General features: G+C 39.4%; 3 protein-coding genes across 5 annotated transcripts; 2 read left to right on the top strand and 1 right to left on the bottom strand.

The window, feature by feature from the left end:
- Positions 1–9,370: 9,370 nt before the first annotated feature.
- On the top strand, positions 9,371–25,133 carry LOC108280150 (myosin heavy chain, striated muscle). The gene is made up of 20 exons (XM_017494931.3): positions 9,371–9,583; positions 9,961–10,070; positions 13,241–13,390; positions 15,690–15,779; positions 15,925–16,095; positions 16,322–16,414; positions 16,627–16,797; positions 17,028–17,102; positions 17,721–17,813; positions 18,336–18,506; positions 18,633–18,701; positions 21,168–21,254; positions 21,475–21,645; positions 21,874–21,966; positions 22,166–22,336; positions 22,565–22,639; positions 22,923–23,006; positions 23,578–23,778; positions 24,698–24,790; positions 25,001–25,133. Exons 1-20 carry the CDS (start codon positions 9,391–9,393, stop codon positions 25,103–25,105), a joined length of 2,466 nt encoding a protein of 821 aa, XP_017350420.1. The 5' UTR covers positions 9,371–9,390; the 3' UTR covers positions 25,106–25,133.
- LOC124629228 (uncharacterized) lies at positions 24,463–36,897 on the bottom strand. 3 transcript variants are annotated; one of them, XM_047162271.2, is made up of 4 exons: positions 36,691–36,897; positions 28,409–28,548; positions 25,621–25,784; positions 24,463–25,405 (listed from the first exon to the last, which is right to left on the bottom strand). In XM_047162271.2, the coding sequence occupies exons 1-4, from the start codon at positions 36,708–36,710 to the stop codon at positions 25,109–25,111; spliced, it is 621 nt and encodes a 206-aa protein (XP_047018227.1). In that variant the 5' UTR covers positions 36,711–36,897; the 3' UTR covers positions 24,463–25,108. The 3 variants fall into 3 exon arrangements, 1 of the variants encoding a protein (XP_047018227.1); XR_006984155.2 differs by lacking the exons at positions 28,409–28,548; positions 36,691–36,897 and adding an exon at positions 26,693–27,091; XR_006984154.2 differs by lacking the exons at positions 28,409–28,548; positions 36,691–36,897 and adding an exon at positions 26,697–27,069.
- A 694-nt stretch (positions 36,898–37,591) lies between these two features.
- tnni1d (troponin I, skeletal, slow d) lies at positions 37,592–48,796 on the top strand. The gene is made up of 6 exons (XM_017494932.3): positions 37,592–37,660; positions 39,664–39,705; positions 45,802–45,933; positions 47,523–47,612; positions 47,735–47,917; positions 48,218–48,796. Exons 1-6 carry the CDS (start codon positions 37,607–37,609, stop codon positions 48,317–48,319), a joined length of 603 nt encoding a protein of 200 aa, XP_017350421.2. The 5' UTR covers positions 37,592–37,606; the 3' UTR covers positions 48,320–48,796.
- Positions 48,797–55,996: the final 7,200 nt, after the last annotated feature.

The raw sequence follows: 55,996 nt of genomic DNA, 5'->3' as shown, positions 1-55,996 counted from the left end.
CTGCTGTCTGTCCACTGTCTTTGCTGAAACATACAATTGTGTGTCATCAGCATAACAGTGGAAGCTAATTTCATGTTTACGAATAATTTGACCCATAAGTAGAATATATAAAGAAAACAGCAGTGGGCCTAATACAGGACCTTGTGGAACACCAAACTTTACCTCAGTATGCACAACAACAATTTCTTGTCTATCAAGAAGAATAGTATGATCTATAGTATCAAAAGCTGCATTAAGGTCAAGTAACACAAGCAAGGAGACACAACCCTGATCAGAAGCCAGTAGTAGGTCATTTCCCACTTTAACCAGTGCTATCTCTGTACTATGATGAGGCCTAAATCCTGACTGATACATTTCATGAATGTTATTCCTATGTAGGTACAAGCATAGCTGCTGTGCAACAAACTTTTCTAAGATCTTGGAGATAAAGAGGAGATTTGATATTGGCCTATAGCTGGAAAGTTGACAGGGTTAAGGTCAGGTTTTTTAATCAGGTGTTTGATAGCCTCTAGTTTAAATGATTTAGGTACATAGCCAGTGCTAAGGGAAGAATTGATTATTTTTAGAAGGTGTTTGATTAAGTCTGGAATAATCTGTTTTTAAGAAACATGTACATAAGGGAGCTAGTATACAAGTTGATGATTTTGATGAAGAAATGAATGAATTTATTTCGGGCTCTCGAAGGGGAGTAAAACATTCTGGTCATTGATCTGATATGGCTATATTATTATCTACAGGGTTAGTTATAAAACTGTCTGGTTTTAAATTAATGGTCTGAATTATTTGTCTAATATTTTCAAATTGTCCAATAAAATCAATGCTGCTATAATAATTGTGTGCAAGTTTCTGTTGTGGTCTTATTCCTAGTTAATTTTGCTACAGTTTTAAATAAGAATCTAGGATTATTTTTATCTTCACTTAAGGTGGAGAGAAAGACTGATCTAGCAGCACTAAGAGATTTTCCATAGTTCAGGAGACTCCCCTTCCATGCTGTTTGAAATACTAACATCGTTGCAGACCGAGTATGGTAACGGTGTTCCCTGGCCTCATTCAGCAGGATAATGCTCCCTGCTGCACTGCAAAACTTGCTCAGGAATGGTTTGAGGAACATGATAAAGAGTTCAGGGTGTTGACTTGGCCTCCAAATTCCCCAGATCTCAATCCGATCGCGCATCTGTGGGATGAGCTGGACAAACAAGTCCAATCCATGGAGGCCCCACCTCGCAACCTACAGGACTTCAAGGATCTGCTGGTAATGTCTTGGTGCCCAATAGCACAGCACTTTTTCAGAGGTCTTGTGGAGTCCATGCCTTGACGGATGAGAGTTATTTTGGCAGCACAAGTGGAACCTACACAGTATTAGGCAGGTGTTATGGCTGATCATTGTCTACTTACCATAAGGTTCACTTGTCAGTGGAAATAACAGCAAAATGTCATCTCACAGATTTGATACTTCATTACATTTGATACTTCTTGCTTAGGAAGCAGGCATACTGAACAGGGCCATGTTGATAAAGCTGGAAATAATGCAAATTATTGATTTTATAAACGGGTCTAATATTATCATCCATATAATGTAGTAGCGGTCGCAGTGGTGACTCTGTGGTTAAGGTGTTATGCTACAAACAAACCTTTACATTTTAAACTGTGCAGTTGTATCTTGTCTTCAGTGTAAGCTGCTTTGGTAAAAGTATCAGCCAAATGAACAAAATGATAATATCTTTGGCTGAAATTATTTTGCTACTGACAGTACGGCCCAGAAATCTTCAGTAGTAGTGTAGTGACTCTCAATGTTTCTATTGGCCTTTTTCTGACTGCTTTAGCAGGTACTATATATTGTATATCTTGTTTATTTATTTTGTTTATTTATCTTATTTATTTATCTGTGTATTATCTGTTTATTCTTCTTGTGTATTGAATGTATATGTTTGCACGGAACAAAAAGGAGTGGCTCTTAATTTCATTGTACATATGTATAGTGACAATAAAAGGCATTCATTCATTCATACTACTGGAAATGTTTAGCATAAAGTTTAATGTTTTACATTTGATATTATTTATTTACCTACAGTAGTGTTAACATTTTGAATGTTTAGCTCAGCGTTACATTAAATAAAAGCTACCATTTTCAACTTAGATTGAATCGCAGGTTGCTTCCTGTTCGTTATATACCCAACGTAATGTAATACGTATGTAATATGGTATATTACGTATGTAATTATGGTATGTAATACGGCTGTGCCATATTGTATCATCCATTATATACTGGTACAATTCCTCCTAATGATAAGAATTTGTCATCCCACAATATTGACAAAATAGTTGATGACGTATTTACGTGCCACAATGGTGGGGATCTCGCACATAGAATGAGATCAAGTACGGCGAAAGGCAGAGATCCAAACCTAGAAAAGGAAGAAGAATTCCCCCCCCCAAAAGGAACTTCCTCTGTAATATGGTAGTGTTTCAGATAAATTGTGTTTATATACTGTTTTCATGTTTTGCAGCATAGTTTAAGATTTGTTAAGTTTGCACCATTTGAACATTTACATGCACTTTTACAGAATTACAGTATTACATTTCCATTAGTTTTTCCTGGGGTTAGATTATGAGTCCTGCGTGCACGATGTTAGCATTTTCACTGGAATTTTAATTTGTGAATAAAATTTTCATATTCTAATTTTCAGCCCACGTAAATGGTATAGTTTAGTATTTGATGATGGTCAGGATTAAGTTATTAGTGTTGAATGATACTATTTTTATATCATCGTTACATATTGTTACAGATATTACATATCTGAGTGGCAAAAGTATGTGAACCCCTACATAGCAATTAATTTGAAGGTGAAATTAGAGTCAGGTGTTTTCAATTGGATGACAATCAGGTGTGAGTGAGTGCCCTATTTTATTTAAAGAACGAGGGATCTATCAAAGTCTGATTATCATAAGTGTATCATGTCATGAACAAAAGAGATTTCTGAAGACCCCAGAAAAAGAGTTGTCGATGCTCATCAGAATGGAAAATGTTATAAAGCCATCTCTAAATGTACTGCATTTATTTAACTTTTTTTTTTTTAACCGATTTTTAATCTTAGCGGTTCTATAAAACACTTTACACTGTTTCTCATTCACCCATTCACACACACACACACACGCACACGCACACACGCACACACTCATGGCAGCAGAGCTATGATGCAAGGAGCTAGCTTGCTGTTGGGAGCAACTTGATGTTCAGTGTCTTGCTCAAGGACACTTCAGCATGTGGAGTCGTGTGTGCCAGGAATTGAACTGCCAACCCTATGATTAGTGGACAGCCCTCTCTACCATCTGAGCCACAGCTACCTTAAAGAGTTTGGACTCCACCAATTCACAGTCAGACAGATTGTGTACAAATGGCGGCAATTCAAGACCATTCTTACCCTCCCTGGGGGTGGTCAACCAACAAAGATCACTCCAGAAGCAAGACATGTCATCTGTAAGGCTGCATATTGCAACTAAAGGCCTCTCTCACATGTTAATGTTAATGTTCATGAGTCCACCTTCAGTAGAACACTGAACAACAGTTTTGTGCATGAGTGGCAAGGAGAAAGCCACTGCTCTCCAAAAAGAACACTGTTGCTCAAGATCACATGGACAAGTCAGAAAGCTAATGGAAAAATGTTCTGTAGATATTGGTGTTGCTGAAGGTAAAAGTGGCGGCCAAAATTATTGTAATAAGGAATGCAAAAAAATGTGTCTTCTAATGAATGCACACATGTATATTTATATTTATTAAAAAAGGCAATAAATGAGTTGATTGTGTGATATTGCTTGTCAGTGTAATTGTCCCTGTTCTGTACTTTGACCCAATTACAAGGAAAACACTGCGTTCCAGCATAAGAACCTTATCCCATCTGTGAAACATGGTGGAGGTAGTATTATGGTTTGGGCCTGATTTGCTGCATCTTGGCCAGGATGGATTTCCATCATTGATGGAAAAATTTATTCTGAATTATACCAGCGAATTCTAAAGGAAAATGTCAGGATATCTTTCCATGAACTGAAGAGAAAGTGGGTCATGCTGCAAGTCAATGACCTTAAGGACACAAGTCATTCTCCCAAATAATGGTTAAAGAAGAATAAAATTAGTGTTTGGGAATCACCAAGTCAAAGTCCTGACCTTAATTCAATAAAACAAATATTGTGGAAGGAACTGAAGCAAGCAGTTCATGCGAGAATACCCACCAGCATCCCAGAGTTGTTCTGTACTGAGAAATGAGCTAACATTCTTCCAAGCCGATGTGCAGGACTGATCAACAGTTACCGGAAACATTTAGTGGCAGCTATTGCTGCACAAGGGGTTCAATAGGTCATATTTATGCAGAAATATAGAAAATTATAAAGGGTTCACAAACTTTTAGTCACTACTCTATATTGCCAAATCAAAGATTTATTAAAGAAAGGGTTGCTGCTATATATGTATATAAATGTGTATATCTATCTATCTATCTATCTATCTATCTATCTATCTATCTATCTATCTATATACAGAAGACACACACACACACATACACACACACACACACACACACACACATATATATATATATATATATATATATATATATATATATATATATATATATATATATATATATATATAGATAGATACATAGATAGATAGATAGATATCAAAATTTGAGGGGTTAGATTTAGAGTGAGTGCTAGAGGTCATAACTTTGCTACACTTTCAGTCTTATAGGAAATACAATTAAATTACTGAATCCTCACATGTATTGGGTCAAATGTGGGCTGGACAACTCCACAATTACTTAACGACTTTCATTAATCTTAACATGCAATCATGCATCACTTATATTGCCAAATCTTTAGGCTTTATTAAAGAAAGGGGATCTGCTGAAAGTGGACCACTTCTGTTACAGTGTTGCATTATACACAACTCTATATAATGAAAACAATGACGTCTGTGCACTCATACTTTTTCTCTCCTCTATGAGGTAAAATTTAGATTTTAAATATTTGTTTAGAATCTTTGCAAATGCTTAGGTATTCATACATTTGAAGCAGTATAATGAACCTCTTAACATCCCAATTTGATTTATTTACTTTAAATTATTCAGTAACTGTGAGAGGTTTGATTTATTTTTCTGAGCAAGGAGTCTGAAGTTAATTAACAACAACAAAAGTATGTAAAATATAATATATTGCATTTACCTGCATTGTTGTTGCTACAGTTTGGCATACATGGATGTCTATGAGGATCTCTGGAATATAAACATGGACATCGCAAACAAGACTCTGAGAAGCTTCTGACTCTAAAGGTAGCTCTTCTGCTGGCCCTGACATCTCTCAAGCGAGTGGGAGATCTACAAGCTCTCTCTGTTGCCCCTTCCTGCCTTGACTTTGCCTCTGGATTACCCAAGGCCTTCCTGTATCCTATGACGGATTATATTCCTAAAGTGCCTACATCGGCTGCCCACCCTGTGGTGTTGCAGGCTTTCTGCCCTCCTCCGTTCCTCACACCGGAACAAGAGAGAATGTACCTGCTGTGTCCAGTAAGAGCTCTCTGTACTTACGTCCACTGCTCCGGCCAGTGGCATAAGTCAGAGCAGCTGCTGGTCTGCTTTGGCGGCGACAGTAGAGGTGATGCTGTGTCAAAGCAGTGTATCTTTAATTGGATAGTGGAAACAATCTCTATTGCTTATGAGGCGCGGGGTCTCGCTACGCCTCTGGGCATGAGGGTTCATTCCACTAGGGCGGTCGCCAAAGGGGTATCCTTACAGGATGTGTGTGCTGCTGCAGGGTGGTCTACTCCACACACATTCATTTGTTATTACAGCCCGGATATTCATTCCACCCCGGGCTCGAGGGTCTTGTAGTGAGCCTCGGGCTTGGGTCTTTTTGAACAGGCCACGCCCTCGGTATGACGGAGTGGGTATTCTTGTTCCCATAGTGTTATGCTAAATGCAATGTCGAAGTTCCCTTTGAAAGGGAACGTATGGGTTACGCATGTAGCCCTGTTCCCTGAGAAGGGAACGAGACGTTGCGTAGCTTTGTCATACCTGGGCAGGGCTGTGAATTGTATCTTCCCTTCAGATAATAGAGGCTGATGACTTAAAAATTTTGAAATAATTAGTTTCCTCAAATTTTTTGAGTTAAATGAACTATCCAGTTTTACAGTGTACAGTCTGTTAGATAATTTTTGTATGCTTTAATTTTCTGAGCACTTTATAGCTATAGCAGAGCACAAGGCAATGTCTCACCATCACCAAAAAAGAGTAGAGGCTAGAATAAAGTAATGCTCCTTGTAAAACAGTAACATGGACTGACTGAACTGATGTTTCCGACTATTTTCTTGTTCTGCTCCCTATGAAATCTCTCAGAATAAACCAGTTTAATGTAACCCCACAAAGCATTCAATATCATACAACAAATAGATGAAATCAATTCAAATCGATATAAATTTCTTGTGGTCAGTAATATAAGCTAACGCTTTTAACGCTCTTCAGCCACATCAGACTGTTTATAACTGGGACTTGCACTTGAGTGGCCAGTGAGAAGCAGCTCAGCTGCATGTAACTCACTCTCCTCTTGATTGTGAAATGAAAAGACAATTTAAAGTTACAAATAAAGAAGCAGTTTTGCATCTATAGAAGGGCACATTAAACAGTATTTAGTTCTTTCTAATATCATAAGTTTTTGTGCTGCTCAGGTGGAAACTCAACCTCAAAGTGAAAGTCCTGCACAATTAATTCCATATTGCAACGTTACCTATTGTTTGTTGCATGTGTTTGTTTCGAGTTGTCTATGGACCTAAATAAAGTTAGTTACTGAATTGTTACTGAAAAACATGTTGTTGTTTTTTTTAATAATTTTTTTTAATAATAGTAAAATATTATATATTTGAAAAAATGCATCAACCAAATTTTTTTTAATGTATTCCTAAATGTGAGAACATTATTGGGCCCAGATTATTAATTCCCTTCCACAGTCAGCAGCAAGACTAAGCCATCAGGAACAAGCTAAGGATGACATAGCAAGGGACCATAGGTTAGCTACATAATAATGTTCCCATTTAAAGGGTTCTGATTACATTTGTTTGTTGGTGTTTTTTTTTTTTTTTAAATGATTCTGTACTGTCTGTACATATTTACTCCTCATTTGTTATTTCATAGTGATCAATGTTGCATAAAAGTATACGCTTTCTATTTATCTGAGTGTAGTATTATATGATTTATATCCTGTAATTATTATTGTATTATTGTGTATTTAGGTTCTATGCTATTATCCTATATGCTGCCATTTATTTCTAACAAACCTGTAGCTACAGTTTCCACTAGCCATAGAAATAAACATTTTGATCTTTTATATTTTGTTCTATCTGAATGGATACATATGTCTAACCATCACTGTGCACCAAGGTAGAATTTAAACCTGACACATAAACAGCTGATAATTTGAGTGGAAATTACTGAATTGGGAAGAGGACCCTGCTTTGTTACAGTAAGATGCCACAAGAGGGTGCATAAGGCTAGAGTCTACATTGAACATCTACAGTTCACTCATCACTGAAGAATTTCATTTCAAACCACAAGTAAATCACAGATTATATAGTTTGTTGTTGAATCATTGTTTCTCACCGAACTATAACAGAATGAAATGGCATGAGGGCTATAGTATGTCATGTAGAATATCTGTGCTGATCCTTGTCAACCTTGAAATAACATGCCTGGCAAGGGGGAGAACTCATTATGCAGCTATGTATCTATTACTGTGCTTCCAGTAGTACATATTATTCTTTATTTATGTTAATGGGGCAAATAATGTGTGGTGTGGTAAAATAGTAAAATACAGTGTGGCACAATCAATTTAACACTGATCCAACTGTTCAATTCAGTTCAGAGGCATCTATAGTAATTAATTAAAATTAATTTCATCTTTTCTTTTTCGAGTAGTGGTATCTGAGATGGGGGTTTTCAGTAGTGTCTTGACCACTGTTTTAAAAGGCAAACACTTGTGTGTGGAATACACTATATTACCAGCTTTTTTGACACCTGACCATCACACTCATGTGCTTTTTGATCATATCTATCTATCTATCTATCTATCTATCTATCTATCTATCTATCTATCTATCACAAAAGTGAGTACACCCCTCACATTTTTGTAAATATTTGATTATAAATTTTCATGTGACAACACTGAAGAAATAACACTTTGCTACAATGTAAAGTAGTGAGTGTACAGCTCGTGTAACAGTGTAAATCTAGTGTCCCCTCAAAATAACTCAACACACAGCCATTAATGTCTAAACCGCTGGCAACAAAAGTGAGTACACCCCTAAGTGAAAATGTCCAAATTGGGCCCAAAGTGTCAGTATTTTGTGTGGCACCATTATTCTCCACCGCTGCCTTAACCCTCTTGGGCATGGAGTTCACCAGAGCTTCACAGGTTCCACTGGAGTCCTCTTCCACTCCTCCATGATGACATCACGGAGCTGGTGGATGTTGGAGACCTTGTGCTCCTCCACCTTCCGTTTGAGGATGCCCCACAGATGCTCAATAGGGTTTAGGTCTGGAGACATGCTTGGCCAATCTATCACCTTCACCCTCCATGCAAACCATTCAATCCAGCATGGGTCATTTTGACCCCCTTTATGCATTCATGAAGGTTTTTTTGGTTTATGCATTGTAGGGTTACATATCAAAAATCCAAAATATGTGCTTCATACCTGACATCATTCCCTTCAAATGCTACTGAGCTTTAAATTATGGTATATTTTGTGTATGAGCCCATTCTGTAGAGAAATACATGGCAATATTTACATATGACGATTAAATATATGGCAATATTTAATAGTTCATTTGAATAAATATCAGAAATCTAGTGCTTCATACCTGACTCCTAGATGAACACGTTACAGTTGGTTGTGTGACTGTACATCATTCCCTTCAAATGCTATTGAAATTTAAGTAATGGCATAGTTTGTGTATGAGCCCATGGAGTAATAAAATACACGGCAATTTTTATATGTGATTTAATAGTGTATTTTATTAAATATCAAAAATCTAAGAGGTGCTCATTATAGCTGACACCTAGATGAACACTCTACAGTAGGTTATATGACTGTAAGTCATTCCCTTCAAATGCTATTGAAGTTAGAAACGTATTTAACGATGTCGTATGTAACTTTAGAGACGTTCCCTCGATTTCCGCATATCCGCGAATATTGAACGTCCAACGTCACGCCAACTTTATTCCAGTGGGCTTGCCCCCCCCCCCCGCCCCCTTCCATTATGACGCTGATGGAACGTGCGCATCTTCTGGAGTCTTCTGTCACTATGACAACAGAAAGGCAGAGTTTCAGTGTTGACTTGGACTTTCTAAATGACAGGCTGTTTAACCGAGTTGAGTGCTACAGTGCAGAATTTAAAGAGTTTAGCTCTTGCTCGGGCGGCAGATCTTCCACTGCGCCCCCTGCTATATGCGAGTGGAACTGCAGCCGCGGTCGCAGGAGTTTATTATTATATTATGAAGCGTGGCGACGGGGAGAGAACAGCGGACACAACTCTCACCGAGGGTACTCTCTCTCTCTCTCTCTCTCTCTCTCTCTCTCTCTCTCTCACACACACACACACACACACTGAGGGTGCACCATCTCTCTCTGTCCTCACAGTTTAGTTCTCTGTTTTTATATAAACCATATTTGACTTCAGTAGAGTTTTTAGTTTTTTTAGTAGAGTTGCAACCTGCTCTACCACCTGAGCCACAGCCGCCCAAAAATCTTCAGGGCTACAGCCCCCAATGCCCAGGCCAGGTTTTGCCCCTGGGATCAGAGCTAGAAACTTGTGATGGTGGGAAATGTAAAGTGTAGCAGAAGTAATGAGCGTGTGTAATAGAGACGAGACTGTGCTGACTGCAGGGTGAAGTGATGTTTTGGTGCTTGTTTGTATTTAGACCCAGTACAGACCCAGCTCTCTGCAGTAGATGTTTCTTTGCTGGATCCAGGCTTGATGTCTGATGTGGATGGAGTCCATGTCACACAGACTGACAGCGCTGTCCCTCAGGTACTCACCAAACCACAATCACAGAAATAACATTGTGTTCATAAGATCTAGTTAATGACAACACATGTTGTGTTGCTTTTAACACAATCGGTGTGTTAGTACGTTTAACCCCTGTGTGTTAGTACATTTCCACACAAAGATGTGTTAAAAAATAACACAAAAATAACAGAGATCTGCTGTTTATACGTTTTCCACTACAATTATCCTAAAATGCAATTTGTATATATATATGCTAAAATTCTACTAAATGCTCATAAATTAAACAAACAATTGTATGAAATTCAGGTGACTTTTATTAAAATCTTTTAAACATTTGACAGGTGTAAGAATTGGAGTTGATGCATTTTCTTACAAATGTCCCTGCCATCTGGGAAGACAAGAGTCCCGCTCCCTTCCATCTGAAAAGCTGTAAAAGAGCAAAAGGAGTGTTAGTTATTTGTTAGCTATAAAATATGGACAAGTGCCTTTGGGCTTTAACAGAGAAATTGCGTTACAGAATCCCAAATTGTGTAATTTTGGAAATGTGACCCCCAGTCTCCTAATGAACAAAATGGTGCTGTAGATTCACCAGGAAAATCTAGCAAACTTGTGAATATTTATTTTCAGTCCAAACTAGATAAGGCAAAGAGACAAGGTCATAAACTAGAACAAGGTCAAAACCACAATAAACAAACACGGTATTTTGGTAACGACAGAGACAGAAGGCAACTGAGCATATACTTTGCCAAGACTTAGTGTTCAAACAGTCTCTTTTATGTGTGGTGTAATTGTTTGTGAGATTGGATGCAGCTGTGCATGTTTAGAATGAAGGTGAGTGTTCTGGGAATTGTGGCCATGGCGTCCATGTTTGTAGGCCGCAGCACAGGATGGGAAATGTAGTCACTGGTGAGCTGTGATATGACACTGAAAAAAAAGTTGCCGCATTCAATACTTATTTCCCCCACTGTAAGTTAGTTTGATTGTCTAAAATTTGAACCGTGTAATTTATAATGGATTAAAAAGTGCCTCCTGGCACAATTGTATCCTCCTGAGACCCAAGGGAAAAAAGTGTCATCTGATTTTTTGTTTTGTTTTGTCTTATTTCCTACCTATTTTGGGTTAAAAACATTCTACAATTTAGACTACAATTTAGAATTATTTTATTTAAAATTTGACGTCATGTCCACCGGAGAATACATGGCAAGGGATCTGAGACCATTCCTCCATACAGAATCTCTCCAGATCCTTCAAATTTCAAGGTTCACGCTGGTGGACTCTTCTCTTCAGTTCACCCCACAGGTTTTCTATTTGTCATGATTCTGGGATGGTCATGGCAGGACCTTGATTTTGTGGTCAGTAAACCATTATTGTTGATTTTGATGTATGTTTTGGATCTGCTGGAAGATCCAACCATGGCCCATTTTAAGCTTTCTGGTTGAAGCAGTTAGGTTCTCATTTAATGTATGTTGATATTTGATAGAGTCCATGATGCCATGTATCCTAACAAAATGTCCAGGTCATCTGGCAGAAAAACAGCCCCAAAACATTAAAGAGCCTCCACCATATTTAACTGTGGGCATGAGGAACTTTTCCATATGGCTACCTCTCTGTGTGCTGTGTGTGTGATTTTTTTGGCCACTTGAACCATCCTCTTCACAGTGTGTTGAGACAATATAGACAAACGTCCAATCCCAGGTTGATTCATTACATTTCCAGTTGACTGGAACTTCTTAATTATTGCCCTGATGGTGGAAATGGCCATTTTCAATGCTTGTGCTATATTCATATAGCCACTTCCCATTTTGTGAAACTCAACAACCTTTTGCCGCACATCACAGCTATATTCCTGGGTCTTACCCATTGTTATGAATGACTATGGGGATTTGGCCTGTATGGTACCTCATATTTATACCCCTGTGAAACAGGAAATCTTGGTTGAACAATTTCTTTTTCCATGTCACCCAGGTGTATTTAAAAAATGAAAAATATCAATAGGAATATACTTAAAATATATTTTTCTCATATTCATTGGGGTGCTAATGATTGTTACACATCTATATTTAACAAATATTGTTTTTGATAAACCTGTGTTTTGTTTGCAATTGTTTATCAATGAGAGCAGAGTATTTTTGTGAATTTCTTTTAACAAAAGATGAAAAGGTTAAACAATAAAGACAATTTTTTACCAATAAATTTTTCAATAAAGACAATTTTTTTCAAATGTATACCAAGGGGGCCAGTATTAGTGGAGGGCACTATAAGTATGTATTGCTAGCTGTATAAACAAGTAGTCTGTGAGGTTAGTAATTAGATGCTACCTGCTCTCCTGTACAGCTTTTCCCCTGGTTTAAACTTGTTCATGTCTCCTGGTTCACTGAGATTAATGAAGTTATAAACTGTTTACTGTAATTACTTAACAATATTATATCTTTTACTTCCTTATTACATTATAGTGTCAGCAATTCTGCACAACTGTACAGATTTCATAAGTATATAACTCCTATTCAGTAAGCATTAGCTAGTGAAACAGCTAGAAATAAGTGCAGATGTTAAACCTTAAATAGTTGACATTCTGCCTGAAATTAGCCTCCAACACACTACAGTAATCCTGTTTAATAAAAAAACGAATAAAAAAAAAAAACGCTTATATTTGCTTAAATTGCGGAAATGTTTTTTGTAGCTTATGAATGTTTTATTGGATGTTTTGATTAAATCCTCAGTTGGCTGTGGGAATATCAAGTCTTCCATGATATAAGCATTTTAAATATTTGAATTGAAGCGTTTGACACGTCTGAGGGAGGAAATTAAGTTTAATTTTCCAGGACTAGGCTAGACTAGACTGAATACCAGAAACACCCTTTCATAAAAATGTCAAGACATTCAGCTGCATCTGGAAACCTTTTACATTTTTACAAACACCTGATCCCATTTTGCTGCAGTCCAGCAGGTGTCTGTGATGCTGAAACTTATGTGGCAGTTGATGTTTAGATATTCTCTGGACACCTTTTGTCTTTGACACCTGTCCTCATTACATCTCAGGCTATTTACAGAACTGACGAGTCTCCAAAAGTGTTTGTTCATTGTTCTTTAGTACTGTTCTGTCTCCCTGAGTTCTTTGTCAGACCTCAAATTGTCTGAATGCATGTGTAAAAGTAAATAAAGCCGAAAGTATTTGGACGTTGCGTTTTCAGGAGTCTCTTAGCGAGGCTGGGGAGAAGAATCAGAAGGTGGAGGTGTCCAGTGCTCCGGTGCACAGCAAGAGGTCCAACCTGGAGGACAGAGTGAGGGAGCTGGAGGAACTGCTTTGTGAGGCACACAGAGAGTGTGAGAGAAAAACCAAGGTGAGTGAGAAAAGCCTCACATTAAACAGTACTTTTTAAAATATTATGAGTAACAAACAATATGGCAAACATTAAGAAAAGAAAATATCTGCACACTCACTTGTGTTTGGAGCCTGAGGGGTATGAGCAGTGACGGCTGGACCTGATATTAGTTATGAGGATAAAATTTCATCTCAAAGACATCAAAACACTTTTCTAAAATCAGGTCAACATTAGCAGTGTCGACCATTTTACACCAGAACACAGCTAAGCTGCTAGCTGAAGAAGGAAGTCATAGCTAGCTGTCATGTAACGGGATTGGAGACAGACAAGCTTTTATTAAAGAGACAGGCAGACAAATCCAAAACGTAGAGCAATATCACAGGTGAGGGGTCAGGCGATTGGCAAACAACATAAACTAGGCTTAGACGAGAATCTAGAAACGTGAGGACAAAACAGGATCAAAACCATGAAACACGGAACAAGAATCAAAAGGCTCGGTACGGGTCTAGCAATAAACACACAGAAACACAATACTTTGCACAGAACAAAGACACACAGGGGTTTAAATATACAAACTAATCAAAGAGGGAAACGAGAACAGCTGAGACATTAGGAAGGAACCAATTACATAACAGGGGCGGGGACAGGACAGAAATCAAAACAAAAACACAGGTGTCAATAGTAAACACAGTAAAAGACAACCCGGAAGCGTGCGCTGTTGCGCATCAGGCAGTTCATGCGTGCTGAATGTTCCGGCACTCAGTGCGAGGGGAAATCCCTGATACTAGCTAGCTAGACTTATAAACAACACATTTCAGAACTGAACACAAATAATGAAACAGAACTTCATACTTATAGTTTATTTACAATATTTATAAATGACACCTACTGCAGCTGTAAGTTATTCCATGTGGAGCTGATATATGTAAGTCTGAGATGTCAATACCAGACATGCTAATCCATGCTTTCATCCATCCATCTTGTATACCGCTTTTCAGGGTCACGGGGAAACCTGGAGCCTATCCCAGGGAGCATATGGAACAAGGCGGGGTACACCCTGGACAGGGTGCCAATCCATCACACAATCACATACACATTCACACACTATGGACAAGCCAATCAGCCTACCATGCATGTCTTTGGAGTGGGGGAGGAAAACCCCAGTCCAAAGGGGAGGAAACCGGAATACCGGGAGGAAACCCCCGCAGCACATGCAAACTCCACACACACAGGGCCACGGTGTGAATCGAACCCCCGACCCTGGAGGTGTTAGGCGAACATACTAACCACTAAGCCACCGTGCGCCCCCTTTAACTCTTTCATTCAAACTAAAAACAGCAAACCTATGATGTCACTTCTGTTATGATCTGCTTTTGTCTGTGTTTTATTCAGACGTAATGTGTTTCCCATATGACTGTAGCAAGGGTGTAAAAATAATAAATGTACAGCTGAGTCATATTTATTGGCACCTCTGCACAAACCATAACAACCAAATATGTTAGCCTTAATTACATCACAGCATCTGTTTAATACCCAGTTTTAACAAGGGGAACTGAAGAGCCTCGTTGTAGATTTGAACATCTAGCTCATTTGTTATTACTGCTGCTCTGGTATATGCAGACAACATTTTAATCCATCTTGTTAAATTAGGAACAAAACTGTGTAAAACGCCAAACAAGACTCGACTCAGCCCTGTCCCACTCCTTCTCAGCATCCAGGGAAAGAGCAATAAACTGGGTTATGGTCTGATCTGTTTAACCGTATTAGATTTCTTCTCTTGTTATCAGTAGAGGAACAGTTCTGCACAAACCCAGCCTGGTCTTGCTCTATGATGTTTGGTGGTATCTTCTCAACACGTGTTACTAGTTAGTTAGTTAGTTACAGTTACATTTATATAGCACTTTTCTAGATACTCAAAGCGCTTTACATACAGTAGTCTGGGAGGGGAATCATACCACCACTAATGTGTAGCATCCACCTGGATGATGCAACAGCAACCATAGTGCGCCAGAACGCCCACCACACACCAGCTATTAGTGGAGAGAAGAGAGTGATGTAGCCGATTCAGAGATGGAGATTATTAGAGGGCCGTGATAGAGAAGGGCCGATGGGGGAATTTCGCCAGGACACCAGGGTTATACCCCTACTCTTTTAGGATAAGTGTCCAGGGATTTTTAATGACCACACACATTGTACAAAATGTGCTAGTTCTGAAACGAATATGAATAAGGTTTTTCCATGCAAAACATTAGAAAAACGCAAAAACAACTAGTCTGAATCTGAATTTTGTGTATCGTTATAACCCTATGTGTTTTAGGAGTGTGAGCGGGAGCAGGAGGCTCACAATATAATGAAGTTACAGTACGATGAGATGAAGGAAACATCACATAATGCGGCGTCACTAAAGGTATTCTTTTCTAAATCTGTGTGTGTGTGTATATTCTTTTTAGTCTGGATTTGTGGAAATTTTGTTCTTTGTCCACAAAAGATTTTAAGAAGTTCTGATGAGCAGTGAGTTATATAAAATAAAGCTTTGCTTTTTGAACTTCCAGGTCTCTCTGGCTGAAACTGAAAGGAAATATGAGCAGGTGATGGAGTCCAATGCTCAGCTGAAGAATGAGAACTCTGACCTGGTGTCAGAGGTGAACACACTGCAAGACTCATTGCAGGATTTGGGCATCCTGCTCTCTGAGACACACACGGAGTGTGCTGAGGCAGTGAGGGTAAATGAGAAAATCCTTTGCTTTAAACAGTTCCGTTAGTAACAATGTGAGGACTTATTCGTGGTGCATTAAGAATTACTTCACAGGCTTTATGTACTACAATAAAATAAACATCACACTTTTAATGAAAAATGCTAGTTTTGTTATTAAATAGAAGTGACCAATTTTTCATGTGAATTTTAACCACTAAAGTTTGAACTTCTCATTCACCATGGCGGTGTTTTAGTCATATGAGTCGGAGCTGAACCTTCGCAAATATGTGCAGTCCGAGTACGATAAGAGGGAGGAAAACTGTAATAAGAAAATCAGCACACTAAGGGTAAGTTTTTCTTCTCATGAAACCCCAAACTTTATTTTGTGCGTGTGTGTGTGTGTGTGTGGCCATTGTTTGTTAGTCATGTTTTCGGGACATTTTGGTTTTGTCCACAGAACATTTCAATCTGTTCTGTTAAGTGAGGAGTCGAGTCCTCAAGTGTCTGTGTGTGTGTAGAAGTAAATAAAGAAAACTAGCTATGACTGTTGCACTTCCAGGTCACGCTTGTTGCAGCTGATAGGCAATACGAGCAGGCGATGGAGTCCATTGCTCAGCTGGAGAAGGAGAACTCCAAGCTGATGTCCGACGTGAAGACACTGCAAGACTCGATGCTGGAGTTGGACGAAGAGCTATCTGTGACCCGGATAAGGTGTAATGAGATAATAAGAGTAAGTATAAAAAAATCCTTTCATTAAGCAGTTTGTTTAGAAATAATACTCATGATGCTCATGCTGCATGAGGAGTTACACCACAGGCTATATGGAGCTGAATAAAATATTTTAATATTGTATTTCTAGTCTTAGATGCTAATTTTTAATTTAATGGAACTGGTGTATTGCAAATATGAACATATATCACTCACATTTTAACCTCTTTTCAATTCATGGGTGTGTTTTAGGAGTGTGAGGGAAAAACCTGGGAGTTGGGCATGCTGCAGTCTGATTGCAATGAGATGAAGGAAACTTTACTAAAGGTAAGATTTACTTATTATGAAACCAATAAGCCATAATCCAGTCTGAGCAATACTGAATAATGAGCAATTCCCCCAATGTTTAACTTCATATCTGAGCTTCTGGGCTTTTATTAAAACAGAGACTCATGAATTCACATGTCAGCATTCACCTAAGTAAAGTGGGTCGTGGAGGGAAAACCCTGTTATTCAGTGATGGGAGTGAGGAACTGGAGGCATGCTTCACAGAGACCCTTTTTGATGTTTACTTATTTCTTCTCTGCATGCTTATCAGCATGAATAAATACGAGCTGCACTTAACTGATCAAGCAGTGTTAAGTTGATCCGATTGGGTTAATTGTTTTGATTGAAAAGTTTTGATAATGTAGTTATTTATCTGGCAAAACATTCAGATTTTTTTGGTACTAGAGCTTAATTTAATCTTATTCTAAACTTTTAAACTTTTGAGGCTTAACTTGTTTGTCAAACAAAAAGTCACTTAAGTGCCAAAAAGTCACTTAAGTCCTCAGTTTCTACTTGACCAAATTCACAATACTTTAAAGTTACTACTTTCTTACTGAAGTGATGCAGCCCATTTGGCACTATAGTTTAAACCTCTTTTGCTTCATGGCTGTGTTTTAGGAGTGTGAGAAAGAGCCGGAGATTCACCGTATGCTGCTGTCACAAAACGATGAGTTGAAGAAGTTGTTAAATCAGAAGGAGGAGCTACTTAAGGTTAGCTCTGTCATAAAACCAGGCCTGCTATTGTGAGCTGTGTGTGGAGAAATATCTACCGTGACCCAGAAGAGTAAATAGTAGCAAAAGTTTAATACATAGGATAAATTAATCTTTTACATGTATTTATTTGCCTGAAGCTTAAATCTAAAAGAAGAGACAGTCCAAACATAGTGATATGAAAGTATCATAAAGCTAAGTAATTGACCATATAAAATGCAGGATAATGGTAGAAAGAGGAGAGAGAGGCAGAACTAAACACATAAGTGTAGCTACAAGTCCTCAGCTAATACTCAGGAGTGCTACAAATACTCTATAATAATCAGTCACTGAAACTATGAATGATTCAAAAATAGGAATGTGGGGTTGGCGGTGTTTGTTCTTTCTTGTATAGTCATGTTCTGTGGGACATTTTCTCCTTTGTCCACAAAACATTTCAGTTATGAGTTGAGTCCTCAAAAGTGTACAAATGTGTGTGTAGACGTAAATAAAGACAACACGCTTTGGTTGTTGAACTTACAGGTCTCTCTGGCTGAAGCTGAGAGGAAATGTGAGCAGGCGATGGAGCACAATGCTCAGCTGGAGAATGAGAACTCCAACCTGATGTCCCAGGTGAATACACTGCAAGGTTCAGTTCAGCAGCTGGAGGAAGAGGTCTCTGAGACACACAGGAAGTGTGAAGAGATAAAGAGAGTAAGCATTAAACAGGTCCTTTAGAATTTATATAAGTAGTTGAACAAAAAAAGATGTCTAGTTTAAGACGGTAGGAATATTAAGCAGTCCAGTTTAAACCTCTTTGGTCTCATGGCTGTATTTTAGGAGTATGAGCGGGAGGCACAGTTCAAAGAGATGAGGGCAACTTTAGAACAGTGCAATGTGTTACTAAAGGTAAGTTGGCTGCTTGCACATTGACTACTGGTTATGTCTCATATCCCATATCAGCATTCTGTACACACACATATAGGTAAGGTACATATTTGGCCAAAGAAGAATGTTAAATTTATAGCGGCTCAGAGAGAGCGCATTTGCTCTGCACCCTCCGTGTGTTCTTAATTTGCCATCACAATTCCACAATTCATAAGCATTCAATACAAATGAAAGTATATACAGTCCACAACAAAAAGACAAATGTAGTTTTATTCTTTAAAAGAGCTTAATTTTTTTCTTATCTTGTTTTATACACTTTTTTTTTAGTTATTATTAAAAAGTGGCTGGCCTTTTATTTTTGTCGTGAACTGTACAGCAGTGTATGCATGGTCTTACCTTTATTCATCTGTCATTGCTCACATCATCAAATCCCAAAAACACCTCCCTCACTTCACAGGCCACCTCACTTTTAGCCACATAACGCAAAATGACAGAGATCTGGACTTTGTTTGTGACATCCGTTGTCTCGTCTACTTCTACAGCAACAAATAGGGCTGCATTAATCTAATTTTTTATATAATTTCTAATCACATCACTTATTGCTTCAGTTAAATCGTTCTGAATTCTGTTTGATAAGCCAGAAAACACAGTGAATGTCTCCAAATGTCTAGCTAACCTATCATCTTTCTCAGCAAAAGCATGTAATAGTTCTACATAGTTGCCACAATTAGAAGAGGTCGTACTCTCATCGTTAGCACGAAATGCTAATTGCTGTTTGGCTAGGAAGCAAGTTGCATTAATGAGGTCTTTTAAAATTTAAAACCTTTACCCTAGCATTGTGGACGCTAATATTTAGTCTCTGCTGTTCGTTCAAAGCCAAATCTATCCTTGCACTTCCAAAAGTTTTTAAAGCAATTTGGCTTTGAATGAGAGTAGTTGAAGTTCATGTCTGCTGAGGCTTCTTGGTATATTTTTCAAGTCACAAAATCCCGCTGTAGTCCAGACATTGTCACTCGTTGAGAACAAAAGGCAGGGAAAGCAGAAAAGGCGGTTTCTCGTAGCACAACCACACCGCCAGTCTTTTCGGGTGTACCTCTCCGTTTGAAAAGAGCGTGTTATCTTCTGTCCTGTCGTTTGAAGCAAATCTTTTAGCTCCAGCATTGGTCTTCCATTATTTATCAATTCCAGTTTTGATTGAAAGTCCAGTTCTGAGAAATGTTTTAGGTTATATATATATTATCTTCCATTTTTGCAGTCAGGGCAAAAAATAAAAATAAACAGACTGATGCGGTGCACTTGACTTTCTCTACTTGACTTTTTTAGCTAGCATATTACCCACAATGCCATTTTTCTGTAATACGTGAAGAAGAACAATAGCAGAACAAGCCCGTATGCTCACACACGCCCCCTTCAGTGAGGCAGAGGTACTGCCTGCCTCCCCTCCCCTCCTTATGTCAGATCAGCAAGACTAATATGTTATACACATACGTGAAATACATGACCTAGAGTATGGAATGTGATGACATATAATAAAAGTGTGTACAAACATTACAGTGATGACGTACAGAGAGATCAATTGCACGTGCTCAAGTTGAGCAAAAAAAAAAAAAGAGCAGCTCAGTCCAGTTTGTAAGGGATTGCACAATCTGAGAGAAGGCTCAGCTCGTCGCTGTCTTTCGCGTCTTTCCCCCATATTTGAACAGTAAAATACACAAATTCAGCGATACTGACTATAAAAATCATTGGAATGATTGGGATCATGCAACAATTGCATTTCTATCACAGATCAGTGGACAAATATTTATTAATTTTTTTAATCATTATTTGTTTTTTACATTTCATGATGACACAACCTCCCCTGCCTTCCCTTCCTCCCCTGACCGCACGTCACTGACAAAACTCTACCACCAGGATCCTGCAGGGAACCAGGAAATGTGAACATATTACTCCTGTTCTGGAGCCCTTGCACAGGCTCCCGGTCAGGTTCCGTGTCGATTTTAAGATCATGATGGTGACATACAAAACATTACATGGCTTGGCTCCTCAGTACTTATCAAGATTATTAATTCCTTACACCCCAAATCGCAGACTGCGCTCCTCACAGTGTAATCTGTTAACTATTCCACAAACACGCTTAAAATGTACAGGTGACGGTGCTTTTTCCGTCTATGCTCCTTCACTTTGGACCTCTCTTCCTCCTGAACTCAGGGAAGCTCAGACCTTTGGTATTTTTAAAGCTCAACTTAAGACACTTTTTAAAACTTGCATTTCACTGCCGATGTCTTCTTTTATATTTTATCATTATTATTATTAACGTTGTTGTTCTTATTAACTTTTATATGTTTTATTTTTCTGTGTACTGCTTATTTTGTGTACAGCACTTTGAGAAGCTGCTTTTAAAGGCACTTTATAAAATAAAGTTTATTATTATTATTATTATTATTATTATTATTATTAAACCTCTTCTGAATCATGGCTGTGTTTCAGGAGTGTGCGCGAGAGAGGGAAGCTCACAGTGTCCTGAAGTTGCAGCACTCTCAAGTGACTTTAACACACACTGAGGAGTCACTAAAGGTATGTTTTTCTTCTCATGTTACCACGACTGCTATTGTGGTGTGTGCGTGTGTGTGTGTTCCTTATTGTTTAGTCACCTATTTAGGGTCATTTAGTGTTTTGTCCAAAAAAATAAATGGTGACAAAAAAACAAAATTTTGAGTTCTCAAAAGTGTCCGAGTGTGTGTGTGTGTGTGTAGATGTAAATAATGCCAACATGTTTTGATTGTTGAACTTGAAGGTATCTTTAGCTGAAGCCGAGAGGAAATATGAGCAGGTAAAGGAGACCAACACTCGTGTGGAGAATGAGAAGTCGGTTCTGGTGTCCAAGGTGAACCAACTGCAAGACACAGTGCGGGGGTTGACTACACTGCTCGCTCAGACATACAAGAAGTGTACTAAGGCACTGAGTGTAAGTGAGAAAATACTTGCATTAAGCAGTTCCTTTACTAATAATTTGAAGACTCCTGATGATCTTGCTGTCTGATGAGTTACACCACAGGCTATATGTACTTCAGCAAAATAAAACTGTATTTCTAGATTAAAATACTATTTTTTATTGAATAGAGGTGGTGTACTGTAGATGTGAACATTAAGTAATATAGTTTGAACCTTTTTTTGCACCATGGTTGTGTTTTAGGTATGTGCCATAGCGAAAGGCGTTGCTGATTTTGTGGAGTCCGAGGCCACAAAGCGGGTGACGTTTTTAATTCAGACAAAAAAATCACTTGAGGTACGCTTTTCTTGTAATGAACTCACAACTATTACTATGTATTAGTGTTTATTCTTGTCAACTTTTCGGGGACATTGTTTTTTGTCAACAAAAAATTTTATGCTGTTAACACAAGTGATGCCTTGAGTCCTCAAAAGTGTCTGAGTATGTGTGTGTAGAAGTAAATAAAGTATGCAAACTTTGGTTGTTGAACTTCCAGGTCGCGCTGGCTGAAGCTGAGCAGAAATTTGAGAGGGCAAAGGTGGAAATTACTCAGCTGGAAAATAATAAGGCTGAAATAGAATCTAATATACGTACATTGCTAGACATGGCGAGTGACTCAGCGGAACAGCTTTGTGAGACCAGGAGAAGGTGTGATGAGGTCACAAGGGTAAGTGAAATAAATCCTTGCATTCAACAGTTCCTTTAGAAATAATGTGAGGACTTGTGATGATCATGTTGCACAATGAGTCACACCACAGGCTATAAGTATTTGAACAAATTAAAATGGTATTTTTAGTTTAAGATGCTAGATTTTATTGAATAGAAGTGGTGCATAGCAGATGTGAACATTAAGCACTCAAGTCTGAACTTCTTTTGCTCCCTGGCTGTGTTTTAGGAGTGTGCGCAAAAAACTCGGGATTTGAGGAAGCTAGAGTCCAAGTGGAATTTGTTGAATGAAACTGTACTAAAGGTAAGTTTTGTATTTTAAGAAGTTATATTTAGTTTGATATTTTTTTTTATGAAAAACTTTTTGTAAAATTCATAAGCCAAAATCCAGTCTGAGCGCTTAACACTGAACAATGATCTCTCCATTTTTTATGTCTATATTTTTTATTTGGTGTTGGAGCTCTTTTAGATACTGGACCTCATTTAGAACTTTTTTAAGAAAAAAAAAGTGTCTCCTTTTACATTTAATGAAGCAAGCAATTTAGCACTGAAGTTTGAACCTCTTCTACACCATTGCTGTGATTTAGGATTATGAGGCAGGGTGTGTAGCTCACGGTGTCCTGAGGGTACAGTACAATGAGCTGAAGGAACAGCATGAGGAGTTACTAAAGGTAAGATTTTTCCTCTCACTAAATCATGACTTCTGTAGTACACTGTGTGTCAGTTATGTGGCAGAAAAGTGAATATAAAACCTCTGGGCAATTCACATACATATATTTAGAAGCAAATATTCAAGCTTCAAAAGGACTGCTGTAGTGAACTGTGTGAGGACTCTTCATATTCGTGCTACATGATAAGTTGTACTACAGGCTGAACAGACCTGGTGACTTTTTTGTTTTCCCTCATTTTAACACTATAATAATGAGCTTGTGGTTGCACATACTAAAACAAGTGTTATTTACAAAAAGTACATATCTAAAGAGTGGAAATAATGCACCTCAGTTTGGACCTTTCCACATCTGATGCACCTCATGAACAACTCTGTAATTAGCTGACACTGATGTACCAATATTGTTAAACTGGAAAACTTTAGCAGGCCGAGAAATAAAATAAAATTTTACTACAAACCCTAGTGTATGTTGGTAGAAAAGAAGCCTATTTTATCAGAATGTTTAATACTTATTGTAGATGTTAACATTAAACACTAAAGTTTACCTTTACTGCTCCATGACTGTGTTTTAGGAGTGTGAGAGAGAGAGGGAGGCCCATAGTGTCCTGAAGTCTCAGTATGATCAGATGAAGGAAACTTCAATGCAATCAAATGCTCAGCTGGAGAACGAGAAATCAGACCTGATGTACCACGTGCATAAACTGGGAGGCAGAGTGCAGCAGCTGGAGGAACTGCTGTATGAGGCAGACATGACCTGTGGTGCTATAAAGCAGGTTAGTGAGAAAATCCTTACATTAAGCAGTTTTGTCTGAACTAAATGTGAGGACCCGTGATGTTCATGCATGAATTATTCGTACTAGTCATTGCTGTTATCAGTGTCATATGATGTGCAACAGAAACACTTGGTAAATCTGGCTGTGGTAGACTAGTTTGACCAGTAACAGAAGCCACACTACAACATCTCTGTAAAACGTCATCACAGAAGTTTGCCCCACCCTAGATTGCAACAACAAGAAAAGCATTGGGTCTAACCTGGCCATACCATTGTAATAGGTCTGGGTACACCGCTACAGATTATATGCTGAAGAAAGATCTATGGTAGACCTGCGATTAAATAAAATACTTTCTGCTTAGGTCATCAATTAGCACAATCTACACTTGTGCAAAAACAAAAATGGACCCTTGTTATAATGGTAGTGATATTATGCCAATAGAAATTACTCTTTACACATCAAAGTTGATTATTTTTGGAGCTGTTCGCCCTCGTAGAATGTTGAGAACACGGATGCCAATTCCCCTGCCAAGTCAACTTTATGTAATAAGGCTACAGGAAGCTGTAACTACGCTACGATTTTTCTGTGCTCCGACCGTTTTTGTTTCTTTCATGATAAAATTCAAATGAGCCATCAGAGACTGTTGCACCCTGGTTGGCATGAGGAAGTTGAGAACTCAGGAGGTAGGCTTAGAGAGAGTGAATTTATTTAATTTGGGTATTTTTACTTTACATGTGTTTCAGCAAGACAGCCTTATAAACTAAAGGAAAATACTTGTAATGTAAACAAAAACGTAAAATTCACAAATTCTACATGACCAAAATTCACTCTACTTTGAAGTTATTCCTTCTTCATTGAAGTGAAGCAGCTAGTTTAGCACCAAGTTAAAAATGTCTTTTGCTCCATGACTGTGTTTTAGGAGTGTAAGCGTGAGCGGGAAACTCACAGTGACCTGAAGTTGTCGTATGATGAAATGAAGGAAACTCAATCACACAACAAGGAGTCACTAAGAGTAATCTTTTCAACTTCTTCTTCTCATGTAATTATGACTGCTATTGTGAACTGTCTGTGTTGATCCTCGTTCAGTCATGTTGTGAAGACATTTGGTCCTGTGTCCGCAAAACATTTCAGGCTGATCTGATGAGTGACGAATCAAGTCCACAACAGTGTCTGAATGTGTGTGGGGTATAGAAGTAAATAAAGCCAGTTTTTGAACTTCCAGGTCACTGTGGCTGAAGCTGAAGGGAAATATGGGCCAGCGATCAAGTCCAGTGCTCAGCTGGACAGTGAGAAGTCTGACCTGATGTCCCAGGTGAACACACCGTGAAGCTCAGTGCAGCAGCTGGAGGAAGAGGGTTTGTGGTTCGATTCCCACTTCTGCCCTGTGTGTGCGCAGAGCTTGCATGTTCTTCCCATGCTTTAGGGTCTTCCTCTGGGTACTCCGGTTTCCTCTCCCAGTCCATAAACATGCATTGTAGGCTGATTGGCATTTCCAAATTGTCTGTAGTGTGAGAATGAGTGTGCGAGTGTGTGGGATTGTGCACTGCGATGGGTTAGCACCCCGTCCAGGGTGTCCCCCACCTTGTGCCCCAAGTCCTCTGGGATAGGCTCCAGGCTCCCTGTGACCCTATGTAGGATAAGTGGTACAGAAAATGGATGAAGTGGGGGGGCAGAAAGGAAAAAGAAAAAAAAGAGAGAATACCTGTATATTAGTTAAACGAATTAATTAAAGAAGAACAGTTAACATCGGGATAGAAGAAAGATTTATTCATGAATTTCATGGAATTTTGATAAACCTTTTTAAAAGTGTGATTACCCATTTGTCAAGGTCTATTGACATACCTGGACAGTAAAATCTTTTGGATTTAGCATCTTTAGGGTTTTTTTCTCCACAACGTGCACCAATGCTGCTGGCATGAAATGCCATAAAACATCCTCTGCACCACAGATAACCATTTTTAGTTCAAATAAGTTACCTTTATATCTGCTGTAGTACAACTGATAATCTGCAAGATAAAATACGGTATTAATTAAAGCATCAAGCATGTATATATAACGTGACATCCTCTTGTACAAATAGAGAATAATTCTTTTCCCAGTTAGAACTGTTTCAACCTGCCTGTCTTAATTGATTCCCTAATTGAAAAGAAAAAACAGACAGACAATCTCTCCCTCTGTCTCGCTCTCTTTTTCATAATTTACTGAATAATTTTGTCTAATTATCTTTTATTTTAAACCGTATTTCTTTCAAGGTCACACAACCCTTTGATGTTGGGGAACTTTTGCTGATGGATCTAATTGGGAAACTTTTTCTCACAGACCGTGACCATCAGTACATATGCATAATGATTGATTACTTAACCGAATGGCCACAGGCTTATCCACTTCGATGTGTATGCAGAAGTCACACACTGCATTATTATTTATTTATTTTTTAATCAGTTTGAGGCACCAAAGTGCATACTCGCTGACCAAGGAAGGGAGTGTATTAATCAGGTAAGTTAAAGCTGTACCATACCATATAGTAATAACATATACAGGTGGTAAATGGTGCACCATATATATATTTTTTTCTATAAATCTACTATAATTAAAAATAACATGATTGTAATAACAATTTAACCAGAGTTTGTGCCCGTCGTATCATCCCCAGGCTAATTGTCTTGTCAAAAGCATGAATGGGACAATACAGAGGTGCTAAATATTGTGTATATATCCAGTTTTATATAAAGGTACTTAAAAGGTATACTATGTAACTTTTTTTTTGTTCAAAATAAATGAAATTTAAATAATGCACATCATAAATCCATCTTACAAACCGTGTTTTTGTCTTACTCTGATTCACTAAGTTAAACCTATTATAAGTATTTACATGTTAGACCCGTCGAGATGGATTTTGCAGGAAATTGCGTACATACGTCATTCGCCCGTGCGTGTCTTGTCATATCCACAAACAGAAAAGTAGCTTCCAACTGTAATCTCATACCCAGTCCCCGATACTGACTTTCTTGAATGTACTGGTTCTGTCAGCGTTACCTTTTATTCCCAACATTGACCAACAGACGGAGGTGAAATAGTCACGTGACCGAGGAAGAACGCGTGCGACCTCCAAGCCCTTTTATATTAAACACAACCTAGAAGATCAAACTTTATAAAGCAGAGTTTGTGTAGCATGAGCACGACAGTGATGCGGTCGCGACTTGCTTAAAAGGTTTAATTTAAGTTCATTGTCATTATATGGTGTATTTGCGCGCTTGCAGTGTAAATTTTGTGGTTTATTATAACGGAAGTGACGTGTTAGGAACGAGCCCGCGTTGCTGATCAAGCGCAGTGTAGATGCGCAATAGGAGCATGAGTAAGATCTGTAATGTCTAATTGAAACATTATGATCAAAAGTAAACACAAGTAAAACAACATGTCTAAAGGCAGCGAGTAACAAACCACAAGGTGCAATGAAAGGGTGTTTTTATTATTAACTTAGGACTGTAGTTTAATTCTGTGCTTTTTGTGCATCCATAAAAAATATGCATAAATACTATACACACACACACACACACACACACACACACACAGTATCTCCCAAAAGTGAGTACACCCCTCACATTATTGTAAATATTTGATTATATCTTTTCATGTGACAACACTGAAGAAATGATACTTTGCTACAATGTAAAGTAGTGAGTGTACAGCTTGTGTAACAGTGTAAATTTGCACACAGCCATTAATGTCTAAACCGCTGGTTTAATTAATGTCTAAACCAAATATTGTTTTTTTATCTTATTTATTTAGTTTATATTATGTACAAGTACTTATGCATTATTTTTTATGGATTCACAAAAAGCACTGAATTAAACTACTGTCCTAAATTAATAATATATATTCTTGTGTGTGTTGGGTTCTTTTCTGTTTTGGACAAACAAGTTGTGTAAAGTTTTAGACTGCATTTATATTTGTAACACTCGGTTTGTGGATTTTATGTTAAATAAACTAACAAACAAACAAACAAAAAAGGTACTGAACATTGCTATCTGATTAATCGACTAATCGAAGAAGAGAATAATAATCGGCCAACTAATCGATTAGTTGTAGCCCTAAAAATAAGCATGACATTGCCATTTTTCCTGAGTTGGATGTTGTATACTGAATATGTGGTCTGATGCTGTGGCTCTCAAATTTGGGCCAGCAGTTTTTTTATTTATTTATTTATTTATTTATTTTTTTACCTGGATGACGTGGCGGTTCACTGGCCATGTTTGCCACAGGACTTTGATCTCATCAACTCATCAAGGACAAAGCATTCTGGTTGTATGGGAAAATATTTCACTACAAAGCCTCCCACATGCATCTTTACCTATCTGTACTCTAGACCGGCCTTGACCAGTACATGAGCACACAGAGTTTACATACAGACATGTGCAGCCACTGGAGTGGTTTGTAACTTCCACAATGTACTGGGCTTCACACTGAGTCCAGGTTTATATCACACGTACTTAGGCCACCTGCCAACTTGTACCCTTCCCAGGAATGGTGACATGGTGCATTTCTCTAGTGTGTTTCCTGTGTGCTTGTGTGGCTGCCAATGTGTATGCTGTCTAAATGTGTGTTAGTCCATCTACGTGCATGCACTTACCTTTGTTTATGTGAGACAGTGTATGTTTGGCTGAAATCATATCTATAGTGTTTTTATTTGTCATAGCAATTCCTTTTGGGAGGATGCCACAGTCTGAGAAGCTGAAGCTGAGCTGAAGCTCAGAGCAGAGCTGGAGATGCCTGAGAAAGAAGGGAGAGAGAGAGACACAGCTGGATTACTGGAAGACTCTGGCCAGCCAAATCTATATGGCCTATCTTAAACAGTTCCACCTGAACAAGGCTGTCATGTATCAGGGGAGGAACTCTGGACTCCAGTTCTCAGCAGCCACTGCACCACACTCATTAATCACATGACCACCTGTATTCACTTCCTGGTTAACAAGCATGCTTATATATAGCCACTGTTTGCACTGCTTCCTTGTCTCAAGTTGTCGTACTATGCTATTGTCTATGCTGCTGTGTTTGGTTTTTTCCACAGTGTTTCGTCTTGTTTATTTTGATAGCGTGAATCACCTTTATTAATAGGCACAGTTCCAAAGAGGATCAAACGTTTTCTTGTTCAAATATGGGTTTTTTTTTTTGTAAAAAATTTCCAATGGATGTACTTGTTTTTTCACTTGATTGTATGTATTCATGAAACATGTGTATATATATATATATATATATATTGCATTTTCCACACTGTTCCAACTTTTTTGGAATTGGGGTTGCATATCAATGTCCACTTACATCAGAGTCAATCTAACCTTTGTGTATACACATGTTGCCTTCAACTTTCATTGTGCTGTAGTTGCACAAAATGGTGAACCAAGGCATCATTCAATATAGGTGTGGTTACCATGACAACCAGATAACGTGCCTATTCACCACAGTGCCATATTCAGGTTTTTTTTTTTAACTCCTTGTTTGACCAGGGTTTATTCTCAGACTACAGAGGTACATGTTTTTAGTTTTTTAGCTTAGCTGTTTGATGCTAGCATTGACCACTTACCATGCGATTTACTTGTTTAGTGTGATGTTGGGCTACCGAGACTGTGTGCATGGGTGGTGTGCTGCTCACTCTCAGTGCGGTGTGCCGTCAAGGCTCCCATCTGTGTAGCATGGCAGTTTAACGTAGCCCCGATCGGAGCGCCAGTTGTTGCTGTCACAACTATTAAAGAAGCTATCATGATTTTAGTATGTGCCATCGTGAGTATTATATCATCGGATCACGGTAGGTAAATCGTTTAGTTCTATTATTCCAGCTAAATGATCTAGCATGCTTTCCAAATTGAGGTTGTAACACCTGTTCGTTGTTTTTAGGGTCCTCAATTTTGCATGTGTTAAGGCAGGCAGAGTGAGGTGTGTTTGTTTCGGTATAGCTCACTTGCGGAGAAACGTTGCTTTATTTTGCTGTTTTGGGCTGCTTTGCATTGTTTTTCTTTGTTTTGCTTTGTGTTGGTTACTGTCACTAAGCCCAGTTTCTCAAATTCATCTGTGTTTAGTCTTTATCAATTGTGCTGATACCGCTATGCAGTAACAGTGGTTTTGGCCAGTCTTGGAAAACTTGCTACCAGTAATCATTTTGAGCTCTGTGTTATCTTTGTGTTTTTGTGACAGTTGTTCTTGTTTTGTCTTTTAAAAAATTTTTTTTTTATTCTTTTGTTTGCCTGCTTTGAGCATATTGTAATTGATTTTTCTTGTGTTTTTATTATTGCTGTGTTTATTTGCAGTGAATTTTGTGGGTATGATTCTGATTGGTGGGGTTCTTTTCCCTTTTGTATAGCTGGTGCTGTCATACTAGCTTGCTCTTCATACAGGAAGCCTCAGTCCTCCTATGATTATTGTTAAATTCTTCTTGTGACCGTTTTATTTGACCAATGCCTGCCTGTGTTGGTTGTTGTTTATTTATTTATTTTTTAATAATTCTTGGCCAGTCTTTTTAATAAAATAAATTTTTGTATGGAAACCCATGCCTGTTGCCTGTTCTAAGTGGCTTGTATTTGTGCGCCTTTGTTTTCCCTGATTTCTAGGGGTGACGTACTTTCTACAAATGAGCCACTTGCTACACTACCAAGACTGAAGGGCCTCCAAAGAAGAAATGGACCCCCTCTATGACACTATTCTGCCAGGTGACTGAACTGTCTAATGCTATGCAGGGCATTCAGGCTTTATTGGCAATGTAGTTTACTACTGCCAGTCAGAATGTGAATGAAGGAATGAAAGCATCCGTATCTGCCTCCTCATTGCCTTGATGTGAACCGGCAGCTAATTTTTCCAGGGAGGAACTGGACACATTATCTCTAGCAGCCTCAGATTCATTGATTACTGATGGGAAGAGACCTTACATTCTCAGTCTCAACACACTCATAATGATGAGGGTTCAGTCCTTCAAGGTATTGGGTCTTCAGTAGTGTTCTTGCTGCAGGATACAATCAAAATGGCCCTAGTTAGCTTAAATAAACTTCCTCCTGTGTTGGGCATTTCAAACCTCTTGCATCATTCAACTGCTGGAGGACTTTCAGATACCTAGCTGTCCTGATTTTACTGAAGTAGTCTTCAGTGCATTTTGCTCAGCCCCATCATCCAGGCCAGATCGTGTACCATGCACACTGGCAGCAATGGCGGAAGCCCAGGATAAGGGGCTTGGTAACGTGCCTCCTATAGAGCCATGTATTTCTTCCCTGGTACCTCTGGATGAAGCCCTGAAACAGGAACTGTGCTACCCTAACCCGGAATGCAGGCGTACTTATGACTTATTAGTCCATATTTATAGCACTTTGTCAGGGTTGAGTCATATGGGAAATTCAATAGCCCATCTGTTGCTGGCACTCCATTCTACGCTGACTACTGCACCATCAGATAACACTACATCAGAGCTGTTTGATGTTTCTATGAAGGCCTTGGGATTGATAACATTCTCCATTGGAATGGCTCTTGGGCTTATTATGCAAGCCAGGCAGCAGGTGTGGCTTGCCCAGTCCAAGCTTCCAGAAGCATGCCATAACAACCTTTGCAAGTGCCTGGTCAAGTTTTTGGTCTGGCTGCTCAGGAGGCTCTGGAATGCAGAGCATGGGCAGTGGAATCCCAATCTCAGCATATTGAGCGCAGTGTGAACTACCCTGGCTTGGTTGCACACCAGATGCCTTTTCGTCTTTCAACTTCGCAACAGTATAGACAGGGGCAGTCTTACAGTCCTCTTCAGCAGGCTGCTCGACCTGGCTCATCATCAAGAGAGGTACCCTGCTCTCATTTTAGGCCACCAACCTAGAGATAATGCAAATGTTCCCTGCTTACACTAGGGGTTCAGGGTCTGTGATGGTCCACAGTTCAACCTCTCAGTTACATCATTGGAGAGGTATTGCAGACACCAAGTGGCTCCTCGACACACTCGGGAAGGGCTGTTGTCTTCAGTTCTGTCACAGACCCCAGTGAGCATCCAAGTTTGTCCAACAGTTGCTCAGGACCCTTGTCAGGCCCTTTCCCTATCAGTGGAGGTATGAAAGAGAAGGGTGCGATAGAGTCAGTAGACCCCCGGACAAATCCTGGGATTCCACTCAAAATATTTCCTTTTTCGGGAGAAAGATGGGAGCTTCAGGTCCATCCTGTACTTCAGATACTTAAATAAGCCTCAAGCATCTTCCTTTCCACATGTTACAGATGGTAGATGTCCGACATACTATCGAACCTGGAATGTGGTTCAACTTAGTGGATTGAAGAACGCGTACTTTCATATTCCCATAGTCTTGCACCACAGAAGGTGCCTTCAGTTCAGGACAAAACATATCAGTTCAGAGTCCTACCATTTGTTCTCTCTTTATTCCCAGGTCTTCTCACGGTGCGTTCAGGTGGCACTGGAACCTCTTCTGTGGGAGGGCATGCAGATTTCTCCTGTATTTGGACGATTGGCTGTTGTGTGCAAGATCACCTCAGCATGCTGCCAACAACAAAGCATCTGTTACATCATGGCACCGCCTTGGGTCTGAATATAAACCTACAGAAGAGCTCTCTCACACCACACCAGTCAGTGTGCTTCCTGGGTATGCATTTGGACTCAAGGCAGGCCTTGGGGAAGACCTTAGCAAGGTTCCAGGTTCATTGCAAGCTGCCCTTTATCTGCTTCCTAGGGCACGCAGGCCTTCTCACAGTGGTCTCATCAGTCATTTAACTAGGACTTTTTTACATCTTCACCCATTCCAATGCTGGTTGATAGCCAGACCGTTGTCACGGTTCACAATCGACGTGCTCTGGTTCGAGTCTCGACCAATTGCACCACCTCCCTGAGACTCTGGATAAGGGAGAAGTTCATACAAAGAGGCATACCTATAGGGCCACCCCAGCACACAGGGAGGTGGTAACCATAGACACTTCCCTCAGCGGTTGGGGAGGACTTTGGCAAGACTGAGGCATACGGGGCAGTTGTACCCCACAGCTAAATGCATCTCACTCCTTCTGGAGTTGCAGGTAGTACTTTCACCCTGAGACATTTCAGGCAGGAACTCTCAGAAAGACACATTCTGATGAGGATGGACAACACCACAGTGGTGTTTTTAATCAATCACCAGGGTGGTACAAGGTCCCTACCCTGTCTCTGGTTGATACGAGTGCTTCTGTGGTGGGCAAGAAAACACTTCCTGTCAGTCAGAGCAAGCACATATTCCTGACCACTGCAACACTGTGGCAGATTCTCTCTCCCATGCGGGGCCCAAGCCAGGGATGTCTGCACAGGGAGGGTGTCCAGACAATCTGGAGGACTTATGTAACAGCAGCCATGGAAATTTTTTGTCAGCAAGGCAATGGCATACTGCCCGGTGTGGTTCTCAATGCAGGAGGAACAGGGTTCGCTGGGCCAGGATGTCCTGTCCACAAATGGCCAGACCTCCTTCTCTATGCCTTTCCCCCTATTACACTCCTCTGGTCCATTCTGAAGCATGCATAGGAGAAGCATCACAGGCTCATTCTAGTGGCCCCCTGTTGGCCAGTGATGTCTTGGTTCAGCCTTCTATCAACTCTCACAACTGGTCCACCTCAGCCACTGTTAGCTTGGAACAGAGTGCTGTGGCATCCTGCCACATGGATAGATTGAATCATAGATTGCATAGATTGAATCTATGCATCTGGCCCCTGGGGTTGAGAGGACGCTCTCTGTGTTCAGCGTGAGTGAACAACACTATCATGAGTGCTAGGGCCCCTTCAACACATCTCGCTTTTGCCAGTAAATGGAAACTGTTTGTTCATGGTGTACAGATCAAACTCTTAACCCAGCTGACTTCCAACTGACTGTTGGAATTCCTGCAGTACTTATTGACACTGGTTGTTCCCCAGCCACTCTTAAGGTGTTTGTGGAAGCTCTGTCATCCCATCGGGATCCTTTGGGGCAGGTGTTGATTGGTGCAAATAGGCTAGTGGTGACTTTTCTTAAGGGAGCTATGCATCTTAAGCAACCAGTACAGATAGTGTATACCCAGTGGGATTTGTGGGTGGTGTTAGACAGTTTGTGTTTGTGTTCAGCACCCTATGAGCCGATTGAGCAAGCAGGTATTAGGAGTTTGTCTATTAAGACTGCTTTCCTTTTGTCCATAACATCGACCAGGAGGGTCGGCAAGTTGCATACTCTCTCAGTGAGTCCACAGTGTCTCAAGTGGGGGCCAGAGGATAATTAAGTTACACTTTGGGTATTGTCAGCTCAGTTTTCAAATCAGCCTATTCAGCTGGCAGCATTTCCAGAGGATGAGGCCTTCCAGGTAGCCTTAATGCGGCCCCTATTACTTTGGTTAGCTCCGCTGTATTACCAGACAACACAGGTTGTGTTCCATATGATTTGGCTGTGTTCGTCTTCCACCAAGTACCGACCGTCTTTGGTGGTCTGGAATAGTGAAATAGAATGCTGTTTACTGGCGTAACCATGGTTCTAGGAATGGTGGAAGACCGCAATCCTGGTCACTCAGATTGCAAGAATGACTAGGAACCCAACTGTGACATAGGTGGAAACTGATATAGCTTCCGACCCGTCATCGGTCAAAGTCACATGTCACTGAATCAATACGAGATTCTCAATGTGATGCGCGAGATGTGACTCCTTCCACCATGTATTGACCATCTTTGGCGGTCTTCCACCATTCATAGAACCAAGATTATGCCAGTAAACAGCGTTTTCTCTGTGCTTAATGAGAATTACTCATGGTAACTGCTACCCAAAAAACTATGTCAAAATATCATTATGTTTTATACAAATAAATTCATATTCCAATATGTGATCTTATTGCCATGTGTGATACAAATATCTAACACCATCACAAACTACAAATCTATCGTGTTGACCTAGACAAAGTTGACTTAGATCTTGCTATATTTTTAATGTCAACATCTTCAAAATTGTAACTGTTTGTTAACAAAATGCAATTTAGGTGGAGGAAATGAGGAAATACTGTTTAGTAAATATGGCAGTTTATTAAATATGCCCAGACTTCGGTTGATTGACACATGGCCTTATCAGTGTATGTTCTGTCAAACGTAGGAGTAGTGCATTTTTTTTTTGACCAATTGCAAAAGCCAGTGACTCATGTTAAGGCAGGACAGCAAAGAATAGGGGAGAAGAGATGATGGCATGTTATCAAGGTTGACTTAGTTTATTTGATGGCCATGGAAAATACTTGTTTTTCATAGGCAGGCAGTGTCTGTTATTGTTTTATAATAGGAAACCACTAATGTAGATGCAGTCAAAATTGTAAGAGTTTTGAATCAGTGCTCCTGCAACTATGTAATCATGTTGGAATGTAACCATGACAATGAGCATAAATAACAGTTTAAGCTAGGCCTATATTCAGGGGTGGATTCTCTTACATATAAATCTCTAGCCAGAGCAACTGTTCCACTTGTTTATTGTTCTAGCTGGACAGAGTGACAGAGGCACAAAATGTAACTGTCATCGGTCTGAAGAATGGATGGATGAATGTAGATTGAGCCAAGTCCTGGCTTAATATTTAATACCCTATAGAGAAAAGCAGCAGTAACTAGCTTTAACTTGCGTATTCCACACCTCAATAAAGAGTGTGCTACAATGAATGTGTTAGAAAGGGGAGCTGAGGTATCACCAGCTTTCTGAGAAATATAAGGGCAGAAAAAAGTGTGTGATGCGATGGGCCCCAACAACTGTGCTAGCATCATGTTTCTGAATAAATAGCAGAGTCACCTGTCTAGGATGAAATCTAGCTTGACACAGACGCATTTGTCGGCACTCTCACAGTGTTCCCTGTGTGTGTGTGTGTGTGTGTGTGTGTGTGTGTGTGTGTGACATTTGATGTTGGATTATCGCATCTCTATTACCTTGTTCTGCAAGACCCGTAGATTCTTCTGGTGTGAAGGTACATGGTATTTAGCCAAACCATGGAGTAAATGCAAACTACATTTTATTCTTTGTATTGCATTATATTTAGTTGATCATCACTGTACTGGTCTAATCCAGTTGTGATTGTAGAGCCTTTACAAAAGTGACTCCTTGCACTAAACTGCCAGGATCATATAAATCAGTCCATCATAAATATTTCCGACTATAAACCCTTCATTCATATAACATAGAAATGAGGTACTTTGACCCAGAGGCATTACAAGCCCTTGGTTTAGTGAGTAAACGGAATGTTTGACCTCTACACTGGCCATTTCCCAATAAGAGTTCCTGATGAGATACAGTGTTAGGAATGTGGATATGGGACATTCTTAGCATATCACTATGATCTACTAACAGATAGCAGGCTTGCCCACATGCTGATAATTTACAGGATGAATACAGAGGGCCCTTTAAGGTCAACTATTTCTTTTAATAACAAGGTCTTTCGCAGGTCTAATTTTGGTGGCTGTTAACATTAATGAATTTGGGTTTATTATTTATACTGCTAAAGGTTCACTCTCAATTTTTCATTGTTTATGAAAACAATAAATAAATGTGTGTTAGGGTTAGATTTACATTTTTACTTAAATTTGAAAGTCAATTATGATATGGAAACATTATGCATGTAATTATAAACCCAACTAATCAAGCATTTTAAAAAAGAATGTGTGTAGCAATGAGTGTCTATTTGTCCTAATATGGAAAATTAGAATTAGGTTACACTGGCATGTAGGCTACATTAATTAATTCAGTTCATTAATTCACTTAATTCAGCTCATTAATTCAGTTAATTCATTACTCAGGCTTCAAAGAATTCTGCATCTTATTATCATGTGCCATAATGAATGGAATGGTACAAAAATTGTGTGCATATTTCATCAAATATTTCAATAGTTGTACCAAAAGTTCATAGTGCATGCAAACCTCAAAGCAACACAGCAAAAAAAAACCCAAACCTGTTTGTACGTCCCCACATCCAACCAAAGCTTGCTCATGGTGTATTCTTATGTATTGGCTGTATTAGCCAGGCTCACGGTGGGTGATATTTAATCCATGAGGGCCTGCCAGCTCATTCCTCAGGACAAACGCTTGACTATATCTGCTACAGCACATAAAAGGTTCCATTGTCTCAGCAGCTCGTTGTTCTGGTCTCAAATCAGGTGGTCATCTACTTGACAGCACCCAGGTAACCAATAATAATAATAATAATAATAATAATAATAATAGCAGTTACTTGTGTAGCATCTTCAAACCTAAAGAGGCTTTACAAATGCTTTTAAAGTTGACTTAAGCCAGTTTAACATTCAGAATTTAATTAAAAATGGAATGTTGAATTTGTGGAGCACATTTCATTTGTTATAATTATTTCTCCCTTTCTGTGTGCTAAAAAGTGTCATCATGTCAGGGTAAGTATCACTGGTTTTCCTTTTGATTCATTTTACTTGCCTGGTTTACATCAAATAGGCATTGTTTCTTGTTTTGTGGGAAAATTGTAATTACATAATATCACATTTAATGATACAAGAAAAAGATTTGTTGGTAGCCTGAACAGGACATGCCAGCTTAGATACTTGAGTTATTAAATGAGTTGGGACATGCCTTGCTTCAATACAAAAACCCACTTCAATTCTTTTCTCAATTCTTTTTTTTTTTTTTTTTTTTTTTTGCACCTTCTGTATTCACTTCATCATTTGATTATGACAGCTTGGTGAGCATATTTTACATTATTGCATATATGATTGCATGAATTGTGTATTTTGTTCATTAATGTGCAATAGGTTTTATTGACATTAAACATATACCTAATATGTAGTGTTCTAAATATGATACTAAGCTTAAACTTAAACTGTTTTTATGTAATTTATCTTTGTCATGGGTACCCTCTTCCAGGCACGTCCAAAAGGAAACCCAAAAGGTTTTGACAAGGTATTTATAGAAATCATCTCACCAATGCTTAAGATTATGGATGGGCTGATTGATATGAAGTATGCATATTTTTGATCCTGTTAATTCCTTTCAAAATTCGATCCTAATATACAGTCATGTGACAAAAATAAATATATCCCATGGAAATTGTTGGCTTTTTTGACATATTTGGATAGCACACATTTGATCCTCTTTGAAACAGTACCTATTATAAAGTTCATACATTCTATGGAAGGACACATAAAATCGTCATTTTGAAGTAATTTTCACAATTTAAATGAACAAAAAGCAGATCAGTTACATGGAAAAAGTAAGCACACCCCTACATTTATCACATCTTCAAATCCATAAATTAAAATCAGGTGTTGAAGATTGGGTCCCAGTGAACAGAACCTACTTAGGGAGTGCAGGGGGAACCTGACTTATTTATACCCTCTCATAGCTAGTGTCTGGTGTTCCCTTTGCTATTCAGGTGTGTGGTGTCATCATGCCAAGATCTAAAGAGATCTGTAAGGCCTTCAGAAAAAAGGTTGTGAATGCATATGAGTCTGACAAGGGACTTAAAAAGATCTCCAAATTATTTGAAACACATCATTCCACTGTAAGGAAAATCAACTAGAAATGGTGCAGATTTCTAAAACGACTGCCAGATTGACCAGGACTGTCCATCTCAGCAAATTCAGTGCAAGAGCAGACTGTCCGATGCTAAAAGAAGACTCCAAGAACCCCAAAATTTAATCACAGGATCTGCTAGTAAGTCATTTGTTGGTGTCAAAGTGCATGCTTCTACAATCAGAAAGAGACAAATTTGACCTGCTTGGGAGGTGTGCCAGGGGAAAAATAATTTGTTTTACAGTTTGCCAGTGAGCATATAGGCAAAGACCAGGCCTTTTGGAATAATGTGCTCTGGACAGACGAATCAAAGATAGAGTTGTTTGGCCACAGTAACAGCAGACATGTTTGGCACAGACCGAAGACAGCTTTTCAGGAGAAGCACCTCATACTGACTGTGAAGCATGGTGGTGGAAATGTTATGGTTGCATCATATCAAAGACTGCTTGAAGATAATGTGAGGCTATCTGTCCAAAAGTTCAAGTTGAACTGAAAGTGGACCTTTTAACAGAACAATGATCCGAAGCTCTCTAACGAATGCATCAAGGAATGGGTCAAAAAGAAGAAATGGAGGGTTATGGAATGGCCTAGTCAAAGCCGGATTTGAATCCCATTGAAATGTAGTGGGGTATTTGAAATGGGCAGTACATGCAAGAAAACCCTCAAACATCTTGCAACTGAAAGAAAATTGCATGAAAGAGTGGTAAAAAATTCCATCAAGCCTGGTGGACAATTATACAAAACACCTGCAAGAAGTTATTTCTGCTAAAGGGGGCAATACTAGCTTCTGAGGCCAAGAGTGTACTTACTTTTTCCACAGAAGAATATCACATCTATTGATATTTCTGTTGAATAAATAATTGAAAAAGCTAATTTTCCTTGTGGTTTTGTTCAAGTATATCAACTTCACTTATAGGCACTGTTTCAAAGATGGTCAAATGTTTGCTTGTCCAAATATGTAAAAAAAAAAACAAAAAAAAAAACAAAAAAAAACAAAAACAATTTCCATGGGGTGTACTTATTTTTTCACATGACTGTACATCAATCAGCCATAACCTTAAAACCACTGAAAGTCACATGATGTGCATTTGGCATTGGACAGTACTACAAAATTTACACAAGATTTACAGAAGCCATATTGTTAAATTAAACCAAATTTGCAGTGATCAATGTGATAACTGATTCATATGATGATTGCAATTAGTACTATTTTTGTAGCAATATTTAACCAACATCAAACAAGCAAGTGGCAAGTGTGCCGTTTACTGAATACCAGCATGGCTGTGATTCGGCCATAGACATGATGCCACACTGCCAAATAACCTTTAACTTTTAACCTAAATAATGTAACTGAGTTTGAACTTATTTAATGTGCTTTTTTATCTTCACAGCCAAAATGCAAGATTTCGGCATCTCGGAAACTCTCTCTCAAGGTTAGTGTCAATGTTTCAGGACATTTAGGATTTAGGATTATATGTTATGGTAGCAGTTTTTGCTAACTTTAGTCAAACTCTTTTACACTTCTGTAATGACACAGGACTATATACAGGAAGTAAGCGCAGGAGCAATGTCTTTATTTGAAACACGGCAGGCAAAACACAGGGAACGCGGTCTAAACAGGACAAGGCTAACTGGGTTAAACATGGAACTTAAAGTCTAGGCATGGAACGAGAACAAATGTGAAGCTAAGACCGCTAGCATGCTAAATATATTCGCTACTATGTTAACACATACAAATAATACTGCCTGAAGTGCACAGCAACACGAGGGGTTTAAATAACCAACATACTCAAACTAAAATACAGACACCTGGAGTAAATTAAGACACACCCATGAACATCAACCAATGCTTTAACAAGGGGAAACCAAAACAAACCAAGGTGCGTGTCCATATACAAAAGTCTTGTGCACGCGCGCTCTCTGTCGACGCCGCAGTGTCATCTACCGGACGGAGCATAACAGCACCCCCCGCCAATGGCAGTCCGGGGCCCCTGTGTAATCTTTCTCTCGCTGCATCGGAAAACAGGGCTGCCTCTGCCGGGCAGCAGACAGCTGGAGCACCACCGCCAGCGGGATTGAAACTCGGGGTGCCATCTCTGGCGTGGTTGGAATGCTGGGTGACACCTCCAACGGGGCTGGAACGCTGGACGATGCCCACAGCGGGACTGGACCACTGGGCAACGCCCTCAGCAGGACTGGAACACTGGACGGCATCCCCAGGGAGGGCAGTGGGACAGCCTGCTCAGCTGGGCAGGACAGTGGGACAGCTTCCTCAGCAGGACAGAACAGCGGAACAGCCTCCTCAGCAGGACAGGGAAGCGGGACAGCTTCCTCCACAGAACAGGGCAGCTGGACAGCTTCCTTAGCAGGATAGGGAAGCGGGACAGCTTCCTCCGCAGAACAGGGCAGCGGGACAGATTCCTCAGCAGAATAGGGAAACGGGACAGCTTCCTCCACAGAACAGGGCAACGGGACAGCTTCCTCAGTAGGATAGGGAAGCGGGACAGCTTCCTCCGCAGAATAGGGCAGCGGGACTTCCTCAGCAGGACAGAGCAGCGGGACATCTTCCTCAGCGGGCTGGAGCTCCGAAGCTGAGACCTCCCCGTAGGTCTCAAGCTGGAGCTCTGAGGTCGCCATGTTGACCTCAGGCGGGAGCTCCACAGCTGAGACCTCCCCGTAGGTCTCAAGCTGGAGCTCTGAGGTTGCCATGTTGACCTCAGGCGGGAGCTCCACAGCTGAGACCTTCCTTTAGGTCTCAAGCTGGAGCTCTGAGGTTGCGGTTACCCCCCCAAAAAAAGTTCTAGGCCAGCCTTCGGTTCCGGACTGGGCAGCGTGACTGGGTTCTCAGTAGGGCAGGAAGGTGGAGCCCTGTTTGGCGCTACGGGACGATGCGAAGCACTTGCTCCACGGTGCGGAGTATCTGATTTATTTCATCCTCCCACTCCTTCCACTGCAACTCCTCCTGCTGCCTCCTTAGCGCAGCTTGGTGGTCCTCTGGCCGTGGGAAGTCCCAGTAATACCGATATTTCCCGACACGGTGTTCTCCTGCTACTTCCATGATTTTGGGCGCAGTATTCTGTAACGACACAGGACTATATACAGGAAGTAAGAGCAGGAGCAATGTCTTCATTTGAAACACCGCAGGCAAAACACAGGAAACGTGGTCTAAACAGGACAAGGTTAACTGGGTTAAACATGGAACTTAAAGTCTAGGCATGGAATGAGAACAAACGTGAAGCTAAGGCCTCTAGCATGCTAAATATATTTGCTTCTATGTTAACACATACAAATAATACTGCCCGAAGTGCATAGCAACACGAGGGGTTTAAATAACCAACATTCTCAAACTAAAATACAGACACCTGGAGTAAATTAAGACACACCCTCTAACATCAACCAATGCTTTAACAAGGGGAAACCAAAACAAACCAAGGCGTGTGTCCATATACAAAAGTCTCGTACACGCGCGCTCTCTAAAGCCATGCATGCCTGTCGACGCCGCAGTGACATCTGCTGGCGGGAGCGTAACAATCACAAACATATGCTCTCCTCTCCATGCACCTCCAACCCCATCCCTCTTTTTGATGCATCAGTCTGCAGAACAAAACAGAGATAAAAATCAGGTAAATGCAACAGCGGGCCCAGAAATAAAACTGCTTTTACCTGGACCAGACTTATCTCTGGTCCAATCTCCTCCCTCTTGGGAACCACCATCACCAGAGCCACTTATCCCAATTCCATGAATGATTGTGGACTTTCGAATAATATTTTTAAGCATTTGTTTAAATCATTTGACCAGCTCTTCCCTCTCTGGGTGGTAAACACTGGTTCAAATCGATTTAATCCCCAATAAGTTTAAAGTTCACAAAGTAATAAGTTCACAAAATGTCTGTGACATGAACGTTGTGCCCTGGTCAGTCAGGATCTTTTTTGGGATCCTAACTTGTGAGATTTACATTTACATTTACATTTATTCACTTAGCAGACGCTTTTATCCAAAGCGAATTACAAATGCAAGAGATACAAGCAAAGCGATATCAAGCAGAGAACAATACAATAAGTGCTACCATACGAGATCCATTAATTGAATTCCAGAAGAAGCAAAGTGCAGAGTAGAGGTGTAAGTGCAATTTTTTTTTTTTTTTTAATTATGAGTTTGTTAGGTGTTCATGGAAGAGGTGAGTCTTTAGTTGTTTTTTGAAGATGGTGAGAGATTCTGCGGTCCGGATTGATATTGGAAGTGCATTCCACCACTGAGGAACAGTTAGTGTGACGGTTCTGGATAGGGATCTTGCGCCACGCTGAGTTGGAACTGCTAAACGTCGGTCGCTAATTGATCGCAGATTGCGAGAGGGAACGTAGGCCTTCAGGAGAGAGTTGAGGTAGGAGGGTGCTGTTCCTGACAAGGTCTTTTAGGTGAGCATCAAGGCCTTGAACTTGATGCGGGCAGCTACAGGAAGCCAGTGGAGGGAGATGAAGAGGGGTGTGACATGGGTTCTCTTGGACTGGTTGAAGACGAGGCGCGCTGCAGCATTCTGAATCATCTGAAGGGGTTTGATGGAGCTGACTAGGAGGCCTGAAAGCAGTGAGTTGCAGTAGTCCAGTTTAGAGATAACAAGAGCCTGGACTAGAATCTGTGTAGCCTGTTTGGTGATGTAGGGTCGGATTTAACATGGAACTGGCACTGCCTCCAGATATCGCATTGCATAATCCACCAAGACTAACACAATGCAATATCCTCACATTTCTAATGGCTCAACGAGGGGACCTCGATTAATGGAAGGGGGTGCAATGGTGCTTTTGTGGTGGTCAGCAGATTCACCAGCTGACATTCGCAAAATGCCAAACACCACCGGTGAAGTTCACCGCAAATGCCCAGCCAAAAGACATAGCCATCAGATGGTTTAGTATTTTGTCATGGCTCAAATGCCCAGTTATGGAATGAGCTGCATGGAACAGATGTTCCCTATGGCTTTTTGGGACCAACAACTGGGTTGTCTGTTTTTTGCTTAAGTGTCCTGCATCACTCAATATAACCTATCTTTAATAACTGAGAAATATGGGATATGGGTGGGAGATTGCCAAATAAGGCTGAATTTGTTGACCATCAATTACTCTCATTGGTCTCACTTTTGAAAACTCAAACAAAACAGCAAACAAATACTGAAGACTTCCTCTCTGCCAGGTTCAAGTTCAAGTTTATTAGCATGTATACCCGTGTGTGTATGACTCGCAAGCTCTGCCAAGCGGACTCGCAATCTGTGTCTCTCTCGCTCACGGGTTATGGGAGGCTCCGACGGCACAAAAAGATGAAAATAAGTAAATTTGGGCTAAGAAACAGGTGAGAATCATCATGAGTTACCTGCCGGTTTGACCTGCCTCCTCTCCATCCAGAGCTGACGCTTAACCGCACCCCTACCGCCACTCTAACATACAAAGATACAGCTAATTTTAGTACCTTACATTAGCTAACCAGCAATACAATATATGGCCAAAGTATGTGGACACCTCTCGTAATTATTGAGTTCAGGTGTTTCATCCACATCTACTTCTAACAGATGCATAAAATCAAGCACATACAGTATTGGAAGTATTGGGACAGTATGGCCAATTCTATTGTGTTTGCTATACAGTGAAGACATTTGGGTTTGAGATTTTTAAAAAAGGATAATGTACAATAGATCAGAGTTTCAGCTTTCATTTTCTGAGGTTTACATCTACATTTTGTGTCAGACCACCCAATTTTTGGTGAGCAAAAGTATTGGGACAGATAGTCTTAAAGAAAATTTTACGTAAATAACACTTATTATTTGGTTGCATATCTCTTTCTTACAATAACTGCATCAAGCCAGTGACCCACTGACATCAACAGTCTGTTGCATGCTTCTTTTGTGATGTTTTTCCAGGCTTGTACTACAACTTCATTCAGGTGTTGTTTGTTTTGGCGGGTTTCTTCCTTCAGTCTCTTCTTCAGGAGGTGAAATGCATGCTCAACTGGGTTGAGGTCTGGTGATTGACTTGGCCAGTCTAATACCTTCCTCTTTTTCCGACCGATGAAGTCCTTTGAGGCATTGGCAGTGTGTTTTGGGTTATTGTCTTGCTGCAAGGTGCAGTTCCTCCTAATTATATTGGAGGGATTTCTCTGCAAATTGGGTGAGAAACAGACTGTTTCTGTAGACTTCTGAATTCATTCTGCTGCTAACATCATGAGTTACATGATCAATAAAGATTAATGAGCCTGTTCCAGAAGCTGCCATGCCAGCCCAAGCCATGACACTACCCCCATCATGTTTCAGAGATGAGCATGTATGTTTTGGATCATGAGCAAATCCTTTCTTCCTCCACACATTGGCCTTGCATTTTATAAAGGTTAATCTGGGTTCCAGAACTATTGTTACTCATCTCTGTATTTCTTTGCAAATTCCAATCTGGCTTTCAGATTCTTACTACTAATGAGTGATTTGCATCTTGTGGTATGGCTTCTACATTTCTGTACTTCAAAACTTCTTCAAATGGTGGATTGTGATACCTTCAACCCTGCCCTGTGAAGGTTGTTGGTGATGTCACTAACTCTTGCTTTTGGGCTTTTCTTCACAGCTTTCACAATGTTTTTGTCATCAACTTCTGATGTTTTCCTTGGCCGACCTGTTCCTTGTCTGATTATTGGTACACCAGTGGCTTCTGTCTTTTTCAGGACATTCCAAAGGTGCCATGATCTTGTTGTTGAAGTTGTTTAACACATCTAGATGTAAATATGAGGAAATGAAAGCTGAAATTCTGATCTATCGTCTCTTCAATGTATAGCAAAAACAATAGATTTTGACCTTGCTGTTCTAACACTTTCAGAGGGGTCTGTAGCCATGAAATCTCTATAGACAAACATTGCCGGTAGAATTTCATATTAATGTCTGTGGTTCTGGAATGGTATTTTCAACAAACTCATGTTGTCGTGATGGTCAGGTGTTCACATACTTTTGGCCATATAGTGTATAATACAGAATCTACATAGCAAAAATAATTACTTTAGAAGAAGAAACATAAAGTTCTGCATCTGTTTTCAAGTCCTCTGTATTATTATACTTGAATTATATTGTTCATATGAATTATTCTAACATAACTCCTGTTAATTTATAATCAGCCTTTGTATGTACTGTGTGTGCATGCACAGACAGGGAGAAGTGCAACCTTGGTTAATATAGCGAGACCATGTTAAAAAATGTTTTGTTGCTCATAACATGAAACATGACACAACATGTCATAGAAACAATTTTCACCAGAGCATCTACAGTATTTAACTGGTAGCTATTAGTATGATTATCTAAAGTTTAATCTTTAGATTAAATCTTTAGGTTAGAAACTTTTTCTTTAAATAAAAGCTTTACAGTTGCTATGCCAAAATTGTAACACAATCTTTCTCTATCTCATATTATTAACTATACAATATTTTTTTTTTTTAAGAAAAGGCATCGGAATTCTATCTGAATGAAAAAAAAGAGAATGTCCTAAATCTGACATGTCTGTCCATTTAGATGCTGCTCCTCAACAGAGCCATGGAAGAGTTGGAGAAGGAGAAACAAGACAGGGATGAAGAGAAATCTCGCTACCTGGAAGAAAAAATGGCTCCTCTACAACTATCGGGGCTCAAACTGGAAGATTTACAAGTATACTCAGATACAAAGAAATTCTATTAAGAAAAGAGAAAAAAAGAGAATACAGTAGTTCTACTTCCTTTCATTGTGGACCACCAAGGCGTTTTCCTTTGGAAGTAGTGTAGTATTCCTTTTTGCCCATTTCCTTACCGAATAATAATAGCATTCTCATCCTTGACCATGACCCCATGTGGTTAGCCTATAAAAGGTCCTAACTATGTCCATCCTGAGTTTCCTATAATAGTTGGCAATGACTTCTGAAGAGTTTAAGAGTTTAAACATTATTCTTAGTAGAGGTCAAAATTCCATACAGGCGGTGACTCTCACTCACACAACATTTTAATCGACATTCACACATACCTTCATCCATAGTAGCATGTGCAAGTAGTCATTTTTGTGTTAACCTTGGTCTACAAATGCCCAAACATGTGTCAGCAGATATGCACACACTACTCAGACAAGTATATCAACTTTTTTGGCAATCAGAAGTTCCTTGAGGAATACTTAGCTTGAAATATGGGGAAATTCACTTTTCCAGCAACAAGTTATTTTGATGTGCTGTGCATGTAGGCCTGTCCTTACCTTCAAGGTAGATGAGATACTCAGCTTATCAAAGCTGTGATACCACCATTGAAAGGATCAGGCTGCTAGTGTGGTGTCAACTTGCCCAGTCCTACAGCAGTGCTGGAACAGCACTTGCTAAAATAGAAGGAGCTTAGGTGCATGGGCCCACTTATCTTATTGGCATTGGTCATAGCCTTGTTGTGTAAGGCTAAGTTCCCACTACATGACTTTCAACATCGTCAGATCGCCTGTGCTGTTCACACTACATGACTTGCTGTCTTGTAATCGGGAGTCATGAATTCGTTGTAGTGTTCACACTATATAATTGCTTGGTGACAGGAGGTCACACACTACATGATCTGAAATCCCCAGTAACAATAAACACGGCCTCAGGGTGCATGGTCTCCAACCTGCTTATGTTTCCATACAGTTCCTTGAGCGCCTGGTCTATGTTGGCTTGTGGGAGAATGTACACAGCTGTTATGATAACGGATGTTATTACTCTTGTTAGCCAGAATGGTTGACAGAGCAGTGTGAGGTATTCCATATCGAGGGAGCAAGAAGACGCAATAAAGTGCATGTTTCTCTGATCACCACATGTGTTGTTAATCATTAAGCATACGCCTCCTCCTCTATTTTTGAGATCGCAACACAGCTGCCATGCTCGGCAGCAGAGAATGAGTGTATCACAGTGGGGACTTTTTATAAGCTACCCATATGGGGTCACAATCACAACTTTGCTATTGGTTCATGGCAAGGAAATGAGCCAAGGGAATATATGGGAATACTCCACTACTTTTTAAAGAAACCACCTTGGTGGTCCTCCACTCATTCTAAGAACTACACTTACATTTGCATCCTTCTGTTTTGACCCCTCAGATAGTAACCTCTCTGTCAGCGACTGATAAAAAAAATAGCATAAGCTTTTTTCAACACAACTGGATCTCTAATATAGGATGCGTGTAGAAAGAGGAAAATGCTATAGTGGTGCAGTCTACAATATGTTGTACTCAAAATAACTTGCTCATTTCTTTCAGAATCTGTGCAAACAGCTCTATGAAAAGATTGACATTGTGGATGAAGAGCGGTACGACTATGAGGCTAAAGTGATGAAGCATAATAATGATGTGAGTATAGTGGGACTGCCCCCCACCCTGAATAGGTACTGTATGTTATCACTACAAGGGAAAGTTCTCAGGGAATGTGGTATAATAGCATGTTTTATCTTCAAATCTACCCATTATGCAAGATTCGTGAACTGAAGCTGAAAGTTGAGGATCTAGGAGGTAAGTTTAAGAAGCCAGCTCTGAGAAAGGTACGCGTTTCTGCTGATGAGATGATGCGAGCTCTACTGGGCTCCAAGCACAAGGGCTCCATGGACTTGCGGGCCAACCTGAAGTCTGTCAAGAAGGAGGATATCAAACAAGAGAAGGTATGAAGGGCTCTAGAAATAAACTTTTTAAATAATGTACAAAATAGAATGTTTTTTTTTTTTTAGTCAAAATATACAGTCTTACAGTATTTAAAGCAACAGTACTTTCATACGCCCACAATTGCTATTTAATATAACACTTTGGTTCTGTGGATAGTGCTGTAGCACTGAGATAATTCTGCGAAAATACTTGTTTATTGAAACAACACAAAATGTTATATTCTGGCTGATGATTAGAATGTTTTCCCAAGGGCATTCTGAAAAGACCAGTCTACAATTTTGTCCTTTTTTGTTCATCAGGTCCTGACTTCAGAGGTAGGTGACTGGCGTAAGAATGTGGAGGCCATGTCTGGTATGGAAGGAAGGAAGAAGATGTTTGATGCTGCTGGTGGAGGCCAGTAAACTACATCCAGATGTAACCCTCTGGAGTCCTCTGGATAGAAAACTTATAAGATGGAGCAAAAGAAAAAAGTAACAGAACAAAGAATGTTACAGTCTCTAGTTTTTATTGAGCTTGCCTTAATGAACAAATTATGGAATATTATTGGCTTGAAGATGACTTCACTTCACAGCTTTAATTGCATATTTATTAAAAAATAATATGAAATGTCCTGTTCTGAGTAACATTAGGACCATCTAATCAACCTTATATACTGAATGTAAGGTTATATCTTTATTTCTTTATTTATTAAAACAGTTCAGAGATAATACATAATTTCCATGGATTCCATGGTCCTAAGTGTATTATTACTGAAATATATCATTGTATAGATGTAGCAGAGGTAAAGACACGATGCCCATGAAGGATATGTCTATGTGCTGTGTGAAAGTCTTAATTAAAGATATGAAGCATGTATAGAATTAAACATTTATCTAGCAGACAGAGTGTTTTCTTTTTATACTATAATTTGAAACTTAATCTGCTGCTTTTGACGCACAGAGACAAAATAATACTATTTTATCTTCTATCTAACTCCATTTATGCAAACATACACTGTGACAGTGATGCATTTAGTTGTTATGTTTATTTTTTCAGGGACTGTGTTGGAATGCATGATGTTCTTCAGTCATGTTTTTGGACAAAGTTAATAGTTGTTGCCTCCAAGTACAGAAAGTTATTTTTTTTCTGTAATTTATTTCAAAAAGTGGAACTTTCATATATTCTAGGTTCATTACAAATAAAGCGAAATATTTCAAGCCTTTTTTTGTTTTGTTTTAACCTTAATCATTTATATGGCTTACAGCTCATGGAAATCAAACATCCAGCGTCTCAAAATATTAGAATAAATAATTTATTATAAAGAATGTCAACCTGAGAAGAGCTCTAATCAGCCTTTAATCTCTGTCTGGTTCAGTACACAACCACAATCATGGCAAAGAAAATTTTCATTTCATTTGGAAATCAAGGTCCCAGAGTCTGGAGGAAGAGTGGAGAGGAACAGAATTCAAGTTGCTTGAAGTCCAGTGTGAAGTTCCCACAGTCAGTGATGATTTGGGGTGCCGTCATCTGCTGGTGTTGGTCCACTGTTTTACAGAGATGCCGATTTCCTTTTCCGGCAGGACTTGGAACCTGCCCACAGTGCCAAAACTACTAGTAACTGGTTTGCTGAGGATGGTATAACTGTGCTTGATTGACCAGCCTACTCGCCTGACCTGAACCCCATAGAGAATCTATGAGAGACACCAGACCCAACAATACAGACGAGCTGAAGGCCGCTATCAAAGCAACCTGGGCTTCCAGAACACCTCAGCAGTGCCACGGGCTGATTGCCTCCATGTCATGCTGCATTGATGCAGTAATTCCTGCAAAAGGAGCCCTGAAGTATTGAGTGGATAAATTAACATACTTTTCAGAAGGTCGACATTTCTGTATTATAAATTCTTTATTCTAATATTTTGAGATACTGGATTTTTTATTTCCATGAGCTGTAAGCCGTAACCATCAAGATTAAAACAAAAAAGTCTTGAAATACTTAACTTTATGTGTAATGAATCTAGAATATATGAAAGTTCCACTTTTTGAATTAAATTACAGAAAAAAACAACTTTCCACAATATTCAAATTTTTTGAGATGCACCTGTAGTTTATCCACAAATTCATCTCTGTCTTATAAAGTTCTTTATCCAGTTTACAGATGTTTATCATAGATATGAGTAAAGGCTTGAAACTATTTAAATCAGTTCCTTCTGTTATACTTCAGTCTTGCATATGACACTGGAGGGTAAACAATATCGTTCAATAAGTAAATAATATTGTAAAGTCCATCTTTAGTCTCTTAGAATAGAGAATATCAAATCTTAGGGCCTTAGTAAATGACAACAGACTAATGTCTGGTTTCTGGGATGACCAGAAGATTGCTGATTATCTGAGTGACCTAGAATGAGCATATACATATAATGATGCATTCATAGAATCTGCTTGATGAGGATACAAATGTAAAAGTGTACCTTGCACATTTGCAATGTGCAGCTTCAAAAAGTTCAAACTGTTCAATTCAGTTGTGAATTATAACATGGTCAGCACTAGAATTCATTTAATGACTATTTGTATGTATGGTTGAAATGATTCAGGCCTTTAACGGTGATAAACACGCACGCACACACACAAGTAAATACTATTTGAAGATTCATCAGTGGTTCAGATTAACCAAAAACATTATTTTGATACTGAACATAAGGTTGGAATACACACTGAATGGGACACCAGGTGAAGGGAGGTAACAGTGGGAAAAATCACATGGAGAGAACATGTGACACTCCACATAGCTAAGGACCAAGGTCACTGGAGCTATGCGGTGGCAATGCCCCCCCCCCCCCCCCCCGCACTGACTTGTTAATGAATACAGTTGTTAATTAAATCAAATTCACACAAACCTATTTTTACACAGTAACACAAGACATACATTAGTATGACTTGCTAATAGTGCTATTTCATGTTTTCATAGATTTGATATACATATACTTTTACCTTTAATATTTACATCAGCACAAAACATATGCACGTGCAATGTATGATATCTGTAACAAAGCAAATTTTGTGACAAATTTGATGAAGTTAGACGCTAATGCAGTGTTTAGGTTCCATGTATTTATGCATGTAGCAACCTGGAGGCTCTGTGCAGAGAAATGCCAATCAAGTGTGCACATTAAAATATTAGACCATGATCTAATAGTTCTTAGCTCAATCTGATCAGCTGGATTCTGAGTAGTATTACATCATATTTCTATCTTTTCCCTTCATGCAAATAACTGAATGTAATATTGAAGTTCAACATCACACAAACACTTAACATTTTATATTGTGTTCCTTGGGACAAAATGAGGCAGGATTCCTACAAAACACTCCATTAAAAATAGTGATAATCTAAGAATATATGGAAATAAATGATATTTCATAATACCACCATGTTAACATAAAACAGCTTTAAAATAATATACAATGGTTTTGGTTTTAAACACTGTAGAAACCTAGAGAACATAACATCCAACAAAACAAAGTAAATATTAGTTCTGCCACATGCATAGTGGTTCAGTTCCACTATCCACAAAGTGGCTCTTAATATTCTCAAAGCCAAAGTATAACACTATATGTTGTAAATCAATTACTTAGTACACCGTGATGTGTACAAATGTAACACCGTGGGTGCCCTTCCAAGCAAATCCGCAGCCACATGCACGAGTTTATATAATCCAGCCCTCTCATGCAGGTAATCAGCGTAATCATGCCACACCTGGTCGTGCCTCTTTATAAGCACTCTGCATGCGGACATAGTTCTGTGCCAGTCAGTAGCATGGTGGCATGCTGCTTTAACTAAGTGGAGTTTAGTCTTCAGCGTTTAGACAGGAAAATGTAGAGAATTAAGTTTAGAGAAGTACATATTGAGAGTGGAAGGTAGGTAAGTAAGTATTGAGATATTGAATTGAGTGAAGTCCGTTTGCAGCAGTGTAAGAGGAGGTTCACAAAGGAGTCAATCTCCGAGAAGGAATATTTAGTTCTTTTACGTTTGGTCAACGGAAGGGCTCCGAGCTGCCGGAGCCAACCCAGAAGTTAGCTTTGCAGTTAGCGCTACAGGCTGGCATACACACCCTCCCTGCGCCCTGCTTAAGGCAGTTCACTCCGCTGTGCTTTTGTGTTTAGCCGTAGGCTAAACCCATATCCTCACACCTATCATCCCTGCAGTTAGCTCAGTGGCTAATGCTACAGTCTGGTGTACACAACCAACTGGTTCTCTTGCCACCTAAGTTGACTAATTACGCTGTGTTGTGTTTGCGTTCAGCTTCAGGCTCTAAGTTTTCTCAAGCTCGTATCATTCGCAGTAGTTTCATAAGCACTACAACTCTCACAATAGCATCGCTGCATTTAGCTCCGTGGTTAATGCTTCAGTTCAGTACACACAGCTTACCTGGTTCTTGCCCTAGTCAAGGTGTTTACCTTTGTATGGTGTCATTTGGTCCACTACTGTATATTGTCCTCTTGGACAAGCAGGTCCAAGAAGCTATTCTACATCCTAGTGCAGAGTCCCGTAACAATAGAAGTATTTAATGAGTAAGGATGTTGTGAAGTGTCCTATTCAACCATAAACAGTAGGTATATAGTGGTGAGAAATCACTCATAAAAGATGATTCAAGTTACCTTCTCTCAGCTGTGCCACTGTTGACCAACAGTTAGTTCCAGTCCACTAATTTGATTGGTCAAACAGTGTTACAAGACTTCTTACATCTTTTATAACCAGACTGGGATGTTTCACTGTGTGTATCAGTCAGCTCATCTGTGTTCACCACAAAAATTTCCACTTCCACTAGTCTGAAACCATTACTACAGTAGTGTTAGTGAAATCATAAGCAGACATGGCAAATGATACTTTTCAGGAATATGAATTTCAGCTTAAAATATGAAAGCTTGTCAGTTGAAGTTGAAAAGGAAGAAGGGATGCCAGTTTTACCAGAAGCACTTTTAACTGGAATGTACAAATCAATGTGAGTTAACTAGCCAGCTAGCTGACGTGCTATAAAGTAAGAGTTGCTTTTTCGTGATCTATTTCCACTAGCAGAACAAAAACTAAAGGACAGTGGTGGTTTAGTGGTTAAGGCTCTGAGTTACTCAGGGGTTCAAGCCACAGCACTGCCAAGCTGCCACTGTTGGGCCCTTGAACAAGGCCTTTAACCCTCTCTGCTCCAGGGGTGCTGTATCACCTCTGACCCCAGCTTTCTGACATGCTGGCACTAATATGCAGAACCTGGTCAAACTGGCTGAGGACTATATGTCAAGTTCATTAACATGATTCTAATGGGAGATGCACTATTTAGCTGTAGCCCAAGCTAAACACTGCTTTTTAAACCCACTCCAAAATAAACCCATATTTCAACCATATTCCTGTATGTGACACCCTAAATATTTGGTCACAAATTTTTATATTTTGAATGAATATGACAATAATATGTTTTTGTGGTGATGTGCTGTGTAACTATATTAAGGCAGCTGAAGATTCTATATACAGAACTATATTAAGGTGGCTGAACTATATTCAGGGCGACTGTGGCTCAGTTGGTAGAGCAGGTTGTCCACTAATCGTAAGGTTGATGGTTTGATTCCTGGCCCACATAACTCCACATACTGAAGTGTCAAGACTCTGAACCCCAAGTTGCTCCCCATGGCAAGTTAGTGCCTTGCATGGCAGCTTTGCTACCATTGGTGTGTGAATGTAAAGCGCTATATAAGTGCAGACCATTTGCCATATTATTTATTATGGACTGTTAACATGCAATTCCCTCAGTGGACAGTAGAGGGGGTGGTTTGCTTCTATAGTGACTTCTAAAGACTTTTATCGTGTACTTCTGGAGGTGACACAACTTACCTGTTGTTGGCCTCCCACCCAACGCAAAACGTCGGCAAAATAGTCTCAATCGTTTGTAAAGGTTTATAGGTCATTCTGAGATCACTCACCCGGCCCACATGCTCCAAATTCACCCCAAATAGTCTCCTTTGTTTGTGCTTCGTTTGCGCTGGTTTGTGCAACTAAAAGCTTCATTTGGGCTGCTTCCATTTTTAAAATATTAGACATTGAATTATAGGCGATTACTTATCACTTAATTAAACTCGGAACTAAATTCACTCTGTTAAACTATTTTCACCTCTCACCTTTCGTGTGTGTTTATGTGTTGGATTAGTTTCTGTGTCGTAAAATAAAGTCTAGTCTGTTTTTACACACGTCTTATTTGTTTACAAGGATCACTGCCTTGAATTTCTGATCCTGCTACATGCTCTTCAAATAATGTTCCACTGTATTTAGGATATTATTGCTACTGGCCATGGAGGTAATATCTAATGCATAATTAATGAATACGCTAAGTTCAACTTATTGCTGGACGAATAGTTGCTCAGAAGTACTAAATTGTTCAAAAAATTCCCCATTTTGAGCTAATCTCCTAGTCTATGTTGCATATTTGGTGGAGAATATAATTGGTCAATCTAAACAGCTAATTTTCATTACATATACTGGAGGAGAATATAACAATTTAACCCAAACAGCTATTTATTTATTTATAGATTTATATTTATACCAGATCCAATTAAATTGATTGGTTTGTCCTATATATATATATATATATATATATATATATATATATATATATATATATATATATATATATATATATATATATATATATATACAGTGCATACGGAAAGTATTCACAGCGCTTCACTTTTTCTACATTTTGTTATGTTACAGCCTTATTCCAAAATGGATTAAATTCATTATTTTCCTCAAAATTCTACAAACAATACCCCATAATGACAATGTGAAAGAAGTATGTTTGAAATTTTTGCAAATTTATTAAAAATAAAAAACAATAAAAAAACAACAACATGTACATAAGTATTCACAGCCTTTGCCATGACACTCAAAATTGAGCTCAGATGCATCCTGTTTCCACTGATCATCCTTGAGATGTTTCTACAACTCGATTGGAGTCCACCTGTGGTAAATTCAGTTGATTGCACATGACTTGGAAAGGCACACACCTGTCTATATAAGGTCCCACAGTTAACAATGCATGTCAGAGCACAAACCAAGCCATGAAGTCCAAGGAATTGTCTGTAGACCTCCGATACAGGATTGTATCGAGGCACAGATCTGGGGAAGGGTACAGAAAAAATTCTGCAGCATTGACGGTCCCAATGAGCACAGTGGCCTCCATCATCCGTAAATGGAAGAAGTTTGGAACCAGAAAAAGAGAAGGCACAAGTGAAATTCAGTTGTGGATCTAATGAACATAAACAAGGTAGATTATTTGCTCTATCATAATTTTCTCCCCAAAATGTCTTTTCTGTTTAAAATGTTTTGTATTTGGAGGAAACATGGCATGAAGTCAGTACAGTATTCCGAACTTGAAACATTGCCATGTAATCATTCTTATTATGCCTTTAAGGCCTCATGATATAATACAATAGTAATGAATGATACAATAGCAATGAATAGTATAATAATTACTTGATTTCAGCACACCCATCTATATCACACCCAACTGTCAAGGCATGGGAGTGTCTCCAAAAATTCCCTGTCAAAGCACCTTATTGAGATTTGAAGAGTTTGCTCTTACATATGCAACTAAAAAATGAGAGTGCATAAAGCAATAAACATGAAACATTGAGGCATTTTCTCAAGAGCATTTCCTGAAGGGGACAAAGATCCTGCTGAGCAAACACGGGTAAAATGGCTAAAATCCAATTTATAACATTGTCTCATTTATGGAAAATTAATAATGAGTTAGGGCAAACAAACACACGCGCGCACACACACACACACACACACACACACACACACACACCAACACACAAACACACAAGCAAAAAAACAGACAGGCAATAGATTTGTAAATGGTTCTAGTCCATGATGATCTGCTGGCTTTCCTGTAAATATCAAACATGGTAAAGTTGTAACCCCTTCCTTCAAACTAAAACCATGAACATGAACGCATAAACTAATGCCTCTGTCTTCTGTATTTTTGTGTAATTTGGAGACGGTGTGCTTATCTGCTATTAGTTTCTTCTGCAAAGTCATTTTGGGGTAATAAAAA

This window comes from Ictalurus punctatus, chromosome 19, assembly GCF_001660625.3.
Source record: "Ictalurus punctatus breed USDA103 chromosome 19, Coco_2.0, whole genome shotgun sequence".
Classification (NCBI taxonomy): domain Eukaryota; kingdom Metazoa; phylum Chordata; class Actinopteri; order Siluriformes; family Ictaluridae; genus Ictalurus; species Ictalurus punctatus.
Note: the sequence above shows the minus strand (reverse complement) of the source record. Positions and strands in the feature narration are given on the sequence as shown.

Bases quoted from the DNA above. Each gene is read 5' to 3' on its own strand.
- LOC108280150 (XM_017494931.3), top strand. From the start codon at position 9,391: ATGACAGGCTGTTTAACCGAGTTGAGTGCTACAGTGCAGAATTTAAAG. The intron at 16,798-17,027 runs GTAAGTATAAAA...GGTGTGTTTTAG, and splicing joins GGTGTAATGAGATAATAAGA to GAGTGTGAGGGAAAAACCTG. The intron at 24,791-25,000 runs GTAATCTTTTCA...TTGAACTTCCAG, and splicing joins ACAACAAGGAGTCACTAAGA to GTCACTGTGGCTGAAGCTGA.
- LOC124629228 (XM_047162271.2), bottom strand. From the start codon at position 36,710: ATGTGGGGACGTACAAACAG. The intron at 28,549-36,690 runs GTTTGGGTTTTT...CTTCTTTCTCAG, and splicing joins ATGTGGGGACGTACAAACAG to GCATCTCCAGCTCTGCTCTG. The intron at 25,406-25,620 runs GTATGTCAATAG...TATCCTACATAG, and splicing joins CAAAAGATTTTACTGTCCAG to GGTCACAGGGAGCCTGGAGC.
- tnni1d (XM_017494932.3), top strand. From the start codon at position 37,607: ATGGGTACCCTCTTCCAGGCACGTCCAAAAGGAAACCCAAAAGGTTTT. The intron at 37,661-39,663 runs GTATTTATAGAA...TTATCTTCACAG, and splicing joins ACCCAAAAGGTTTTGACAAG to CCAAAATGCAAGATTTCGGC. The intron at 47,918-48,217 runs GTATGAAGGGCT...TTTGTTCATCAG, and splicing joins AGGATATCAAACAAGAGAAG to GTCCTGACTTCAGAGGTAGG.